Source organism: Camellia sinensis, chromosome 2, assembly GCF_055761805.1.
Source record: "Camellia sinensis isolate YWXY chromosome 2, ASM5576180v1, whole genome shotgun sequence".
Lineage (NCBI taxonomy): Eukaryota > Viridiplantae > Streptophyta > Magnoliopsida > Ericales > Theaceae > Camellia > Camellia sinensis.
In genome coordinates, this window is record NC_138962.1 from 226,098,843 (window position 1) to 226,170,931 (window position 72,089).

At 35.9% G+C, this 72,089-nt stretch overlaps 2 protein-coding genes and 1 long non-coding RNA gene across 3 annotated transcripts; all 3 read left to right on the forward strand.

Annotated features, from left to right (window-relative positions):
- Nucleotides 1-741: 741 nt before the first annotated feature.
- LOC145819463 (uncharacterized) lies at nucleotides 742-2,840 on the forward strand. The gene is made up of 3 exons (XM_082913463.1): nucleotides 742-1,296; nucleotides 1,444-2,680; nucleotides 2,812-2,840. Exons 1-3 carry the CDS (start codon nucleotides 742-744, stop codon nucleotides 2,838-2,840), a joined length of 1,821 nt encoding a protein of 606 aa, XP_082769589.1.
- Nucleotides 2,841-2,951: 111 nt separating this feature from the next.
- LOC145820688 (uncharacterized) lies at nucleotides 2,952-9,845 on the forward strand. Its single transcript, XR_014362711.1, has 3 exons — nucleotides 2,952-6,799; nucleotides 9,180-9,248; nucleotides 9,669-9,845. It is a non-coding gene; the product is annotated as an uncharacterized LOC145820688 (long non-coding RNA).
- A 474-nt stretch (nucleotides 9,846-10,319) lies between these two features.
- LOC145820689 (uncharacterized) lies at nucleotides 10,320-13,967 on the forward strand. The gene is made up of 6 exons (XM_082917186.1): nucleotides 10,320-10,889; nucleotides 11,033-11,125; nucleotides 11,226-11,327; nucleotides 11,430-11,980; nucleotides 12,121-12,209; nucleotides 13,776-13,967. The coding sequence occupies exons 2-5, from the start codon at nucleotides 11,066-11,068 to the stop codon at nucleotides 12,125-12,127; spliced, it is 720 nt and encodes a 239-aa protein (XP_082773312.1). The 5' UTR covers nucleotides 10,320-10,889; nucleotides 11,033-11,065; the 3' UTR covers nucleotides 12,128-12,209; nucleotides 13,776-13,967.
- The last annotated feature ends 58,122 nt before the right edge of the window (nucleotides 13,968-72,089 follow it).

Here is a 72,089-nt window from a genome sequence, read left to right on the forward strand (position 1 = left end):
ACATTTCATTTGTCTAGGCCCTCAATAGGCTTGGGCCATCTCTACTTCTTGAGTGCTCTTGTGATATTGTTTAATGTCAAAATTAGAGTGAAAAATGCTAAACTCTAGTTGTTGACATATTGTTTCATATCAAAATCAAAGTCAAAATGTTTTGAAAAAATGTGACAAAGAGTTTTCAAAGTTAAAGACAAAGTGTTTATGAGATTGATGAAATATGTTGTTTTTTCTCTTTTTGTAATTTTTTTGTGGCAATCTAAATTGAGAATATGAGCTATGCCATAATAAATAAACCCATTTTATAATGAGAAGAGAGTGACAGTGGCCATTGTTGGTGTTCCTATCTAAATGTATCAAGGGTTCAAGCCTTCTTTTTGCAAGATACACCTCAAACGTACTTGACATTAGTGCATTATTGTTTCTTTAAAGAAAAATCTTGATGGTTCAGATTAAAGTTGTGTACATTTGGTTTGTCTGAAAGGGATAAAAGGTTACATTTGACAAGCTTCCAGAGAAAAGGAGCCACAGATTTTAAAAAGCTAAAGTGAGCAGAAAATTTGAAAAAGATTAATGATTTCTTATGATCATCCATGAGACCGATCTGTTATTACTATTTTCTTCACTTCAAAAAGCAATGCTAATCAATTTGCTAAACTTACTTAAGCTCTCTTCCATTACAGAGTATTTTTCCAATTCCCTGTCGATTCCCAGGTTCATCTTCGCTTGATGTGTACTGTTCCAAGAATGGACAAGAGTTGGATGATGATAACAGATAGGCTAAAAAGCAAAGAGTATGTACAAGGTGTTCAGTCATTTTTGGAGTTCGCTACGAAGAATTTAGGGCCGCAGGATGAAATCCGTTGTCCTTGTGTTGATTGCTTGAACGGCACGAAATTACCTCGACATGTTGTACGGTTGCACTTGCTTCGAAGAGGAATCGCATGTTCTTATCGCACTTGGGTCCACCACGGGGAACGTGTCCCCCTATTTCGTGGTCATCCTACTATGCGAAACGATGACACTCAAACCGACCGAGCTGGAATGACAACCAATCACGAAAATGTGGATGAACTTCCAACCATGTTACAAGAGATTTACATGAGTGGTCTCATGGATGATCCTATCGACGGAGAACGTACTAGTTCGGAGAGGCACAATTTGTTTAAGTTCATGAAGTTGTTCGATGATGCTCAACGTAAAGTATATCCAGAGTGTGAAAAGTTTTCCATCTTGTCCTTCGTAATTAAGATGCTTCACGTGAAGGTGTACAATAAATGGAGCAACAAATCTTTCGATATGGTTATGCAAGTTTTCAAAGACATTCTCCCAAAGTGTCATGAAAATGTTCCATGGACCCTTTATGAAGCGAAAAAGTTCTTACGTGAGTTGGGTTTGGGATATGAGCCCATTCATGCATGCAAGAATGATTGTACTTTATTTTGGAAGGACAACGCCACATTGGAGAATTGTTCTACATGTACGGAGTCTAGATACAAGTTGAACGACAAGACGGGTACAAAAATTCCACAGAAAATACTGAGGTACTTTCCTTTGACACCGAGGTTGAAGAGATTTTACATGTCGAAAAAAACAGCTGTAGATATGAGATGGCACAAAGATAAGCGTGTGGATGATGGAGTACTGCGACATCCAGCTGATGGTGAGGCATGGAAGGACTTTGATAGGTTGCATCCTACGTTCTCTGCGGATCCTCGGAATGTACGGCTAGGGCTTGCGACGGATGGTTTCAATCCATTCGGACATATGAGTACATCGTACAGCATGTGGCCCGTAATCTTAATGCCTTACAATCTACCCCCATGGAAGTGTATGAAAGATCCATTTCTCATGATGTCATTGCTTATTCCCGGACGATCCGCACCCGGCAGGGACATCGATGTTTACTTGCAACCATTAGTAGAAGAGTTAACTAATCTGTGGCAGCATGGTGTGGACACATATGATGCCTCTACCGGCCAAATATTTACAATGCATGCAGCAGTCATGTGGACCATCAATGATTTCCCTGCATATGGTTCGTTGTCTGGTTGGAGTACAAAAGGTTACTTGGCCTGCCCTAATTGTAACGTGGATGCATCATCTCAGCGTTTGCGCAATAAGATAGGGTTTATGGGTGCTCGGCGGTACTTACCTGAGAACCATAATTGGCGTAGAAGTAAGCTATTCAACGGTGACATTGAGAATCGGTCCAAACCTGTCGAGTTATCGGGAGAACAAATACTGGAGCAAGTTAATTTGGGTACGTACAGGCCATATGGAAAGCATCCAACCAACCAAAAAAGACAAAGGACTGAAAATCCAACTCCGAACTGGACAAAAAAAAGCATTCTTTTCGACCTACCCTATTGGAAAACACTTAAGCTTCGACATAACCTTGATGTCATGCACATAGAGAAGAATATATGTGACAATCTGCTTGGGACACTATTGAGCATTGATGGCAAGAACAAGGACACCGACAAAGCACGTTTGGATCTAGAGGACATGCGAATACGAAAGGACTTACACTTGATAAGGCATGCGAATGGCTCTTTCCTAAAGCCTCCGGCATCGTACACATTGTCCCCGACAGAACGATTAGGGTTTTATGATTTCTTGAAATCAATTAAGTTTCCTGATGGTTATGCGGCAAATGTATCCAATTGTGTCACCGCGAATGGTTGTAAGTTAGTTGGCCTCAAGAGTCATGACTGTCATGTCCTTCTACAACGACTTCTTCCCACTGGGATGCGAGGATACCTTCCTACCGAGATTGGGACCACATTGTTCGAGTTTGGAACTTTTTTTAAACAGTTGTGCTCGAAGACTTTGAGGGTGACTGATTTGGAGAAATTGCAAGAACAAATCGTACTTATACTTTGTAAGCTTGAAAAGATTTTTCCTCCAGCTTTTTTTGATGTGATGGTCCACTTGGCAATTCATTTGCCTTACGAGGCTAGGCTTGGAGGGCCTGTCCAATTTCGATGGATGTATCCTATTGAGAGGTATAACAACGAGTCAGTAATTTTTTCTTGTAATTATAGTTCAATATGAACATACTGACGATCACGCCGATGTTTATGTGTAGGATGCTTGGACTTCTTAAAGGATTTGTGGGCAATAAAGCTCGTCCAGAAGGATCCATTGCGGAGGCCTACATATCCAAAGAGTGTACGATGTTTTGTTCAATGTATTTGCATGGAGTTGAAACGGTGTTCAACCGGGAAGAAAGGAACTACGATGGGGGTGCCAATGGCCCGGGGTTGGCGATCTTCACTCAAATTCTTCGTCCTTTTGGTCAACTCCCCAGGGCTGTTGATGTGTCCGTAGCTGACCGTGAATTGGCTCATTGGTTTGTCCTACACAATAGTTTGGAAGTGGATGAATATCTAGAGTATGCTTCTTCATCATATATGCAACATACCTTTCCTTCATGGTTTTTATTTTTTAAAGTCTTCATTATTGTAATTACTTATCATGTACTTCGTATTAACTAGGGAACACAAGCTCGTGTTGCAACAAAAATATGGAAGTTCATGCAACATTGCAACGCGACAATGCAAAGAATTTCCTAAATGGTTCAAAGCTCGCGTAAGATTATGTAACGTGTTACTCTAAAGTGTGGACCTAACGTTGAATTATTCTAACTTTGAATTGACATGACATACTTTCTTCTGTAGATGAACCAGTTGCGAAATGAAAACTCACCCGAAGCAACCGATGAGATGTGGGCATTAGCCAATGGACCTAATGCATTAGTCAATACATATTCGGGATGCATTTGTAATGGCGTCCGATTCCATACTATCGACCGTGATAACCGTCGTAAATGTCAAAATAGTGGGTTGGTAGTGGAAGGCGACCACCAAGGCCAGTTGATCAAGTTCTACGGCTACCTTTGTAAAGTGTGGGAACTGACATATTTGTTTGGACACCGGGTTGTTTTGTTCCAATGTGAATGGTATAACACTGGTAGTACTCGAACTTTGCGTGTCGAACCACATGTGACAACTGTTGATGTAAGAAGTCGATGGTATAAAGATGACTCCTTTGTGTTCCCAGGCCAAGTTCAACAAGTTTTCTACGTTCCTGATACGAAGTTAGGGCCGAATTGGCGAGTCGTAGAAAAGTTTCAACATCGACGAATTTGGGATGTGCCAGAGTTGGATGTGCCAGAATTTGATGAAGTGTTGCAAGATGATGAAAATAGTACTGTTGTACCAACTGAGCCTATTGATGATGTTGTTGTTTTACGTCGGGATGACATTGAACCGCAAATTATTTCAATGGAAGTTTCTCAGTCCAATAAGCGTGTACAACCGGAGGGTGTTATGGACAATGATTTCATCTGCGATGACGACGATGACCTAACAATCTCGGGTGATGACGAAGAACATGAGATGGAAAGTGATTTTGATGCAGATACGGACCTAGAATTTTAACTCAGTTTGTTTCTTTGTTTGGCTTGTTTTGTTGATGTCATGAGGGCAATTAAGAATATTGAAGAAATTGTAATTTGAATTTCATGCCTACTCTTGAATTTCATGTAATTTGAACCTTCTAATTTTAATTTCCTCTACACTTTGTATGAACTGTTAGAGCAAATTGAGGATCAAATTCATACTCAGTTCAGTTTTTCCAGTCGGACACCTGTGCTGTTTGGCTGCTTTTCCCACAATTTGTGCTGGTTTGCACATCTGCTCTGTCTCTGTTTGCTGAGTTTGACAGTTCGCCGCTGTCTTTGTCCACTTTGGCTGCTTCATGCTTCACTGATATGCTTAGGTGCTAGGTCCCTTATATAGAATGTAAGTTCTTTATATTGTTACTACATACTAGCCATAATGGAAATTACGAACCATATACTATCTCAATGGTAAATCACAAGTTATAGTAAATCATGTGTTCTTAAGACTAATTGCTTCATGCTTGTTTAATCTGTGATAATTGCGTTTGCAGGGTTACAAACTTCCATTTCTTTTAAGTTGCCCACCAAGTAGTAAATGTGTTTTTGCAAACATCACATTTGTTCCCATCTATGAATTTTCTAATGAATTGGTTTAAGTGTGAGGATCTACTGACATCATATGCAAATAGTGAGAGAGAGGTTTTCCCTTTGATATTAGTATAATAATAATTATACTAATAATTACTATTATGTAAAATTCTGTGTGGTGCTCTAGTCAACAAGCCTTCAAAGGATAGCTTAGGAAACCAGAACTGTACATAAAGCTGAAAATGCAGCCTTCATGTGAAGAACCAGTGGTCTGTCAATGGTGCTGCATAATTATGTGTGGTGCTCTAATACAGTTCAGAACATCACATGCACACAAACTCTCACGGCTGCAGCTATTACTCTCAGTCGGGAAGGTCCAGAGTTGTCGTCCAGTCCAGCAATTGCTCAGTATGGGTGTCTGAAAGTCAGTCATGTCGTCGTCTTCATGTTGCAGCGGTTTGTCGAGTTACTTACTGTTGCCTTATCACGATCTGTGTGTCAAGTTGTATTAACTGGGATGGTATTTCTGTGGTCTTTATGGATCCCCTATTCAGCTGCATTATTGTGTCTGCCAGCTTTGTCTGGCAAGATTTTTATGGTAGGTTATGTTAAAATATGCATTTGACCTATGCTTTAAGTTGTGGAAGGTCCTACTGCAGCCCTCTGTTTATTTTGAGTAGTAGTCTCTGCTCTAGCATCTCTAGCAGCAGATGCTTCTCTCCAGGATGATAATTAGATTTATGTGTCCCAAAATTGCGCGGGGCTGCAGTCACAACTTCATATAAATGTCAAGGCTAATGACTGAGAATTTGTGCTAGGTGTAGGCCACCGCCAAGTTTGAACCAGGTAAACAGGAGGGGAATCGAACCCTTATTGGTAGCGTGGGAGCATACCCACTTTTGCTTTGATTGTAGTTGAACTCTCCATGTTTGAGGATCTGCTATGCTGGCTGGGAAAGTGATTGCTTGAGCCAAAGAAGTTTAGCCCACTGCACCTTAGGGTGCTGGGTTCTCCACAAATTCGAAGCAGATTGAATAGAGAAGCACCCATCAGAGGATGCCAGCCAAATAGCTTTATCCTCCATATTAGTTGGGTTTCCCTGAACATTAGCCTTAATGTCATCTAATTCCCAGGTCTGGCACACAGGCCATCTCCATCTCCCATCATCTATAATGGAAGCAACCTTAGCCTAAGCTAGAGAGCCTACATCATAAATAACTCAATCTGCAAATCTTTCCTTCAAAGGACCAAGAGGATGCCAATTATGAAGACAAAGAAAAGTGTTCTGCCCGTTACCCACTTTAAACCAATATGGTGGATGAGATCATTTGTAAGGGGAGTATGTTGCTCATGTTCGTTCTTGCTTTTGTTCATATTTGACATGATCACAAACCATTAAAAAAACTAGGAAGACAACACTCCATGAATGCTGCTGGAGCAGATTTAGGCTCAATGAAAGGTGTATGACCTGATTTTGGGGTGTATTGTGATTGTATAGTTGCATGTTTTGGGATGTCATTTATGGAATGTTGTATTTTGGGGAGTATGTTGCTCATGTTTGTTCTTCCTTATTATGTCTCAGTTTGTTAGTTACCATTGATCGTATCTGACGAGTTCCATTTCTTCCAATGCAGGGAAGTTTCCTACCCTTGTCACGCATCAAGAACCTGTCGCGTCTAAAGTTAATGAGACAAAAGTGACAGTCAAATTCCAACTGAAGAAGGTTCTCTGCATGGGAGTTGCTGTTTTCCAACTGTGCAATTCAGTGTTAATTTTCTGGTTTCATTGTTGAAGAAGAACTGGCAAAATGTGAGTTTCGTGTCTTTTCAAAAGTAAAAGAAGTAAGTTGCCATGAATTCATGATTAATTTTACTCAACTGTTACTAGGGGCTGTGCAGCAAATCTGGCACTGCTGTTACTTTTCTGTGATCCATTCTTCATAAATAATGTTCATTTGTTTACTGCTGTGCGTAAATGTACATAAATAATGTACATTTGTTTTGGTATGTATTGCTTGGTTCATTTTAATTTCATTATATGAACAAAATGTGCACTTCAAAACCATCAGTTGAAGGTTTAGGTCTATATATTACTTATCTCTTCACTGTGCACCTCTTCACTTCTCCTTACTACTCTTCAATTCCTGAACTGATTCAAATGATAACACTGCTATCCTTCATTCCTTTGCTCTGACTTGCACCTTCATCAAGCCTCTCTTCTTGCATTCCTCCTTCAAAGCTGGGAATGAGAAAAATTTGTGGAGTTTGACAACTAGGCTTTTATACAGCCACCTATTTCCTACTTCTCTAACCTGAACAATTGCTTCCTCCTTCCCATAGCTGCTGCCATTTGTAACGACCTCGACATAAGACTTACTCCCTCCATAATCTCGCCATCTCAGTATGCCAACCTTTTGGACGCCTATATTGACAGTCTCACTGTCCTTCAGCATTCCTTGAGGATTTCCTCCTGGTTGATGGCTCACTTTATCCCCCCTTGTAATACTTCTCTCCTCTTTGGTAAACTTTACTCGTTTGACCTTTATCTCTTTGTCATCACACCATAACCCATCTGCTCTTTGCACTGCTACCTCAGCAGCTACTGGACAATCGTACCGAACAAAACCGAATCTCAAACCTGTTAGCTTCCTCATTTTCACTGGTATAAACATGTCCTTAACAACACCAAACTTGGAGAATAAGCCAAATAGACCTTTGGGGTTCATGGACTCACGGATGTTGTCTACAAAAATTGTAAATAGACCCCCTCCCCTACGATCCCCTGAATACCTTACCGGTCCTTTTCTTCGTACAACTGGTTTCCAGCCTCTGTTATCCATTCTGCCCTCAAGATTGTTTCTTATTACTTAATTAGCTAGAGTTTATAACTGCGAATGCCTTTTTTTTTTTTCGTTTGCCATAGAAATAAGACTATAATTATGAACAAAATACTGCATTAAAAACAAGTAGCTAAATACAAGCTAATGATTAATTGTTAAATATATATAACCTATCACTCCATCATGATAATTCCATAGAAACCAAGAATACTTGAAAACTTTCGACCATTAAACCTATGTCAAGTAGAATTTCACTTCATTGTATCTTCTTTAATACGTCGCTTTGAGTGAATTTCCATGATCTATTTGGGAAATGTAATATAGATATGTTTCTATGCATTGAAAATGCCAAGTGCTATGGAAACTTGAAGAATCCATGTTTAAACTCTAAGCAAACACCAAAGTATAACCGACCACCCTCCCAAATCTAATCTTAATTATAACCGACCACCCTCCTAAATCAGCACATTATATTGCGTACATGTTAAGCTAAATTTAGCTTTAACATCCAATCTCAAATCAAACACACCCACATCCATGTCATAATAACAAAATTTAATTGATCCATAATTTGTCTTCATAGATATTTGCATCCAATCTCAAATCAACCACATCCATATTTTTGCATCAACATGCGATACATGTTAAATGTTTAGTGCAATACCAATTGACTAAGGCTATCAATTTCCTTAATGGGCTTCCAAAACAAAGAGTTTTGGTTTCAAAACCAACATTGTTGGTTGAGGAAAAATCTGGTTTTGTAATGTTCTATAGTTAGTTTATATATATATATATATATATATATATATATATATATATATATATATTTTTTTTTTTTTATTTTATGTTTTCTCCGAATTTTTTTCTCATATTTTGAAGCTACAATATGATCCCCCCCCCCCCAAAAAAAAAAAAATTTCTGAAACCCTTCTTTTCTTGAATTCAAAATTAGGGCATTTCACTGGATTAGGATGACAATATATTTGAAGATTGCATTTTTTTTTTTAAAAAAAAAAATTGAATTATTTTCTCATGTTCTGAATCTACAATTTGATTTTTTTCCCCTTATCTAAAACCACTCCCATTTTAAAACGCGGAGAACCTTGCAATCCCAAGTGTTAGAAATGATGTAAGTTGCCCTACACTAAATGTTTTGTTTAACCTATAACAATAAAAGAGCATACATTCCATTGCATAAATTTCATTCTGTACTTTTGGGGAATCAAGAGTAGAATGTGATGACACCTGTGCCTTCCATTTGATTTTCTTTTCTTATTTTTGCAAGATGTAAACCATCGTAATTCGTAAATATTATATTCTCCATGAATTTGATTTCATTCAGTCATGCAGGCATCTTTTCTCTTTACGGTGGTAGGGACAACAGGCTTTTTCGGTGTTCTTGCCGGGCAGCTTCCTCGGGTAACTTGACATAATATCCTTTCTCTCCGATTGAGTTGATATTATTTTGTTCCTTCAGATTTCCACTAATATGAAATTATAAGATAGTAAAAAATATATATTTATTAACTTATGTAATTGCTGGGTTAATAAAATTATTTTTAAACAATAAGCAAATATACAAAAAAACAAAATTACATGTATAGCTATGGGAACCTAATAAAAAAAATTACAAATCTATTTTTAAAAATTTCAGAATAAATGGGTTTGAGTAGGAAGGACATTGCTAGATTAATGTGTATCACCATCATGTTCTCTTAGTTTACCATTGCTTAACGAGCATTTTATTATTGAGTAGACAGTCTTGTGTCATTATTGCAGCAATTACACTACTAATTTATGCGATGTTTATTACTCATGTATGTTTGTTACGTAATGTAGGTACAATGGTTCCGGGAGTCAAGACAGGCCGACGGAAGAGAGCAACAAGTGGCAACGTACTATCAACATCTGAAGCATGTCCACAGGAGAGTGGCACCCCGATGATGTTCTCTGATGAGACGCAACCACCAGATGATACACAAACTGTGGTGGAGGAGACGCAACCAGGTGGAGTGGGTAAGAGCATACTATTTAGTTGTTTAAAAATAATTTGGTTTTTTTTTTGGGGGGGGGGGGTGCATAAGTCATCAAGTAAGGCAATGAAAACCCCATAAAGGCAAATAAAAACAAAGGAAAAAAAAACTAAACATTAATATACACATAACAAGGACACTTACACAAGAAATAAAATATTAGGTACACAACCTTCCAAGTTGGTAGCAACGGTCGGCATAACAATTTACGAAGACTTTATGCATAATTTACCAACACTTTATCCAAGTTGTCGCATAATTTTCCAAGATTGTATGCAGCCAAACAGTAGCTGCCAGCAACAGTAGTCATAATTAACGTCCGATTTTATATCCACAAACAGTAGCTGGCAGCAACAGTAGGCAGCAAAAAAAGTGACAGGACTTTACGTGCAGCATTTTCTTTTTGTACTCCATTAGCAATGTTTGTAATGTTGACAACGTTCCCCTTTTGTAGTAGGGCAAACGAGGTCAACTCGTGTTCGAGGACCTACATTAGGCAAAGGCGTGCAGAAAAAAATTGCTAGGAAAAAGGGGGAGAAATTACATGTCTACGTCAATCGGGTGTTGAACGCAATCACAGGAGGGAATGCAACCCCAGCGACGAATGAGTTGGGGCTTCAAATTAGACGATTGTGCCCTCTTCAGAGCGTGAAGTCATGGATAAAAATTGATCAAAGTACGAAAGATGCGGTCATCCAAGCGGTGCTAGTATGACATTCATCTTGCCATAATGTCTTTATTATATAATTTGTACTTCGTTAAATTAATTGTTCAACTAATTCTGTATCTATGTTTGTAGGACAAGTTTGTTATCGGCGATGATTTTGATAACGATGAACAAGCTCAACAGATCCTCGATAGGAAGGCATATTTGCTATACAAGGATTGGAGGTACAATCTAAAGCAAGAGTTCCTCGAACTTGAGGAAAAGGGTGTTGATGACCCCTATAGTCGTCCGCCTAGTGGAGTGAGCTTGGAGGACTGGAAATATTTGATTGATGTTGCTTGGAAAGACGAATCTCACCTGGTAACAAATAAATTAGAAAGGCCATTATTGAAATTAATTTATGTGTTAATATGTAAAACTTCTTCACTAATAGATGTACAACTTCTTCACTGAAACTTAGTAAAGCATGTTCTTTTTTTTTTTTTCTTTTAATATTTTTGTAGAAACGGTCTACGGCTGGTAAAGCAAATAGGGGTATGCTCCCCTATAATCATACAAGTGGATCGCGATCATTTCCTATAGCAATGTCGCTAATGGTGAGAAGTTAATTTAGACATGTAATGGATGATTAATTCTTCTTGATTGTGAATATTACCATGTACTAATTCGTCAATGGATTTTTCCCGAACATAACAGGCAAATGAGGATGGGGATATAGATTTCCCCGAATTTTATAAGAAAGCACACAAGTCTAAGAAGACGGGAGATTGGATTGACCCCAAATGTGGTGAGCTACATGTGAGTATTGAATGTTGAAACAAAGTGTGATGCATATCAATTAATAAAGTTTTTTTAAATTCCTTCTCCCATCTTCACTTTATTGTTTTGTTGGCATTACAGGATGATATGGTGAATCTACAAGCGACAGCCACCGATGCGGGGTTGCAATTGACCCACGAAGAAATATCAAGGCAAGTGCTCGGGGAAAAAAAAAATTACTTGCGTGGATGTGGGGTAGGCCCACAACCCTCTTCCACAGCTTCTAGTGCGGCACGAGCACGTGATAAACATATGGAGTTAATGAGAGCGGAACTGGAGGTTCTTCGTGAGCAGCGTCAAAGTGATCACGAGGAGTTGCTGAAGGAGAAAGAGGAGCGGCAAAGGGATCGGGAGGAGCTATTGAAGGAGAAAGAGGAGCGGCAAAGAGATCGGGAGGAGCTATTGAAGGAGAAAGAGGAGCGACAAAGAGATAGGGAGGAGCTATTGAAGGAGAAAGAGGCGCGCGAAAGAGATCGGGAGGAAATTACGAGGGAAAGAGAGCAGATAATCAAACAAGTTGATGAAGAAAAAAAAGCACGGGAGGCACAACAACTACAACTCAATCATCTAAACGACGTGGTGTCACGGCTCACAACCCTCTTGCCAGGTTCAAACGGTCATCCTACTATTCGGTAAACATAATTTTCTTACTATTTCGTAAACATAATTTTCTTGGCACTGCAAGTTGTACAAAAAATATGGATCATATTTTCATAGAATTGTCTTCTAAAGTTGGTATGCAAATATTTTCTTTGTGATGTGCTTCGAATAGGTTATGAGGCATCATGTGAGTAGACATTGCAGCAGCGGACCTGGTGTTTTGATACATTACAGAAACGACCGTACGCTGATTTCTATAAGGTAACCAACTCCAATTGAATGTGATTTGAGATTTAAGACTAAAGAGAAATTAGAATGAATTTTGATTTACTACAATATAATGAGTGCCATATAAATACTGCAAAGGAGCTTTGATTTCAAAACGCTAACTGTGAAGAATGAATATGTGATTCTTAATAATAAATTTGTAAAAATAAAACCAACACTAATTTGAACTGAATAATGTGTAAAACAAAATTAAAATTTGTTTGGATTTTTGAAAAGCAGTTCTTAGGATATTACTCTGGTTTCCAATGGACACAATGCCACCTAGTCACATCCAATATATATTTGTTGCAAATAATTCTTCTCCATAGTGCATCTTTATGTACACCAAACACACTCCGGGGATGGCAGTGGGGACAGACGAGACAGACGGGACGTAATTAGCACGTGTACGTTGGGAGCATACCCGAAAAACGCCATAAACTTAGCCAAGAAAAGGGCTTCGAGGGCCGAAAATTGAGAGCAGCCCCCGACGCACTGCGGGGATGGCACGAGTAGCTTCCTCATGTCAAATAGAACTTGTGAGGACAGACGGGACGTAATTAGCACGTGTACATTGGGAGTTAGCGTGAAAAATGCCATAAACTTAGCCGAAAAAAGGGCTTAAAGGGCCGAAATTTGAGAGCAGCCCCGAAAGCACTATGGGGATGGCACGGGTAGCTTCCTCATGTCAAATAGGACCTGTGGGGACAGACGGGACGTAATTAGCACGTGTACGTTGGGAGTTAGCGTGAAAAACGCCATAAACTGAGTCGAAAAAAGGGCTTCGAGGGCCGAAATTTGAGAGCAGCCCCCAAAGCAGTACGGGGATGGCACGGGTAGCTTCCTCGTGTCAAATAGGACCTGTGGGGACAGACGGAACGTAATTAGCACGTGTACGTTGGGAGTTAGAGTGAGAAACGCCATAAACTTAGTCGAAAAAAGGGGTTCGAGGGCCGAAATTTGAGAGCAGCCCCCAAAGCACTACGGGGATGGCACGGGTAGCTTCCTCGTGTCAAGTAGGACCTGTGGGGACAGACGGGACGTAATTAGCACGCGTAGGTTGGGAGTTGGCGTGAAAAAAGCAATAAACTTAGCCGAAAAAAGGCGTTCGAGGGCCAAAACTTGAGAGCAGCCCCCGAAGCACTGCGGGGATGGTACGGGTAGTTTCCTCGTGTCAAATAGGACGTGTGGGGACGGACGGGACGTAATTAGCACGTGTACGTTGGGAGTTGGCGTGAAAAATGCCTAAAGCTTATACAAATATATTAAAGCTTAGCAATATATATATATGTTCTATAACAATCTCTATATACGTACAGTTATGAATAAAATATATGTATGTTTACACATTAGAGTAAACTTGAGTTGGGGTTGACTTACAAATTTGTTTGCACTTTAAATAAAAGTTAACGTGTACAAAAAGTATATTGAAATACCTAAATTCAAATTATATTTACATACAATTTCAATTACAATTGACATCCTTGCAATTTGTGTTTTGTAGATCAATATAACTTTTTGTTTACAATGGAACTAATGGATGTAATTTTTGTTGTGTAGATGGCTTTTGGCATTGACATGTGGATCTTCTAATTTTTTCTCGGAAGATACACAAGCTGGGAAAGTTGGGAAGTTTTTTGTCGTCCTATACTTTTTGCTGTGGACTATGGATGCATCGAACATATATTTTTTGACAGGGTACAAAGTATTTTTGGAGCTTGTATTAATTAATGAACCGTGGAATTTGGATGCATCGTACATATAATTTATGGTGGGGTACGTAATATTTTTGGAGCTTGTATTACCTTTTGTCGTGGTACATATTACCATAGTAATTTGTACCTTGTCAAATGGTCATTACAATGCATAGTATAGTAAAAATGTTGTGTATAGAGGACATAATTTTGGTAACGTATTTGGAATGTATGATGTTATTATTTGTAATTGGAATATATATAGTTCGTTCGTATATAAGTTTACATTATTATTTGTAATTGGAATATATATAGCAGGTGTTCATTTTTGTTTTATGGTTCTAAGTGAACCATGTAGGTGATACATACAGGTTGCGATGGATACATACAGGTTTGGACAAAATTTAGTAAAATTAAACAAACAAAACAAAAATATAAAATGATGCATTTGGTGAGAAATCAATTTGTAGTTAAAAAGAAAAATCTTTTGGCGACTAAAATTTTAGTAGCTAAAACGAATAAAATAGTTATGGTGACTAAATGTATAGTGGCTAAAGCTGAAAAGACTTTTGGCGACAAAATTTTTGGTAGCCAAAACAACTCCAAAACAGCTATGGCGACAACTTATTTTAGTAGCTAAAACCCCAAGAAAGTTTAGGCGACTAAATTTTAGTCGCGAAAACATAAAAAATCATGGGCGACTAAACATTAGTAGCTGAAGCTTCACTATTAGCGACTAATAATATTGCCGCCGTAGATATTTCATTTTTTAGCGACAAAAACATTAGTAGCTAATAGTTGAGTTAAAATATTTAATGAAAGGTTTCGGCGACTAAAGTTTTAGTCGGCAATGTATTCTATCGGCGACTAAGAATTATTTCGTCGCCAATACCTGTCTTTTTGGCTACTAACATGTTAGTCGGTATTTTGTGATACTTATAGCGACTAAATGAATTTTAGTCGCTAATTCTTTCGGCGACTATGTATGGCCGACAAATCCAACGACCAAATTATTTAGTCGGGAAATACTTTCGGCGACTAAAATATGCACTTTTGGCGACGAATGTTTTAGTCGCCAAAAGTGTATTTTCTTGTAGTGAATACAGAGAAATAAAGAGAGAGAAAGTGAGTGAGGATATTTGAAAATAGAAAAATGTTTGGTGGCCATAATTTATGTGGTTCAAATAGTTCGAAACTGTTAAAATGACGTCGTTTTGGCTTGTTTTGCATTCAAAACGACATCGTTTTGACAGTTTCGGGCCATTCGAGTCACATAATTTGTGGCCACCTACCATTGCTGTTGAAAATAATATGTAATTAGTGGGTAATATATATAAACATCTCTATTATAAACAGTTAGCTTCTCTAAGGAATTATTTGAATGAGACTTGTTAGTTATCCTAACTAATATTATTATATTTTATTTATTTCAGAGCATTAGCTATTACAACAGTTATTTTAATAAATTTTTTAAGGCTAGTGTGGGGGTATATTTTTGTGAATAACAACACGTAGCTAAGGTGGTACCGAAGTGCCAACCGAGGTGCCACGTGTCCTGGTCATAGTGCCGAGGTTATCTGCGAAGATACCGGAATCCGAGGTGAACGGATAAGTTATAAGAGTCCTAGAATTGGAGAAGACCTCAGCCTGTATGTGAGTTTATCTTTATTTATTAGAGAGTCCAGGATGAGCATTGAGTTAGAGTCCAAGAGAGGCTAGGCTTTTAGATGAATCAGGTTAGTGTTGGTTATAAAAGTAAGGCACTCTCGTGGGCCTTTTTTGTATTATGTCTAGTGAGTTAAGTGTTATTTGCTATCTTTGAAAGATAATTGAGTATTGAGTTGATCGTCGGAGTGCTTCCAGGTGGACGAACCACCGCGGAGTCTCATCTTTCTGTGACAGGTCGTTCGGGCGCAATCTATTCTGCCGGTGTTCTCCAGCTGAGTACCTGTTTGGCAGTGTTGTCAGAAATTAACAGCCACAACTAACTATATTTAAACATTCTTGAGAGACTTTTTAACATAGTTTGTATGTATAAATAAGTGTGAGAGCCAGAAAAAAATATATATCAGCTTATTGGGCTAATCCAAAGAAGGCCTGCCAAGGGACCAACTATTGGGCTTATTCGGCCCACCCACCGTCTATAAAAGGAAGACATTTCATGACATATAGGTATGATCTCTCTCTGCTCCACACAGCACACAAACACTTATAATTCTTGATTCTTCATTCATGGATTCTAATTTCATCATTGGAGTGTCCTCGGCCGGTAACTCTGGTTGGATGGCATCAACCATATTTATCTCTTGCAGGTTCATGGAACTACCTTCATTGAATCTCACCAACAATCTATGTGAGAGGATATTTCATGGTCTCACAATTGGCGCCGTCTGTGGGAATCGTCTGAAATAGGTCAACGAAGGAAATAGCAAACATGGTACTGTAAGTAAAAATTTAACAACACTGTGATGGTGATCTATTCTCTCTGATTAAATGAGTTCTTGAATTGTATATATGTATGTGTCTGCGTACAAACTTATGTTGATGAAAAAGTTTTAAAACAGAATAGAATTCATGGGTCTACTTTTACATTCCCATTTTCTCTCTCTAAAAATGGGTTTCACACTTTTCTTGGTGTAAACATCTTTTCGGCAATTCAATAAAGTTGCTCGGCCAAATCCATACGTGGGTCTGCCCATTTATTTATTTATTCTATGTTTCTCAAAACTTAGCTTAAAGCTGATTCTTGACATGTATGCACATGTACCTATGCTAAAACTTTATGTAGAATCTAAGGCTGGGTCTTCAATTTTTTCTCTCTCTAGAATGGATCATGAGTTATGATAAAAATAAATTATTATTCTTATTTAATTAATTGTGGTAGTCGGCTGGCCATATATATATATATATCCATATAAATTCAAACCGTTTGATCTGGAGGCCACTTCAATTGTCATGAATGGCTCATGTTGATGCCGATCAAAATCTCGACAAAACCATTTAGCACCCATAACAAGCTAGCCTCTTCTCGGCGCCGATCACAAATGCAAACATTTTCACCAAAGCTTGACTAGCTGTCAAGAAGCACCCCGACTCTCTGCGTGATCGGCAAATAAAGACCCAACGCTAGCTTCATTATGCCAAGCTCCGAACAGGCTGCGGCCGACAAAATGATTAGATGGTTAACACCGTTACATGGACAAAGCCGATCATGAACACTGAATTTTCCAATTACAATATTGCTCGGCTTCTAGGCTTTTTTGGCATCAAAAATTCGGCATTAAGCACGAAGTATTTTGATTACAGCTAAACGTCATCAATCAACCCATAACCATCTTCATTTCGAGCATTCCAGACAACTTGGTGCTAAAGATCAAATTGTGATTATCGCGGAACGAGTAACAATCACAGCGGTTGTGACAAAAAAATGGAGAATTCCTTATATTTCTCATTTTTTTATATGCACACCCATGAATTATTTAAATGAATTACAAATAAATAAATATTAGAATTCAATAATTGAATTGTTGCTCGTAAACCCATGGTTGGGTCTCAACTCTCTCTCTAAAACTGTTGGTCGGAAAAGTGCCACTCAAAAGCTTCCATTCCCAAAATATATGTATATGTTTTCTTTATGCCTCGCATGCATATGTAAACTCATTAATATCTTGTTAATATTCGGATTTTCTTTTGAAGACGTTGCTCCATAATTTTCTTTCTGTAAAGAACTAAGATTCACTAATCGCACCACCAAAGCTGGGGCAACAAAGTGTGACTGATTCGGCAATAAAGTGCGTTCACCGACATCAAAGTAGCTCGTTCACTACTTTGGGTCACCGCCGATTTCCCAAACTCACCAAGAGGACTCGTGACAATCTCTCGGCAAAAGGTGCAAGCCATTTGGTGTCAATGAAAGGCCGAGAAAAATTTTCGCTGAGCATGCATAAAATCAAAGCTCATTCCGACCACACCAAGGTTCTTCGGCAAGCTCACCTATGTCACTCAGCCATGTCATCATGCAAGAACAACGCAACATTGCTTATTAACCCTGCAAGTCGGCTTCTCATTCGGCATATTGTCCACTGCATATTAACATTGTAAACTCTGGATATTATCAACTCAGCTTCGGCAAATTATTCGGCAAGTATTCGGAAACATTACACCGCGACATTGCTTATTCGGCAACATTGCTTATCAAACTCAGCAAATTCGGCATATCATTCGGCATCTTATCAACTATTAGTTCTTTGCATATTATGTCGGCTTCGGCAACATTATTCGGCTTTGGCAACTTACTTGACAACTTATTCGGCAAGTATTCGGAAACATTACACCGCGACATTGCTTATTCGGCTAACATTTTTGGTAACAATATCTGACCAATATTGCTTACTCAGCAAGACTACTCGGTCACACCTACGTCAACAGCAGCGGACATTCTCGGAACAATTACAATTATTAATTTAACCACCTATTCGGCAAAAATCTCATGATTTTTCGGAGTACAATATTGCTTGGGGCTACTATCTCGGCATAGAACTAACATCTCGGCCTATCAAAATCAACTTCTAAATATACTAGAGGATTCGTGTCAACTTAAAAGTTCAAACCTACTAACCCATGGAGCCAAAAAGTAACCGACGCTCGCTAGTATTAGCTGAACGTACCAAAGTTTCAGCAAACTGAAATTTTCAACATTATCGAAATCAAGTTTTGACCATATCAGTGTGAAGTAGTCATTGAGACTAATCCAACGCACCAAACCGTGTCGAAATCGGAGCACAGACAAAGCCGTATGGGCCGTTGCAATTTGCCAAGCAATTTTAGTTCTTCGCTAGAGAAGACGACCATAAGTTGGCAGCCAAATAAAGTCTTACGTGTGTTGCGGCTATGCTCCACTTGGTTGAAGAACAATCAAGTTCAAATATATTTCTTGCCGAATGCAAACAACAAGGTGTGGCAAATTGGTTAAGTCCTACTCCTTCTCTATATAGGCATGAGTTCAAGTCTTGTTGGTAACTTTTATTTTTTGACAAGCCTTCTAGTGTGTCAGTGAAATTATCTAGTGCTTCGCGGAGCCTAATTCTCCACCGATCTAAGCTGTCAGATCCATTTTGGCTAAAATTACGTCATTCGGAGTCTAATTCCAACGATCCAATAGTCGTTTCCAACTATTTTGAGCCTTCTGAACACATCCGTACGGTTTGATTTTGCAAATTCTATACCACAAATTTATAGATTTTTATATGCAATGCTACATATCGCAACTAAAATAACATTTTTGCCGCCACGCTTGGAGTTTGCTCAATGTCGAATTCACCAACTACATCTTATTTGGCGACTTTCTGCCTATCTCCCAGCCCGACTCATTTGTCACCAAAGGATGAATTCCTTTCGAATAACAACTGTCATTCAACAACATTGGGGCACGGAATCCGTTTTAACAATTTGTTCTTGGTCTACTCCTCGGCACTTTTGGCCTGCGTTAAAGCTGCATTTCTTCCGAATAACTAATGTCATTCGCAAGAAATGGGGCAATAGTGATCTAATGTTACATGTTTGCAACAATGGAAGCAATTCTACCACCAATTCGGCAACTTGGCAGCTCAATCTCCATTTAGTCGCTTCAAAACCTACTGCGTAAAAACCTATGCATCATTCATACACCTGCAACTGAGTCACTATTGTTCTCGGCGACTCCGGAGTACACAAACATATTTCCCACTTCCCCCAATAATCCAGTCGGCCGAGTATCAATAACAAATCTGAAATCACCTTGAAGTCCAATTCTACAAATTTTGTGCCTCTCGCATCTAATGTTGAGATCAACGACTTGGAATGTTCAGGTGTTACAAGATTGCTCAACGGTCATATCATATCTGATCGACATGCAATTTCAATAGTAGGATCTTGGGGCTAGGAAATAATCCTCCATCTTTCCCGATCGTTCATTTCGCTACCTTGGCCATTTATTGCCCACTGGGACATTTTAGCCAATTTTTCGCTTTCTAATTGGGGCATATCAGTTGATCATCATCTCAGCATGTCTGCTATGCATGCATACTCAGCCCACTTGATACAAGAATTACACAACGACAATTACTTGACTTCCAAACTCTTGCTTCTTTTCACATAGTTTTGGGGCAATACACAATTATACTACACATTCGGCTACACACTCGGCATTTGGCACAGGCAATCATTGACATAGGGTATTATCCTCTTGCAATGTCTGCAATTGATTGCCACCTAACACCAACAGCTGCCTCCATATTTTGGAGCTTTCCGTACTTGGCACATAGAAATATCTTTAGCTCGGCACAGAAGTTTATATTCTGAAGCAATTTTCGCACCAGGCAATACCCTACACTCTCGCCCGGGGGTTCTAATACCGCGGCTACACTATCGCCCGGGGGTCCTAATACCGTGGCCTACACTCTCGCCCGAGGGTTATAATACCGTGGCTTACACTCTCGCCCGGGGGTCCTAATACCATGGCTTACACCCTCGGCCGAGAGTTATAATACCGCGACCTACACCCTCATACCGTGGCCCATCGTTGAAGAGATACCGGATGTAGACCCAAGGGGTCCCTTTGTTAGACCTATATGGTCCCATTGTGCATTATTGATGTACCACATATATTTGTACATACACTCATACATACATACATTCATCCAGTCATTCATTCATTCATGTTATTTATTTATCAACTGTATTCTTTGTCAAGAGACCTAACATCTGTTTGAACAGCTTAACTCGGCAATAAAAACTCTCATTTCTTCTATCGAAGACAATGAAAGTTTTGGGGCAATTGTGAGAGCCATAAAAAAATATATATCAGCTTATTGGGCTAATCCAAAGAAGGCCTGCCAAGAGACTAATTATTGGGCTTGTTCGATGTGAAAATCCGCATTTAATTATTCATAATAATAATAATTAATTAATTAATTATATCCAGAGTTTATTTGAAATATATGTTAGTATAAAAGTTAGTTTTAAATTAACACAATTCAATCCCTAACAAAGATATTATTAAGAATAATAATTTTGTGGATGTTTAATATTTGTTGTTTATAAATTGTTTTAATAAGGATTCAACATAATAATTATCTTTGATAAATAACTTAGTTAAAAACCTTAATTTTAATAAACCCATACAAATACACACACACCAAAAAAAAAAAAAAATTTGTGGCAGTAGAATGCCACCTACTTGTTTGCATGGTGGTATAGGAACCATAACCCATCATCCTTCTTATAATTTAGAGAAAGGGAATAGATATAATAATGAAAAGAATGTGTGAGAGAGAGAGAGCCTCAGAGAAGTGACTTTTATAAATTCATATCATGCACAGTGTTTATACACACTGTGTTCGTGTTTTCAAAGACTAATAAATAAAAATAAAAAAATAGAGGGAATTCTTGTGGAAGAAGATGAGGAGGTTGAGATTGCATATTTTCCTATCATTTCATTATTCCATTTCAATTCTACAACTAAGTAAGAAAATCTTCTCAACCCTCTCATTTTTTTATATATTTGAAATTTTCAGATTATATACATATGATAAAATGTCTAAACTTGTAGGTAGAATTTTATTTATAGTTGCATGAAAATTTATGACGGTACTCAAATATTGGTAGTCTGAAAATCATGATAATATTGTGAAATTTGGACTTGCAAGTGTAGTTTATGCCATTAAAAAGATTATTGAAGATGTTATTTGACCCTTTAAATCGGCCAGATAGGTGTACGAATTTTTAGACAATTTTATACTCAAAATTTGAAGATGATTTCTTCTACAAAGTTGTTGATAATGGCGTCTAGTTTATCCACAAATTTTTTCAACAATTATTAAAATTTATACAAATTTGTAACCAAATCTGGAGCTATAGGCAGATTTTACTATGTGTTTGAAAAATCATTAAAAATTTTATATTAAACCAAATCTGGTAATTTCTAAACAAAAAATGAAATTTGAGAAGTCTAGTTTTATAATAAATTTTTAGATCATGGAATCGATTTATAAATTTAAGTATGGAGTTAATTTAAGAAAATGTGATAAATCTATGTCATAAATTTTCTTGGAATTTTTCAGAATTATTTATAATTTATTTTTGAAAAATGCTTTGAAAAATGACCATAACAAGTTTATTGAGTATTCTGTAGATTTATATGAATTTTAGAGTTGTATAAGTAATTTATTTATAATTTTAATTACGAGTTATGCATTCTGAAAATTCTGGCAGATTAAGGAGGAATAAAAAATTATCTCTCCAATTGTTTATTTGGACAAAAATTTAATATTGTGCCAATCTAATCTTGTAGATTAAAAATCCATGCATGTGTGTGATTATGATTTATTTTTTTTTGGTATCTACATTATTATTTCATACCATATTTTAAATAAATTGTTTATTTAAATTTTGTACAATTGTTTATTATTGTGTGACATATGTAATATTATATGTTGGGATTTTAATGAGTTGGTATAACATTATTGGTAATTAAAATTTTGAATTTTTGTGAATATCTCAACAAATAAAGAAAACACGAAATTTAATCAATGATACATTAAAATGTAAAAGTGATGGGGTGAGCCCGGTTTAGAATCTTGCGCAAGTGAGTTGCGAACCCTAACATGGCACGGGAAGGTATTTCGGCTCTTATCGGTGTAGGCGATATAAGGTTGGTGGTACATGTGTCACAACATAGAGCGTTCCCTTGGGGCAGACCATGATGTCACGACTCGGGCACGTAACTCTGGTACGTGGGCATCATTGGTAGTTACAATAAGTAACATTTAAATATTTGACCAAGGGGGAGTCAGAATTACCCGTGGCCATTGCTTAGTGGTTGAGTGAAAATAGTGCTCTACGGGGAGTTACTTAAATTTATCTGATAAACTAAATCTATGAAAATTTTAAAAAAAGAAAGGTGAGCATATTCCTTATGATGAAATACGGCTTCCGTTTGTTATATATATATATTTGATTTATTATTATCTATTGTTGTTATTTCAACTGATAACATTCCTTTTATACTTACCAAGTGTTACTTGTTATTCTGTTACAATACATTATTCATAAATTGTGAGTATTATTATTGGGGTGAGTATTTTTGGATTATAGTATCTTATTGAGCTTATCGCTCACTGGCATTCCTGTTGCCGTGGCACACTACAACAAAAAACATTTTTGGCGACGCTTTTTAGCAACCAAACAAAAATTTAGTTGCCAAAGATACATCATTGGCGACAGAATAGTTGTTGTCACTAAAAACTAAACTTTTGGCGACGAATTTAAAATTTTGGTCACTATTGAGTTTGGCGCCAAGTGTTTTTTTTGGGCGGGAGCGCTAAAAATAATTTGGTCGCCAAATTATTTTTAGCGACAAAAATTTTAGTCGCTAATTATATGTATTTGGTGACAAGCATAATTTGGTCGCCAAAAATTTAAATAATATGTATGGCAACCAAATTTATTTGGTTGCCAATAAATTATTTGTTTTTACTCTAATTTTTTATTGCCAAAAATAATTGACTGAGTGAATAAACAAACAATTGGTCATCACTTTCCTTCTCACTTTCTCACTCCATCTGAAACGGCACACACGGGTCGATCCAAGTAATGTCTTCTTCTTTTCTTCTTCTTCTCTCTCTCTTTCCCCTTCTCCCTCTTGCTCTGCTGCATCACCGAATGTGAAAGGCACCGGAGCGCTGTTGACAGCAGCGCTGCACGGCAGCAGATCGCACCCTCTTTTTGGGTCGATCCCCTCTTCTCTTCTCTATCTCTGATATGTTGAATGTAGTCCCTTTCCCTCTTGCTTTCTCGAGCCGTCGGATGCCAATAGCACAACACCGCTGGGCAGCAGCAACGCTGGGCGGCAGATCGATGCCCTCTTCTTTGGGTCGATGCCCTCTTCTCTCCTCTGGGCCAAATGTTGGCGTTGTTGTTGGTGTTGGGTTGTGATTTATAATGAACACTTTGAAAAACATGGTATTATTATTACTAATCTGTTGCAAATCTCATTCTTACCCCTGATGGTTATGGAGTCGATTTTACTATATCTGTCAAACTAATTGAAGATAATTCTCTCCTTTTTGGCATGTTTCTTCATGAATGTGTATACAAATCTCAAACTTGTAATCTGTAATTGCTTATGCCATATACCATATACCATTTAGTGGAGGAGTGGATTTGAGTTATGCATGTTACTCACCTTTCCTTGTTATATGCTGCGCTTGGGTTTTTAGTTTTTCCCCCTGTTCTACTTTGGGTATCAGCACCTGTTTTTGCATTTGTTGAATGCTCTTAGTTCACATGTTGCACTTAGTTCCAGGACAATGAATTATATCAAGTTGAACTTATCTGTTTTGGTGCCTTTTGGCGGTCTTTTTATGCAGAGGTGTTGGCCCATTTGGTCCAGATATGGTCCGCAAGTATACTAGTGCTAGATTTGGTTCATATTCAACTGGCCAAGTTTTGAATGAAGAGGAGTCCAAATTACTATCAGGTATTTAAATGGTTTAACTTTTTGTCTGTGGCACATTTTGACTACAATAATCTAATAGTTGCTATTTCAATTGAAGAATATGTGTACCACACATTGGCGGTCAAAGCCAGTGGAGAGCTGTGTTTAAAATATATATTTGCATTTGGAGCATTTACTCGGGTGCCTCTTTTAGAAAGGTGCGGTGATTCTCCTCCTAAACTTGTTTAATGGATTTGTAAAAGATAATTGCTGCCAAATGGCATGAATTCATCATGTAGAAATGATAGTGTGTTTTTTAGCAAGTAAATAAAAAGAAATGAAAGTGCATTTAAATTCCCCACCTAAGAAGGGTTGGAAGGTAGTGAGTGACTATTATATAATGATCTCATTCCTTTGGGGTGCAGTGCATCCGAATGGAAAGTGCCAACGACATTTATATATGGCTACGAAGATTGGATGTCTTACGAAGGGGCCCAAGATGCTCGCAAGCATATGAAGGTCCCTTGTGAAATTATAAGGATCCCTTAGGTTTCTCTCTCTCTCTTCCCCTCTAAATTTGTCAAACTGTGCCTTTTCAGTTTCATAAAAGATCTGTTATATGTTTTTAGATTTTCTTAGCTAGTTTTTGAAGGTTGAGTTTTTGTGGGCTTGCTTTACATTAACTTGGCTTTTTGCTCTCTCTCTTCTCTCTCTCTCTCTCTCTCTCTCTCTCTCTCTCTCTCTCTCTCTCTCTCTCTCTCTCTCTATCTCACACACACACACACACACACATTTGTTTTCTAAATAGCACAAAGGACCCAGGGCAGAAGTCATTCATTCAGCTTTACAATTGGCCAAGGATCCATTATTAAAGGTAAAATTTATTATCGTATAATGCTGTATCTATTTAAATTATGTATTCGACTTGTGTATACATGCATCTTCAATTGTAGGCCCTTTTATTTTCCCTTTTTTATTTTATTTTATTTTTTAACAACATTTTGTGTATTTTAACCATATGATAGCATTGGATTCTCAATTTAGAAATGTTTTTCGGCACGAAGTTGGAGGACTTGATTTAACATTTAAAAATGCATTATTCCAATGCATCAGAAAACTTTTGAGATTGAATTGTTTGTCTTGATAAATTGCCCTAACAATCCCATTCATTACTCTCTCTGTCTCTCTCTTTCTCTCTAATATGACTTGTATCAATTATAGAAACATTTTTCACTGTATGATGGACATGTTATCAAGATCATAGTTATAAATCCTGTTTTTGACTGGCCAAAATGGCTCAGTATGCACCAAGGTTGCTATTCGTTCTTTCATGATGTTGCGCCCAAGGTTTATTCATCCAAATACAGGTGCTGCTTCAAATGTCACTGCACCGTCACAGGCTTCAAGAGCTGCAGTGGTGCCAAATGCAAGCAGTCAACCAACAGCTGCCTTAGTAGTTCCAGTTTTTGATTTCTATAGTGGGCTCCCAAGGAAACCATCTCTCTTAAGAGTTAGGGAATTTGAAATTTGACAACAAAAAATAGATGCTCTCATGAGACCTATGAACCAATTTTTGTACAAAGTTCAAGTTCTGTTAGTAGATTTTATTTTTTTATTTTTTTCTTTATTGTTGAACTATGGCTTTTGATATATCTTGCACAAGACCTTGAGCTCTACAAAGAACTCCTTGGACTTGTTAGATCTCATTTTCTTAATCTACAAAGAACTGCTTGGATGATTTAATTCCATATAGGTATGGCTACTATCTCTCTATTGGCCGTGATGGCTATTGTAGGTTTAATGCTAGTTGGTTTGTATGGTGGGATGTGTGGGTTTTGAGAGGAACTAGAGAAAAGAAAATGAGAGTTTAGGAAGGAGACTAGTAGAGTTTAAGAAGGAACTAGAGTTTAGGAATGAGAGTTTCAAAGAAAGGATGATTTATTATCCCTACGTTTTTGAGATTGCTGCTATATTTTGTTTTAATCTGGGGACCAAAGATATGTTTTAATTTCATTATCCTAATGTTAAACTCTTATTACGTTTCCTAAGAACACTATAATGCTATACTAGAAATGTCACACATCTCATAATTTACTTTTGCAATATCAGACAACTAATTATCACTAAATATCATCGGCAGTAAAGTATGATTTGTGGGCACAATGCTAGCAAACTATTCATATTCATTCTAGTTTTTATTTGAGGAACTTTTTTTACCTTAAATGTAAGTAAAAGAAACCTCAAGTTTATGATTTAGGCCCTTCTGATTTCAATTTAGTCATGAAAATAAAGTTAGCACTTTGGATTACATCTCATTCCAGTGGTAGCTCCTACTCAATTGATATTTGCTCTTGTTTTGGAACCTTGAAATTGGATTTCATCAGTATTCCATAATGACATAATTTAAGTTAGGTTTTGGTTAGATAATATGTGACTGATTTACAAATTTATAGAGATATTTCTTGTAATTAGTTCATATATGCCAAGTTTAACTGGTGAATCATGTGTTACTTTTTGATTTTGGTATATTGAAATTTTGTAATTCACCGTAGGAAAACTTGCTCTCAATTTGTTCATCTATAATGTGAAACCAATGTTTTTAGACCAAGACCTTGATTATTAACATTTTAACATTATAATTTTTTTTTTCATATGTTTGACAGATTGGCAATGGATGGAATATAGTTCGAGGAGCATCAAATAATTACATTTTGAATTTTGGATATATTTTGTCATAGGTTTTTGTTATGAATTTGCAAGCTTGGAAGGTTTTTTGGAATTACATGTTTGAAGTTTTTTCCATATGTTTGACAGATTGGCAATGGATGCAATATAGTTCGGGGAGCATCAAAGGATTACATTTTGAATTTTTTAATATATTTTGTCATAGGTTTTTGTTATGAATTTGTAAGCTTAAAAGGTTTTTGGGCATTACATGTTTGAAGTTTGGGATTGTAAGAGATTTGTACTTAAATTAGATGTTTTGGATTTGATATCTTTATATTTAATATGGTTCTACTTTTGAATTAAGTTTATATTTTGGATGCTTTGCACAAGTGTGTTAATTTGAATTATATTTTGCTTGTATTTATAGGTTTTTGAATTATATATTGAACAGGGAAATTGTTAAAAAAAATTTATAAATAATGAATTTTTGGTGATAAATTTTTTTAGTTGTAAATTTACTTTTGGTGAAAATTTATGTATGTTGCTGAAAGTATGTGTCCATAATTTTTTTAGCAACCCAAAACTTGATTGGTCGCCAAAAGTTTTAACATTCAACAACCAATTTTTTTAGTCACTGAAGGATATTTTTAGCGACACATTTATATGTCGCTGAAACTTAACATGTCATCAGCTCAAGGCTACTTTAGTGACTAAATGTTAATTTATGGTGACGAAATTTTAGTCTTTTGGCGACCGAAATATTTGGTCGCCAATTTATTTATAAAGGCAACCAAAATTGATTTGGTCGCTGAAGCACTTAGTGACAGGGCTTCAGCGACCAATTTTGTTCATGTTGCGGATACTTTCAGCAACCAAAATTACACTTTTGGTGACTAAAAAACAAGTCGCTAAAAGTGTTTTTTGTTGTAGTGGCATTTTATGCCAAGTACTGAAGAAATCGAAGAAAACACCGAGGCCTTGTAAGGCATCACTCGGCCTTGGTTAGCTTGAAGAGTGCCAAGTTCCATGAACTATTTTCTAAAATTTCTAGTTTTTCTCCAGTTTTCTTTTATTTGTGTCATTCCTTTTATGTACAAAGACTAAGTTGTGATGTAAGAACTTTAAATTTTGGGTTGTTAATTAATGGATGTTAGTAATATTGGTGGCAATATTGATTTTAAATTCTAAATCTTATTATGATGTCCTTAAATTTTGAGGTGTCACATTCGGCCCGCCCACCCACCGTCTATAAAAGGAAGGCATCTTATGACATATAGATATGATCTCTCTCTGCTCCACACAGCACACAAGCACTTATAATTCTTGATTCTTCATTCATGGATTCTAACTTCATTATCGGAGTGTCCCCGGCCGGTAACCCCGGTTGGGTGGCATCAACCATATTTATCTCTTGCAGGTTCATGGAACTACCTTCGTTGAATCTCACCAACAATTTATGTGAGATGATATTTCATGGTTTCACAATAAGTAAAATAAATAGTAACATTAGAATACATAGATTAAAAAAAAATTAGGCAAAATAAAGATCTACTTTCTTTTTTTTATTATTAATATTTTAACTAGTAAAAAATTAAAAGTATTTTTGAAGTTCTTTTCACTCTATTATAGAATTTGTCAAATGTCACTAAGACCATCTCCAATAGTGAATAGGTAAAATAAATAACTAAAATTATAGTTAGCAATGAATAGTGTAAAATAGCAATAGGATATCAATATTACTCTAATGGTCAAATTGCCATTTTTTAAGCTTAATCAACTTTCGGATGGCCGTTTGGGTGGTTGTCTAGGTGGTCATTTAAATTGACAGCTTTTACAAATATTAGGTAGTCATCTCGGTAGTTGTCCATGCAACAAACATTAGGTGATCATTTGGGTGGTTGTCCAGATAGTCACCCAAAATTTGTTATACTGGCGACTTTAGCTATAGGTAAAACGTGTACCAAATTTGACACAAGATATAATAATTGCTATATTTAACAGCTTTTATAACAAATAGTTGGAATACCATATTTTTCCACGCCTGTTATATTTTGCTTTTAGTAGCTCATTTAATGAATTAATAGAGATGCTCTAAGAAAGGATAAAATGTTGATGTATGCCTTTTCAAATAATTATTAAGTTGGCCAAAGAGAAATCAGCTTTCATTTTGCCCATATAGAATTTAGAGGAAATATCACTTTGTCGCCAAAATTATTACGCAAAAATTAATTTGGCATTTAGACATATTATTATTTTAATTTAATTCTTTATTTTTTTTAAAAATTTGATCAATTTATCTTTCGCGGTCAGTATCCATCTATAATCAAACGAAACTTACTAATGTGTTATCAAACTTTATTTGGAACTCATTTTATCCCTCCAAACTATCTCTTAAAAATCAATTAGCCCCCTCAAATATTAAAAAAAAAAAAATTAAATATTTAGTAAATCACCTGGTTTGATTCTAATTTTTTGAAAATTCACCTAGTTTTTTTGTTTTCACTAAATTGTTTTAATATTTTAAATCCTTTTTTTAGTTTTTAGATACACTTAGCACTCGTTTGAAAAGACGTTACAGTACTAAAATAGTCACAAAAATACAAAATATGCTAAAAAGTTAATAAGACAAAATATCATATCTAAACCATAATCATTTCATTTCTTCTTGTACAAAAGCCAAAAAATTCAAAAAACTCATCCCAAACGAGACTTTTTAGTCCCAAACTAATCTAGCCAAAAAGTCAAAAAGCCAATCTACATCCTCAACGAACCCTTAATATAAATACAATTTAAAAGTATAATATTTGTGAAAAAAATATTTAAAAATTTACTAAATACCAAAAATATAAAAAATCTAAAAATTTAGTATATTTTTGTATTCTTGTCTATTTATTATTTTTAAATATTTTTTAACAAATATTTTATTTTTTAGGTATATCTAGGTTAGGAGAATATAAAAAGTAAAAAAATTGTTTAAAACATTACAAAAATTCACTAAACAAAAACGCGAAAAGCAAAATTCTTAATTTTTAGAAAATTAAATTTAGAAAATATTTTCAAAAATTTGGAACCAAACAATAATTTTTCATCTAAAAATTGAAAAAAATTAAATTTTAAATAAAAAAATTGAGTATTAGTCACGTTGAGTATTCTTTAGACAATAATTGAATTTCAAATTTTTTTTACCTGTTCAGTTTTGAAATTATTATTAATCGATCAATTCTATTGGAATTAATTTGGGGAATAAACTAGTTAAAATTGGGTGCATACACACACACATAGAGTAGCCAAGAAATTTTTAGCTCAATTAATTTTTCCAAGATTGACTCAAGACAATTTGAGACTTAAAATGATAATTTTAAATGAGGATTATAAATATTTTTTTTTATTTTTTTGCAAAGAATATTATTTAATTTTTTTCATTATTTAGATAATTTTTTTTTTAATATTTGGAGGGCTAATTGATTTTTAAAATATAGTTTGGAGGATTAAATGAAATTTCAAATGAAATTTGATACCGAGTCAACAAGTTCCGTTTAATTGTAGATAAAAACAGACGGTGAGAAATAAATTGATCAAATTTAAAAAAAATTCGGTGTCAAATTAAATAATGCAAAGTTTAGGTGAAGGACAAAATGATATTCCCTCTAGAATTTAAATAATTTGTGATTAACTTTAGTTAATTGTAAAGTAAATTTTATATTGGTCCACGTAGGATATATTTCTCAATTAATTTCAAACAAAAATAGAATGAAAATACTTTATAGGATATATTATAAATACGCCCCTATGATTTATTTAAAATATAAATTGTCCCATGTAATTTTAAAAATTACAAATACACTTTTATCATAATTTTTTATCTAATAGAATTAACAAAAAAATAAAATTCCTAACTACTCTCCTATAACAATAATAAAATTATCAAAATTGTTAATTGTATTATATTTCTAATATCATTAAAAACTGTTCATTAATTTCATGATTTAATAATAAAATGAGTCATTTGTTATGTATTTAAAAATTTAAAGAGATAAAATATAATTTCTATATTTATAAAAAATAATTCATATTTTAAATAAAACTCGAGAGTGGTATATCTATAATTTATCTTACTTTCTATGATGATATTTAATAAAAGAATCCTAAGACCAAAATATATATATATTAATTGTGTGAGGCAACGAATAGCTCTGCTTAAAGTGTAATTGCACAGCTGACCGAATGAAACGTTTATTTTGGTAACGTTGGCTAACGTTTACGTTTTTTTGTTTATGTTTATAAAAGTTTTATAAATTAATTTTTAAAAAAATATAAATTATAAACGCACTTTGAATAAAATGTTTAATTTTTTTTTTAAAAACATAAACTAAAAAATATGTTTGTTTAGACCTAAAATATTTATATTTATTTTTATTATTTATGAAAATAGGATCACACACATTATAATTGAAAAAAAATTAATTAAAAAAATAATTGAAAAAAATTTAATTGGGAAAAAAATTTAATTGAAAAAAAAAAAATTAAAAACTGAAAACGTAAATTTATTTTTTGAGTTTACATTTTTTTCTCAAATTTATAAACTGAGACAATAATTTATAAATCAAAAAAATTATCAAACAAGTTTCTATGACAATTTTTAAAATTTTTATAAATATAAACTGAAAACGGAATAGTTAGCAAAGAAACTAACTTCATAATTTGGGTTTAAAGAATCTAGATTCTTCTAGAACGAAGATTCTACGGATCGCAGAGAGAGACAACGACACCTCTAAATCTATGTCAACAAAATGAAAAGAGATTTGACAGTCTTACTGTGATCAACTTTTTATTTCTTGTATTGTAACTAGTCGTCTTATGAAATCATGATTTCAAGTTCAAAATCTATTTTGAAAACAAAATTAAAAAAAATACATGAATTTATTAAATAAATTTGAAAATGACTAAATTGACAGAAGTTTGATTTAAAAATATTAGTTCTATCTAAACCTAACTTAAATTGTATTGAGAGTTGTCCGAGGGCACCCATGCTCGAATTATAACTCGTGATTGTCTGCCCCAAGTCCAATCCAAATTAAATCGAATTGATCGAGTTGTCCAAATTACACATAAATTTTAATTATTTTTTTTCAATGTTGCTAAATTAATTAATTTTTTTTAATAAAATTAGACTTTATTTACATTTTTTGTTATAAAATCATTAATAACTATAATATAAGATAAATGTCGTTATGGTGGTCTTTATAATTTATAAGTGAGAAAAAAGATAAGATTTTGTGTTGTATTACTTCTGTATATAGTATATTACTTTAATATTATCAAATGATTGATAATTTATATGTATATTTAATATTTTTATATATTATATATATATAATTCGAGCTTCAAATTGCTCAAATTATTTAATGTCTTTCTCTAAGCTCGCCCAAATTTAATTCGAATTTTTAAATTTTTGTCCAAATTTTTATTGAATTCAAAAATATTTTGCCAAAATTCTAAAAAAATTCAGGTTAGCACTACGACAAAAACACACTTTAATGGCACTATATTAGTGGTGTGTTTTTAGAAAATGCCACAAAAATAACATTTGGTGACATGTTTTAAAAAAAGTTATAAAGTTACAAACATAAACGGCTCTAGTTGCCTTGGAGGGATAAAATATTGGCACAAGTCCAAAACAATCAAACAAACGACCCAAAAAGGAAGAACCCAAATAAATCTTTTAAGGAGCCCATCAAAAGACAACTAGCAATAAACTACTATGAGCGTGAGGAATAATAATGGGATAAAGATCTCCTTCTAGAAGGAGGTGTAAACATAAATTTCAGAACATGAAACTTTACACTTTGGATCATTTACCATGTGTGTTATCAAGAAATCAAGACAAAATGACATACCTGAATCCATTGATGAACGGTTAAACGGAAGCGTGATTATCAATTAACTCTTTGTTATTGATTATGTTATTAATTTCTAATCCTTTCCCCTTTGGTGCCTTATGTTTCTCCTTGAGAGGATTTAGAAAGAAAAATGGTAGTGTTCTTATTTTTCCACTTGGGAAGGAATAGGAACCATAACCTTTTAAAGGTTGTAATTGGTTTTCAAAACTGAAAGGTTGTGGAAGTTCAAAAGGAATGAAAACCAACTTTAACCATTATTGGTTTTAATTTCTATTTATTGGTTTTCAAAACTGAAAGGTTGTGGAAGTTCAAAAGGAATGAAAACCAACTTTAACCAATATGTTTTAATTTCTATTTCTGCCCCTCATAGAAATAGAAATTATACAACTAGTATCTACACATTAGGTCCATAACACATATACCCTTAAGCCTATTAACTAAATTGAATCACTTAAATTGTAGGCTTCTTATAAATGATAACACCACATTTAATTATGTGGTCCCATTGAGACATTATCTAACAGGAGGATCTGCAGAATGTAAGAAGAACGTCAGATTCATCTTCATTGAATGGTAGAGATATCAAGAAGCAAATACAGGGACACAAATCATGCCTACTGGACGGTACAATTGTTCGATTAGCTTGATTGGGCGAACATAGCACTTGGTAAGTTGGCCACTAACATCTGACATAATCTAAACTGTCCATGAGAGGACGATCTAACAATCAAAGGTAAAGGCAACTTGGCCACTTGCCTAACTAGATCTAGTGTAACGCCCTCAAAATAATAACATTAAACCCATCAAATAAGACATTCATTGACATATGAAATAACCACATTTTTCTATTCATCAGAGTTTCATTACAAAAGTATTACATGTTAACAACAAAAGCAAAATGCCCTACGGGCTTACAGCTTTCCAAGTTAACACTTGGTTACAACAAAAGAGTGCTAACTCATTTACACATTAAGCCCTTGGCTTGAATTTACATGTAATACATCAAAAAGTAAAACGACAAAAGTATGTCCGCCTCTAGCCTCCCAAGCTATGTCCTTGGAGGTGGCATGCTACCTGTACCTGAAAATGATATTCTCATATAGGGTGAACCACAGCCCAATAGAAATATACTAAACCAACCATGAACAATGACTAAAAGATTAGCAATTGATAGATGGCCAACACTGATACATTCACATAAATCACATATTTATGTCATACGACTTATAAGTCCAAGTTACTTTTCATTTTTCCTTTTTCAACAGATAAGCCTGTTAGCTCTATCATCATCTCAACAAATATGTATAAAAACTATATCCCACATTCACAGATAAGCATATAAGCTATACCCACATTCTCAACAGATATGTATAACAACAATATCCACATTCACAGAAAAGCATATAAGCTATATCCACACTTCACAACAGATAAGCATATGAGCTCTATCTTCACTTCTCTAGACAAGCATATGAGCTGTATCTACGGAGTTCATCCCCTATCTTCTCCCAACACTATCCGGTTTAGAGGTACATCCCCCATCTTCCCCTAAACCACGGAGTACATCCCCCATCTCCTCCTCTACACATAACGTATACAAACACATTGGTTCTATATACAATCACTCAATACATACAATTAATGTATTCTATCAACCGTCAAATTCCATGACACATTCCATTGATTAGTTTCCGTTTGCCTAATCATCATGCATTGTCTACAACAATCACGACTATCCTCCACCGATAGCCCAAAGCAGTTATCTCGAAACAGAAAATAAATGCACAATGGATATTCAATCAACATTTCATTTCCTCATTTCTCACAATTAATTATCCCAATTAATCAAACAATGTAATTAGGTCATTATCCATAATTGACATTTCAACCCTTAGGTCCCATTTTCACCAATGATTCAACATTTATTCCATTTCTCTATGCCAAACATGCATCTAGGTTTATTATGAATAAAACCCCAACTTTTGTAAAATTACACAAAAGCCCCGAACTTTCACAAAATTACCAAACCAACCCTAACATCTCAAAATACTAAAATTTAAAGACAAAATCCGTAGAGAGGAGTAGGATATCCCTACCTCAAATTCGGAGCCCCAAAGGAGAAGATGACAAAACCCAACGTGCTCCAAATCCCGAAATTTTCAGATTAAATGTAGCCCTCGACGATCAACAACCTTTTTGTAAAGGCCAAAGATGAGCAAATCACTCCTACTAGATCAAAACCTAGAGAGAAGGTAGAGTTCTAGAGTGAGAGGCTCAACAATGGTGTTTTTGGAAAAGTAGGAGAGAGAAGAGAAAGTGAAAAAGTGATTTGAAAAGTCAAAACACGGAACTTAAACCCAGTCGACCCGCTCGAGCGTCAAACACCCCGCTCGAGCGTCACTCACAGACTCCCGCTCGAGCGTCAACAATCCCGCTCGAGCGGCGGATACACACTCTCAGAACTTTTACAGAACCAGGTCTTCGCTCGAGCTTCCAACTCCCCGCTCGAGCGGCACTCACACAACCCCGCTCGAGCGGCCAATTCCACGCTCGAGCGTCCAACACTGCACAGGAAATACTGGATGGGTGCAATTCCCGCTCGAGCGCCAAAACCCCCGCTCGAGCGGGCAGGCCAAAATCTGGACAACTAGTTTTGGTTTCTAAACTCAACCAACCTGTAACAAACCTGCCCAACACATCCTATAACTCAAATACGAAGTAAAAAGGATGTAAACAAGATAATAATCAACTACCAACATCCACGGACACATGTCCGGATCACTGTACAACAAGGGTAAACCCGGAATCGCTATAACCTCCCCCCCTTAAAGAATTTCGTCCCTGAAATTAAGCACAAGTTTTCAAAAACAAGTTTTTTTTCTCCATTTTAAACAATGTTACATTTTAACATTCAACAATTCGACCCATTACCGGTCATCCCATCCCTTTAACAAGAGGCATTTCATAATATGTAAACAACATATGTACTTTCAACATGCATCAACATTACACATTCCCTTTCCGATTTCAACGATATATTCAACATATATAATGTTACATTCAACTTCCATATGAGGCAAGTTCCAAAACATACTTCCAATAAACCAAAACATTTTCAATGTTTCACAACTTAAGACATATATAAAAGCTCTTAAGTTCAACAATAGTTCAAAATTTAAATACAAGATTACATATCAACAAACAAGTCCGGATATTTCTCACGGACTTCCAACTCACGTTCCCAAGTGGCTTCTTCCACTCCGTGATGTTTCCACAAGACTTTCACCAAAGGAATGGTCTTGCCACGCAGGACTTGATCCCGCCTATCCAAGACCCGAACCGGTCTCTCCTTATACGAGGCATCCTCACCTACCTCTAAATCGGTCCAATCCAACACATGTGATGGATCTGGCTCATACTTCCGAAGCATACTCACATGAAACACGTCATGAACTCCGGACAACTGCGGCGGTAAGGCTAACCGATAAGCAACCTCACCAATCCTCTCAAGGATCTCAAAAGGACCAATAAACCGAGGGGATAACTTCCCACTCTTCCCAAACCTCATTAAACCTCGCCTAGGTGATATCTTCAGAAAGACATGATCACCTACCTCAAACGCCAAAGGCCTCCTTCTACGGTTGGCATAACTCTTTTGTCGACTCTGGGCTGTAACAAGCCTCCTACGGATAAGCTCAACTTTCTCCGTCGTCTCCCTAACTAACTCCGGACCCAACAAAGGTGCATCACCCACCTCGGCCCAACAAACTGGAGACCTACACGGTCGGCCATACAAGGCCTCAAACGGTGCCATACCGATGCTAGACTGAAAACTGTTGTTGTAGGCAAATTCTACCAAGGGTAAGTGCCTCTCCCACGTCCCACTGAAGTCCAGGACACAACCCCGAAGCATATCCTCGAGGATCTGAATAGTACGCTCGGACTGCCCGTCAGTCTGCGGATGGTAAGCTGTACTAAAAGTCAACTTAGTGCCCAAGGCACTCTGCAAACTCTGCCACATCCTAGCAGTAAAACGAGGATCTCTATCTGAGACGATCGTCACTGGGACCCCGTGCAATCTCACTATGTCCCGAATATACAAGTCGGCTAGATGATCTACTGAATCTCTCACGCGCATAGGAATAAAGTGCGCCGACTTAGTCAACCGGTCTACAACCACCCAAATAGCATCACTACCCCGCTGAGTCCTCGGAAGACCTACAACGAAGTCCATAGTGACATGCTCCCACTTCCACTCGGCAATAGGCAAGGGTTGCAACAAACCCGCCGGCCTCTGATGCTCGGCCTTCACTTGCTGGCAAGTAAGGCACTTCGATACGAAAACAGCCACATCTCTCTTCATACCCCGCCACCAAAACTGGCGACCCAAATCCTGATACATCTTAGTACCTCCCGGATGCACCGCAAGGCGCGAATGATGAAACTCTCGGAGTACTTCCTCTCGGCAAGACTCCGGTACAAACAAACGGTCTCGGTATCTCACACTCAGGTCGGGATACACCGTTAAACCCTTCTCAACTGTCCCACTGGAGATCTTCTCTCGGAGGGATTCTACCTCAAGGTCACCTCTCTGTGCCTCTAACACTCTAGTCACAAGTGTAGGCTGCGCAACAACAGAAAACAAGGCCGCAGCCTCAACGGATTCACTCAGAAGTAAATCAAACTCCCTAAGTGCTCCCAACATCTCCCATTCTCGGATGGCTATACTAGCTACATTACTAATGGATTTCCTACTAAGGGCATCGGCCACAACATTGGCCTTTCCCGGATGATAATGCAACTCAAAATCATAATCCTCGACGAACTCCATCCACCTCCTCTGCCTCAAATTCAAGTCTCTCTGTGTGAACAGATACTTCAAACTCTTGTGGTCCGAGAACACCTCGAACTTCTCACCATAAAGGTAGTGCCTCCAGATTTTCAAGGCAAAGATCACAGCCGCTAACTCTAGGTCGTGTGTGGGGTAATTCTTCTCGTGTATTTTCAACTGACGTGAGCCATAAGCTACCACGCTTCCCTCTTGCATCAACACACAACCCAAACCCTCTCGTGAGGCATCACAATAAACCGCATAACCCAACCCTCTCTCTGGAATAATCAACACCGGAGCGGTGGTCAATCTAACCTTCAGCTCTTGGAACGACTTTTCACAACTCTCACTCCACACAAACTTGACTCCCTTCCGAGTCAGTCTAGTCAACGGTGACGCTAACCTGGAGAAATCTTTCACAAACCGACGATAATATCCAGCTAATCCCAGAAAACTGCGGATCTCAAACACACTCTTAGGTTGTGCCCAATCTTGCACTGCCTCAACCTTGGATGTATCAACAGACACCCCTTTCCCGGATACCACGTGGCCTAAGAATTTGACTTCCCTCATCCAGAACTCACACTTCCTAAACTTGGCATACAGCCTATGGGCTCTAAGCAACTCAAGCACCACTCTCAAGTGTTCCTCGTGCTCCTCCTCAGTAGGCGAATAGATAAGAATGTCGTCCACGAAAACGAATACAAATCGATCCAAGAATTCCCGGAAGATCCGGTTCATCAAGTCCATAAAGACTGCCGGTGCATTGGTAAGCCCAAATGGCATCACCAGAAATTCATAATGGGCATACCGCGTACGGAATGCCGTCTTAGGAACATCCTCCTCCTTGACCCTCAACTGGTGGTAACCCGATCTCAAGTCTATCTTAGAGAAACAACGGGAACCCTTCAACTGGTCAAACAAATCATTTATACGGGGCATAAGGTACTTATTCTTGACCGTAGCCCGATTCAACTTCCGGTAGTCTATACACAATCTCAAGGCACCATCTTTCTTTTTAGCAAAGAGGGCCGGTGCTCCCTACGGTGAAACACTAGGGCGAACAAAACCCTTATCTAGCAATTCCTGGAGCTGAACTTTCAACTCAACCAACTCTGCTGGAGCAAAACGGTAAGGTGCCATAGAAATCGGCGCCGTGCCGGGCACCAAATCAATAGAGAACTCTATCTCTCGGTAAGGTGGCAAACTAACGAGATCTTCGGGAAAGACATCCGAATACTCACAAACCACCCTCGGCAATACAATCTGGGTCTCATCACACTCACCACTCTCAAAGCTGGCAAGTAGACTACTAAGCTCACTTCGCCCTCGCGAATCATACCCCGGTGGCAACACACAACCAACCCGGTCTCCCAAGAAATGGAACCACTCCCCGCTCAAGGTACATAACGTGACCCTCTGGCGGTAGCAATCGATAACAGCCCGGTATGACGATAGCCAGTCCATACCCAAAATAACATCAAAACCCTTCATGGGCATGACAACAAACGGAAAAGGAAGCCTATAGTCGGCGACCTCTATATCACAACCTCTAACACCCTGTTTCAGGATCAACTCACCACCCAAAGGCGATACCACACAACCAGGAGATGCTAACTGTGCTAACTCCAATTCCAAAACAGATGCAAATGCAGCAGATACAAAAGAATGAGATGCACCCGTGTCTATCAACACATTAGCAACCGAGTTGCAAAACAGAAAAGTACCTCTCACTACCGATGGAGCCGGTACTAAATCCTGCGCGGTAACAGCATACACGCGCCCCGTAGGCCCCTGGTCTACCTGCTCACCCCTCGGAGCAAAAGACTGCTGCACAGACTGGGATGACGAAGCTCCCGGATTGGCCCTCGAGGCCTGCACAGACTGAGCTGGCTGAAATCCCTGCGTCTGTCTAGAACCAGACGCTCCCAAAGTGGCACTCAACTGCGGGCAAAACCTCTTCAGGTGCCCAGGCTGTCCACACTGATAACAAGACAAGGGCTGCCCCCTGCCCAAACTATGACTCTGCGGTCTAGCTGAAGAAGAAGCAGCTCTCTGACCCCTACCCTTCTGCGGGAAAACAGAAACCTTGTGACCCAGCTGGCCACACTTGTAACAAGCAAACTCCCCCTGATTGCCTCTCCCCGAGCCTGCACTCGGCACTGGAAAGGTCGATCTAGAAACTGCTCCCTGAGACTGCTGAGGGTTATAACCCCTCTGTCTCCTGCCATCACCCTGACCATCCTGGCTCCTCTTGGAGCCCCTCTGCTCTTCCTCCTCTTCCTGCATCATAATTTCCATATGAGCAGCGGCATCTACCAGGTGTCTATACTCTCGGATGTAAGACCCACCAACTCTCAACTTGAGGCCCCGCCTCAACTTCCGCTCAAACTCATAGCAACGGTGTTCCTCAGACGCCACCAGTTCAGGTGCAAACCTGGACAGACTGGTAAAAGTAGCTTCAAACTCGGCCACTGACAAGCCCTGCTGTTTAAGCCGGCTAAACTGATCCCTCAGCTTCTCCCTAGCTGCTGCAGACAAAAACCTCTCCTGGAAAGCATTCACAAACGCCTCCCATGTACCACCAACACGAGCCTTCTTGTACTTCCACCATTGACCCGCATCTCCCTTCAGCTGGAAGGATGCCAAGGTCACTTTCAGTGCTCCGTCCTCGATGCCAAGCATCTCAAACGTCTTACTCATTTGCTATAGCCACTCATCAGCTTTCAGTGGCTCCTTCGGATCCCCGATAAACTCATCCGGATTAGACCGGAAAAACTCCCTCTTCAAGAAGGAAGGCCCTGCCTCAGCTGCTTGATTCCCAGCCCTAAGAATACCCAAAGCTCCTGCTATCTCTCTGGCCAAGGCACCCATGGCCTGCTGACCTACTGGCTCGGCCACATTGGCCTGGCCAACTCCCTCCTGTACTGCCGGAACCTCACCCGGTAACGGTACTTCCTGCCTCGCAGGCCTACCACGTCTAGCACCTCTTCCTCGTCCTGACATCCTAATAAAGGTAACACAGAACATTAGCACATTCACAAATGTGCCGAAACTAAACACCCACGTCCTAATGCATGGACAACTGTAATTCACTCCACGTAAGCACACAAACACATAAGCACTTACGAATTTCATTTCCGGATAATGATAGTCCCGAGGCGTTACTAGAGTTTCGGTTAGAAACAGCATTGATCAAGTGCTTTTCTAACAAGACTCCCAGAAACCCAAGGATCCAATCAACATCCTAGAAACTACATTCCATACCCACATAGCCACATAAGCATGTTATCAATTAAGCACATAGCATATGACATTACATCTAAGTCTCTATCAAGCGAGACAAACTCATTGTGATCCTAATCACTTCCCAAATACCCAAAGTATTCGAACCCGGTACGCTCTGATACCATGTTGTAACGCCCTCAAAATAATAACATTAAACCCATCAAATAAGGCATTCATTGACATATGAAATAACCACATTTTTCTATTCATCAGAGTTTCATTACAAAAGTATTACATGTTAACAACAAAAGCAAAATGCCCTACGGGCTTACAGCTTTCCAAGTTAACACTTGGTTACAACAAAAGAGTGCTAACTCATTTACACATTAAGCCCTTGGCTTGAATTTACATGTAATACATCAAAAAGTAAAACGACAAAAGTATGTCCGCCTCTAGCCTCCCAAGCTATGTCCTTGGAAGTGGCATGCTACCTGTACCTGAAAATGATATTCCCATATAGGGTGAGCCACAGCCCAATAGAAATACATTAAACCAACCATGAACAATGAGTAAAAGATTAGCAATTGATAGATGGCCAACACTGATACATTCACATAAATCACATATTTATGTCATACGACTTATAAGTCCAAGTTACTTTTCATTTTTCCTTTTTCAACAGATAAGCCTGTTAGCTCTATCATCATCTCAACAGATATGTATAAAAACTATATCCCACATTCACAGATAAGCATATAAACTATACCCACATTCTCAACAGATATGTATAACAACAATATCCACATTCACAGATAAGCATATAAGCTATATCCACACTTCACAACAGATAAGCATATGAGCTCTATCTTCACTTCTCTAGACAAGCATATGAGCTGTATCTACGGAGTTCATCCCCTATCTTCTCCCAACACTATCCGGTTTAGAGGTACATCCCCCATCTTCCCCTAAACCGCGGAGTACATCCCCTATCTCCTCTTCTACACATAACGTATACAAACACATTGGTTCTATATACAATCACTCAATACATACAATTAATGTATTCTATCAACCGTCAAATTCCATGACACATTCCATTGATTAGTTTCCGTTTGCCTAATCATCATGCATTGTCTACAACAATCACGACTATCCTCAACCGATAGCCCAAAGCAGTTATCTCTAAACAGAAAATAAATGCACAATGGATATTCAATCAACATTTCATTTCCTCATTTCTCACAATTAATTATCCCAATTAATCAAACAATGTAATTAGGTCATTATCCATAATTGACATTTCAACCCTTAGGTCCCATTTTCACCAATGATTCAACATTTATTCCATTTCTCTATGCCAAACATGCATCTAGGTTTATTATGAATAAAACCCCAACTTTTGTAAAATTACACAAAAGCCCCGAACTTTCACAAAATTACCAAACCAACCCCAACATCTCAAAATACTAAAATTTAAAGACAAAATCCGTAGAGAGGAGTAGGATATCCCTACCTCAAATTCGGAGCCTTAAAGGAGAAGGTGACAAAACCCAACATGCTCCAAATCCCGAAATTTTCAGATTAAAATGTAGCCCTCGACGATCAACAACCTTTTTGTAAAGGCCAAAGATGAGCAAATCACTCCTACTAGATCAAAACCTAGAGAGAAGGTAGAGTTCTAGAATGAGAGGCTCAACAATGGTGTTTTTGGAAAAGTAGGAGAGAGAAGAGAAAGTGAAAAAGTGATTTGAAAAGTCAAAACACGGAACTTAAACCCAGTCGACCCGCTCGAGCGTCAAACACCCCGCTCGAGCGTCACTCACAGACTCCCGCTCGAGCGTCAACAATCCCGCTCGAGCGGCGGATACACACTCCCAGAACTTTTACAGAACCAGGTCTTCGCTCGAGCTTCCAACTCCTCGCTCGAGCGGCACTCACACAACCCCGCTCGAGCGGCCAATTCCACGCTCGAGCGTCCAACACTGCACAGGAAATACTGGATGGGTGCAATTCCCGCTCGAGCGCCAAAACCCCCGCTCGAGCGGACAGGCCAAAATCTGGACAACTAGTTTTGGTTTCTAAACTCAACCAACCTGTAACAAACCTGCCCAACACATCCTATAACTCAAATACGAAGTAAAAAGGATGTAAACAAGATAATAATCAACTACCAACATCCACGGACACATGTTCGGATCACTGTACAACAAGGGTAAACCCGGAATCGCTATATCTAGGAACGGGCAGAACCCTTGGATCAAACATTAATCCAACGAAGGGGATTTAAGTCAGGAAAACTATAAAAGGCGAAGCAAAGATGATAGATCAATGGTAATCCAAGAACTCTCTTTTAAATACAAATTCTCATGGCCAAACAATATTCTAACTTGACCGTCAGATGTTCCTCCAGACTAACACTGATTGGGGGTGATTACTGACATTTTGGTTGCTCTTGATAGAGTAAAGGAAGGGACACGCCATCTTGCTTTTCTTGTGAAGAAGAATTCTACCTCCCACAGTGACATTTCAATAAAAAAAATGCCACATATGGCCTCGGGTTGCTCAAATTAAACTCGCCCAAGTCATCCATAGTTCTGTCATTGTTCACAATGCCCCTAAACAATTGGACTACTTGTGTGAAGAGTTAGGGTAGCTCCCACAGTGACATTTCAATAAAAAAAAATGCCACATATGGCCTCGGGTTGCTCAAATTAAACCCGCCTAAGTCATCCATAGTTTTGTTATCGTTCACAATGCCCCTAAACAATTGGACTACTTGTGTGAAGAGTTTGGGTAGCTTCCACAGTGACATTTCAATAAAAAAAAAATGCCACATATGGTATCGGGTTGTTCAAATTAAACCTGCCCAAGTCATCCATAGTTCTGTCATTGTTCACAATGCCCCTAAACAATTGGACTACTTGTGTGAAGAGTTAGGGTAGCAGCATGTTCTTCATACCATGGTTTTGAAAATCGGATCGGACCAGTCTGTTCGACTAGTTGAACCGTCGATTGATCGGGGTTCTGGACTGAAAATACCTTCTAAACCTTTCCAAGCTAAAAATCGGCCTATTTAGAGAGAATCGAAAAAACTGGCGATTGGACCGCCGAATTGGGTGACCCGTTCCCCAGTCAAGCGAACTGACCGAGTTGAAGAAATTAAAAATTTTGAATTTGTTTTTGATATTTTCTAACTATTTTTTTTATTCTTTCTTTCTTTCTTTCTTTCTTATTATATATATATATATATATATATAAATTTTAATTATAAACTCTTTTTCAAAGGTCTCCTTTTGTGAGAAATCTCATTGAGAGTTTAAAATTATTATGAAATTCTCTACCTATTTATAAGAAAAAAATTCTTTCAAAAAAACTTAAAAAATTTATGTGGGATTCAATCAAATTTATTGGACAGAGACTTGAAATTTTAATATCCCTTCAAAATTTTTACACTTCTTTCAATCAAATTATTTGAATTAAAATCATATAGAGGGAATGTTAAATATTTTATTTCCTCTTCCAAAATAAAAATTAAATAATATTTTAAAATATATTATTATATTTTTTAGTAAAAAAAATATTAAGAGAAATATTTAAGATAATTTAATATTTTTATTTTTTTTTAATTTATAATTTTATTACTTATATTTTTATTTAAATATAATTTTAATATATTTATGATGTCATGTCACGATTCGATTTCTGTTCAACCTAATGATTGAATTGGTGACTCGTTCATCTAATCACTTTTTTGATTTGCTTACCAATCTAATTTTTAAAACATTACTTCATACATATAAATTAAACCAGCTACCTATTCACCTAATTACTTTTCTGATTCACTCCCCGTATAATTTTTAAAACACTGCTTCATACATATGGATCACATGGCTTCACCTTTTGTCCATCGTATGTTACACCCTTTTGCGAAAAGTCCATAAAAATAGTAGCTAGCAAAAGTTGTCTTCATAAATAATTACGAAATGTCAAAATTGTTGACCCCACTATAAGGGACCATGATTCTTCATCCCCAACCGTTGATTCCTTTTCCTATGCCAATGATAATGATGAATTGAATGCGTGATTTGTCTCTACATCGTTATGCTCTAAAATATTCATATTTATTGAATTATATTTTGATCATATTTTGAGATTTTTCAATAATTTAGTGGTTATTAATGCTTGGGATAAGGTGATAGTGAAATTTGAAAATAGGATCCTTAATGATGATGACTTCAGAATTTTTTATACCTCAAAAACCAAAAAACAAAGACAATTATAAAAATAGTTGATATAATTTCCCAGTTATTTATTTATTTATATTTTTTCTGTGCGTTGGTTTCTGATTTTTTTATTTTTAAAACCATAACAGAAAATGAAAATGGTGCCAAATACCCTCTAAATTATACAAATCCCATAGAATATCATTCACTTTTCAATATTCAACATGTACATTCAGTTGATAGGATATTAGGATGAGATTTTTTTCCGTCTAGCTCTAACAAAGATTGGTCATGTCCAGCATGTACATTCAGTTGATAGGATATCGGATGAGATTTTTTTTGCCTCTAGCTCTAACAAACACTGCTACAAATATAGATAACGATCACACTTTTTTGGTATGATGTATTTTTTTAATCACACCTTTTAAGTTTTATTAAAGTGTGGTCTTTAGGAGTGTGATTAAAAATTGTCATTTTTAATAATATATTGTCACATCTTAAAAAAATTGTCATTTTTTAAGTGTCATTAAAAAATGCTTTCATCACATCTTTTAAGTGTGATTAATAATATTTAGATCACACCTTTTAAGTGTGATTAAAAATATTTAGATCACACCTTTTAAGTGTGGTTAAAAACATTTAGATCACACCTTTTAAGTGTGATATTTAGATCACACCTTTTAAGTGTGATTAAAAACTTTAGTTCACACCTTTTAAGTGTGATTAAAAACATTTAGATCACACATTTTAAGTGTGATCAATAACTAATAAAACTTGTGATAAAATTTTTTTTGACATATTTAAAGAATAATCAATATTATTTTTGCACGCGCATTTGAATAATATAATACACACTATATATTATATTTTGAATCACAACCATATATTGAATGAAATAATATCATATATTTCATAAATGAAAGTTAAATGTTTAAAAGTATATACAAAGAAATTAATAAAAAAAAAATTAACTGTGATTACAAACATTAAAAAATAAAAAATAAAAAACTTGAAAAAAGTAAGTTCTTGAATTCTTTGACCATATTTTGCATCTCTCCAAGAAATTTCTGACCTGAAAAATAAAAAAACAAATTAATTTAAAAACTGCCAGAAGCATATGAATAAACTTACTAATTAATTTATAAACTTACATTTAGATCACACCAAAAATAATGTAATTTATCCAGTTGTTAAACTGCCCCCAATCCTTTCCCCACAGCCACCAAAAATGACATAATTATTTTGATTCTCCACACAAATATCAGTAAAACAGCACCACAAAAGAAGACAATATGCAACAATGCAGAAAGGATCACATAAATGATAAAATGGAGTATTATATGGACAATCAAAATCATATGATATCAACATATAACTCACTAAAAACTATAAAACAAATAAGGATCAATAAAGCTTATTGGTCTTAAAAGTAGAAACCACATAGCTTGAATAATTACAAATTGGTATGGGAGCAATCCAAGTAGAGGAAATAATAAGAGCCCAGCACACTAAATTAAAAAGAAACAACTTGCATACAACCCCCTTATCTAAACCTTCAGCTCCCTAATTTAATAACTTGAGATGAAGCACATCTTTATAGGAATATGATCAGCAACAGATAGATACTTTCAAGATTGTAACTGTAAAAAATACGAGAATTATATGATTTTCAACCATGACAAAATACTCTATTGAAATAGCAAATTCTCCACAATTAAAGTCTGTCCATGTAAGTGACAAACAATAACAGGTCCTCATTATCCAGCACTTCTCTCTGTGCATGTCAATGAAATCCATCACATACAACATATAAAAGCAATTCGCAAAAATTGAAGTAGGAGACTTGTAATTATCAATTCATTCAATTAGTATATCTTAACTCTTATATGAACCCAATTTTCTGTTGGACCATGACATTATTTGCTGAAATCATATTTTTTTAGGCAGAAAAAGTAGCTCATACGGATCTCATCAACGATATCATATCTTAGATCTGCACCATGCACCTCAAATATAACTTAGGCCCATTTGTGAAACCAACTTTGGAAGTATACCAATGTCAAGAATTAACAATTATCTTGCTATGTTTTAACAGTCTTAGACCATGCAACCTTGCCCTTCAGTGGGGGCAGGATGGTTAAAATAGTATCCAAATTCACATGTTTTGAGTCCCTATGCTGCCTTGACAAATTCACACTGCAGCTATGATGTGGTCAAATAGCTATACCTCTGGATGATTTGTTATGACATCAATTGGTCCAACAGTTTAAAGTATAGAAATACTGAAGCTCAAATTCCAGCAAAATTATAGTTTGCTTTTGAATTTGAGCCCTATCAAATTCTCGTCAGATCAATACAGCCAGTGCCTAGCCTTAACACTGAATAGATTTTAGGTAGGCATGCCAAACCAGCCATTTAAATAACTTATCTCAAAAGAAGAAAAATAGACATTCAAAGACTTTAATATATATATATATATATACATCTAGAACTTATTATTTGTGTTAATTTTCAGTTCAATGAGTTAAGGAGGCAACCTGAATCAAAACCTGTTATGTTCAAAAGTGAGTAGAAGATTACTTGAATGCAGCCCACCCAAAAAAAAAAGGTCAAACTACATGCTTACTTCAGGCAGTTCTGCAGGTATAAAATAGTATTGCCAGCTAAACATAAATTCAATCCCACAATAGACACTGCTACTGCCATTTACATAAATCTAGTACATCACAAAAGTGACCAAAATGGAAATTGGGCTTCATTGTTCAAGGCCTACACAAAATGCATTTACACCCAAAAGGTTGAAATAATGAACTAGCATAAATGACCTTACCTTTTCGCCAGCAGAGTACTAAGTGCATTTGAAATAAAACCTGAATATTTGGATCCCCAAGTATGTCTGCAAATAGTTTTAACATTTCAGTCAGTTCACTGAACAATAGTAATACATATATCATAATCAAATTCTGAAAAGGATGTATTTTACCGATCATAGAAACAAGGATAAATAGAGTGAAGATAACAATATTATAACCATAACAAGGGTATCCATCTTTCAAACAGCATAATGTTGAAATTTCATCCAATGTCACCTCATGCTGTTACATAGAATATGTTTAGTCAGGACATCATTTCATCAGGTTAATCCCTATGTGAAAGTAGAAAAGATAAGGTAGATGGTAAAAATCTGGAATCTAGAACAGTAGTAGGTTTGTAGTGACAGTACTGTGGGTACATTGAATCCACATAAAAATATGGTTGCTCTAGTTAGAAAGTGTCTCTAGATTTATGATCAATAGTTGCCTTCTTCCACAACTTGTGTTAATCCTCTAACCTCAATTGGAGACATCTACCATTTGTCACTAGTTAGGAAATAATAGGTGACCCACAGAAACAGGGGCAGAATAATAACTTCTAATAAAGACAAAACAGAGGGAGATCTTGAATTTTTGTACAAAAAAACTTATAAGAGATGAACTATGACAATGTTTAACTCAAGGAAATTGAAAAGGAAAAAAACACTAGATTATTGATTTCATTAGCAAAAGAGAGGCTTGAGTAATTGAGCGAGTCATCACTACACATGTCCCAAACTTACTGTAAATGTATGTTGTTGTTTGGCAGCACCATAACTTTCCTTAACAACTCTCCCAGCAATAGTTCTCTTTCCAAACCTGTTTGGATATAAACCTGTTCGGAATTAGCTCCTTCATTTACCGAGCAAATATGATTTACAAACTACGATGGAAATCAAGAGATTCATATACAGAAGGAAAACAAGAGCTGAAACCAGTGAGTTACTTCTTGTATACTTTATGTGTAAACAAAACAACATCTCCTTTGCAGACATCACCTGAAAAGAGAATCAAAGAAGCTTTAAATTTTCAAAACCACCTTGAAGTGAACAAAAATAGTGCACTCAAAAGAAATGTATGTAAATAAACCTTTACCAGTACAATTGATGGCAAAGGATGATCTAGGATAGAGTGTTTCAGCATTTCCATCTTTTATCCTGAGGGTTAAAAATCATACAATAAGGATACTCTTATGCAAAAATAGTATAAAGCTACAAAAGATATTAATACCCTTGTAGAAGCCAAAATAAATCATCAAGGCATGAATGATTTCAAACTTTCTTAAGCTAGAATAATTTAATAATAAAACAAAAAAAGTGATCTAAAACTCAAGATATGCACTTGTAGAAAATGACAATATTATTTGAGAAACAAGACATTTAATAAAAGATTAGATACTAAGCACGACACAACAAAGAGAATAGGGGTAATATGTGTTATCCCAGTTAGGCAACCCAAGAGGGGGGGTGAATTGGGTTATTAAAAATTTCACAATATTAAATATAACACAATATTCAGAATTTGAATAAATAAAAACAAACAGAATAATAATTATCAATATAAAAGTAGAAGAGATAGAGAGAGAAAATCAAACACTGCGATTTATAGTGGTTCGGCACGCCAGGCCTACGTCCACTCCCCAAGGAACCTCCTTGAGAATTTCTTTACTATCAATTGAATAAATACACCACCAAGCTTGTGGATTTGGCACAGGGCTTACTCTTATCTATTGAGCCTCACTCAACAATAAATGCCTTACCCTTACAAAATCTCTCACAAAAATAAGGAATAAGAATAAGTGGTAATTGAACCCACTTTTACAATAATTCTCTCACAAAGAGTAGATATGAAAGTGTAAGAACAAAAGCTAGACTTAGATCTGAAAGTGAAAGAGAAGAATACAATTTGGAGCTCACAGAAAATTTTCACTTCAAGTTCTTGGTTTTTCTCCACATCCAACACTTCTATTTATACACAAAAATATGCCCGTTGGACACTCCTTGCTGACGTCATGGCTTACATAAGCACGCTCCTGACGTCATGGCTTACATAAGCACGCTCCTGATGTCATGGCTTACATAAGCACACTCTTGATGTCATCGCTTACATAAGTACACTCATTGATTTTGAATAGTCAGCAAAAGATAAAAAATAAGACTGATTTTTTCTTTTTGTTTTATCAAACATGGAGCCACCATTTTTGTAGACAATTTAATACAAAGTTCACAACTTTCAAACAAACAAATAATTTTCTCCATCTAGTTTATAATATATATATACACATATATATATATATATATATATAACTCCATCTTTTTCTTCTTGTTTGATTATAATATAATATAATCAATGTAATGTAAAAAAATTTAATAGCGCACGTGATGTATTCTGCATATAATGTTATATAAGTTCTAATCGAATTTTTGCATACAGAAAAATCTCTATAATTAATATTTATGATGGATCTGAAAATATATATCCTCTTTAAAATATTGTATATGTTGTAAAGATTTTATACTAAATATTTTACCACTCCATATTAATTTTGTCAAAATAAGACAACCCATAAATATCAAATTTGTCAAAATAATACAACCAATCAATCATTTTTGTCAAAATAATATAATTAATCGATTTGTCAAAAGATGAATAATAATTAACCCTATTTTTCAAAAAGTGAATAGTAAAGTTTTTGAAAATATTTAAAATAATCATTTTTGTCAAAATAATATAATTAATCGATTTGTCAAAAGATGAATAGTAATTAACCCTATTTTTCAAAAAGTGAATAGTAAAGTTTTTAAAAATATTTAAAATAATATTTAACATATATATTTTAAAAAGATAATATTATTTTATTTAAATAATATTTAACAAATATATATATTTTAAAAAGATAATAATTTGTGTCAAATAATATGTATATTAACTAATATATTTTAGACATCATCAAAATTAAATAATATGATTAACAATCTCCCCCTTTTTGATGATGGCAATATTTGTATGGATTTGACACAAAATAAATTTGACAAAATATTTGACAACCCTGCGACATATAATTTTGATAATGGTAACCCTGTAACATATAATTTTCAAAATCATATTTTTTCTCCCCCTTTGACATCATCAAAATACAGATGAAGATAAGAAACAAACACAGTGGATACAATAATCTGGGTGGCCAAAAATAAAATAAGGGTCCGGCTGTCTTGTCGGAATCATTGTGGGGATTTTGTAGCATCTCGAGCGCAGGAAGTATGGACAAACAAAAGATTTGAGCAGATATAGCAGATATGCATCGAGGAATGGAGCAATGGAGTGTATAAAAAGTGACACAGATCAGAAGCAAAGATACGAAATCATCAAGTGTTTGAGAGAAAAATTTGTTTTAGCTCATTTTGTAATCATGTCATTCCTTACCTTGTCTATCAATGAGTCGGACCTGCATGAGGTGCCTGTAATGCAGGCAAATGAGAGAGTACCAGTGACGCAGGCACATGCTATGCCTGTAAATGAGGGTTCTAGTGGTATTGGCAATCGAAATGATTTCGATGCTATTAATCACACTATGGCTCTTAGTACACAGGCCATGACTGCAGTTTCCAATATGGCGCGACGATTACAAGCAAGAGCACAAGAAAATCAGCAATGGAGAGATGAGGTGTGCTTGTTAAAACAACAAGTAGTGAATATGTGTAAGGAGAAGAAAGAGCTAAAAAGAAAAAATGCACAGTTGGAGAATGCAGTGCAGTATTATGCAATGGTGATAATGCCAAGACTCACAGAAATCGAAAATAGAGAGAGGCATGTAACAGAGGCTCATGAAAAATTGTTGAGAGAAGTGAAAAAGAAAAAATCTGTGAAACCTTCTGAAAATTTACCTGTAATCGAGTAATATTTTCTTTTTCTGAAATAAAATTGTGAGCATTTCTTCCTTTATTTATTTTTTATTATTATTATTTTTTTTTTAAATTTTGACTTTGCACAAAAAAATTGTTTGTTGGTTCAGATAAGGAGTATGGCAGATAAAAAAAAATGTATATATATACTCCCCCTAAAATTATGCACAGAATATACACATGCCCTCTTTTTTTTTTTTATATATATGTATATATATTTATAATGATTGTTAATCTCAAAATATGAGTCTCCCCCTGAGTTAATGCACTAGAAATTTCATAAAATTGAAGAAATAAATTACCAATCTATGACACCAAAGGCCCTTAAGATCTGGCCATAAACAACTACACCAAGTGCACTAGCAAAAAAGGAGAAAATAAAAATAAAAACAAATACCTCAATCAAGGTAGAAGCAACCAATATTAAATCCAAGAGAATTTGGAGCACATATAACAAGTAAAAAAATACAACACAGTGCAACAAAAATTTTAACATGTTGATCGGTGATAACCTTGATGAACGGAAGAAATTGAGACGATTGGGTAGATCGGTGACGAATTTTTGTAGATCGACAATGGATCTTGATGGATCAGTCACGGATCTTGATGGATCGGTGATGGAACTTGATGAATCGGTGAAGATGGTGATGCAGATTTTGGGTGGAGAAGTGATGGAGTTTGGAAGATTAGTGAGGGATTTGGATGGATGGTGATAGTGATGAAAGTGATCGATGATTTTGTGGATGGTGGAGTTGGTTGTAGGCTATGGTGAGGGTGGAGATGGAGTCGGCTAAGGGTAGAGGAAGAAGGGGAGAGCGAGACAGCAAGAGAAGGAGAAAAAGAGAGAGTAAGGGAGAGAGTGGGTGAGAGATAGAGACGGAACGGAAGAGAGAGAGAGAAAAATTATATATATAAATATATGTATATTATTATTATGGTTATTATTTTTTATAATAATAATTATTATTACAATATTTATTTTATTTAATTATTAAAAAATTATTTTTTAATATAAACATTATATTGGAGTATTCATCATACCAAGTTCTGTTCTAATAAAACAAAATTGTTCTTCATTTAGAGGCTTGGTAAATATGTCAGCTAATTGACAATTTGTAGGCACAAATTCGAGTTCAATGTCACCTTTGAGTACATGATCTCTCAGAAAATGATGCCTTATTTCAATGTGTTTAGTGCGTGAGTGCTGAATAGGATTTTTTGAAAGGTTAATGGCACTTGTGTTGTCACATTTTATAGGAATATGATCATAGTGAAGTCCAAAATCTTGAAGTTGTTGTTTCATCCAAAGCAATTGTGCACAACACCCAGCGGCGGCAATGTATTCTGCTTCAGCAGTTGACAAAGCCACTGAGTTTTGTTTTTTGCAAAACCAAGAGGTGAGTGAGTGTCCAAGAAAATGACAAGTGCCACTAGTGCTTTTTCGGTCAAGTCTACATCCCGCAAAGTCGGCATCTGAGTAACCAAAAAGTTCAAAGGTGGTTCCCTTAGGATACCATAATCCCAAATTTTGAGTGCCGACAAGATATCTGAAAATGCGTTTGACTGCGATGATGTGTGACTCTTTCGGTGCGGATTGAAAACGTGCACACATACAAACACTAAACATTATGTCGGGCCTACTTGCAGTAAGATAAAGTAAAGAACCAATCATACCTCGATATTTCTTCTCATCTACGGGTTTACCTTGCTCATCTTTGTCGATTTTTATTGATGTGCTCATTGGAGTTGCTGCAGGCTTTGATGATTCCATTTCAAACCTTTTGAGTAGATCTTTGATATATTTCGTTTGATTTAAATGGATTCCATCATTAGTTTGTTTAATTTGTAGACCAAGGAAGTAATTTAATTCCCCCATCATACTCATTTCAAACTCACCCTGCATGTCTTTAGCAAACTCTTTGCACAAATTTTCATTAGTAGCACCAAAAATGATATCATCAACATAAATTTGAACGATTAGCATATCTTCCTTTTTGATTTTTATAAAAAGTGTTGTATCAATTTTTCCTCTACAAAAACCTTTGTCAAGTAAAAAATTACTCAATCTTTCATACCATGCTCTAGGAGCTTGTTTCAAGCCATATAAGGCTTTTGAAAGTTTGAAAACATGATCCGGGTATTTATGATTTTCAAAACCGGGAGGTTGTTCAACATAGACTTCCTCCGAAATGTACCCATTTAAAAAAGCACTTTTAACATCCATTTGATATAATTTAAAATCTTTAAAACACGCAAAAGCAAGTAACATTCTAATAGCTTCAAGTCTAGCAACTGGTGCAAAAGTTTCATCAAAATCAATTCCCTCTTCTTGATTATAGCCTTGAGCTACTAATCTAGCTTTATTTCTAGTAACAACTCCAGATTCGTCCATTTTATTTCGAAAAACCCATTTTGTACCAATAACGGGATGATCCTTAGGTCGAGGGGTCAAAAACCAAACTTCATTTCTTTCAAATTGATTTAATTCTTCTTGCATTGCTAAAATCCAGTTTTCATCATTTTCAGCTTCTAAAAATGATTTTGGTTCAATTTGTGAAACAAATGCCAAGTTACCACAAATATTTCTAACAGAGGAACGAGTTTTTATACCTTCTGCCGCATCACCTATGATGAGGTCTTTGGGGTGGCCATGAGCATACTTCCATTCTTTTGGTAGATTTGAGTCATTTTCTGGAAGAGCATATATTTCTTGAAGATTCTCCATTGTCATTTCTTCGTCATGTTTGCGTAATGGATTTTCTTCATTTTCCTTTTTATAAATACTCTCCATGCTTGGTTGATTTTCTACAATATCATTACTTAAAAGATTCTTGGAAATAATATCGTTAGATTCATCAAAAACAACATGCACAGATTCTTCAACAAGTAGAGTTCTTTTATTAAATACTCTATAAGCTTTACTAGACATAGAATAACCAAGAAATATAGCTTCATCCGATTTAGCATCAAATTTTCCTAAATTATCTTTATTGTTATTTAATACAAAGCATTTACAACCAAAAGCACGCAAGTGACTAATATTAGGTTTTCTACCTTTCCAAAGTTCGTAAGGAGTTTTCTTAAGAATAGGTCTAATCATGGCACGGTTTATAACATAGCATGCAGTGTTTACAGCTTCCGCCCAAAAATATTTAGGCAAATTATTTTCACAAAGCATAGTACGAGCCATTTCTTCAAGAGTTCTATTTTTTCTTTCAACCACACCATTTTGTTGAGGAGTCCTAGGGGCTGAGAAATTATGATCTATTCCTAAGTCATCACAAAACTTAATAAAATCATCATTTTCAAATTCTCTACCATGGTCACTTCTAATACTACAAATATTAAGATTTTTCTCATTTTGAATTCTTTTACAAAGTTTTGAGAAATTATAAAAAGCTTCATTTTTGTATGTTAAAAATAATACCCATGTATATCTAGTGTAATCATCAACACAAACAAGGGCATAAGATTTTCCTCCTAAACTTAATGTTCTAGATGGTCCGAATAGATCAATATGCAAGAGTTGAAGCGGTCTAGTAGTTGAAACGATATTTTTGGATTTAAAAGAAATTCTAGTTTGTTTTCCAAATTGACATGCATCACAAAGTTTATCTTTTTCAAAAATAATTTTTGGTAAACCTATGACTAACTCATTTTTTGAAAGCTTGGAAATTAAATCAAAATGAGCATGTCCTAATCTTCTATGCCAAAGCCAACCATTATCATTTATAGCAGATAAACATTTAATGTTAAAATGAGAAGATAAATCATGTAAATCAAACACATATACATTCTCATGTCTATAACCTATAAATAAAGTTTTGTTTTCTAAGGTATTTTCAATAGTGCAATGAGTTTTCTCAAAAATAACTCTATAACCTTTATCACATAATTGACTAATACTAAGCAAGTTATGTTTTAAACCTTCAACAAATAAAACATTTTCAATAATAGGAGAGGGATTTTTACCAATACTTCCTACACCAATGATTTTACCCTTGCTATTGTCGCCAAAAGTCACATATCCGCCATCCTTTGGTTGGAGTGTGGCGAACATAGCTTTATTTCCAGTCATGTGCCTTGAACATGCACTGTCGAGATACCATCTATCGTTACTAGATTTTGTCTTGAAACATACCTACAAAAATTTGATTTCTCTATTGGTACCCATTTTTTCTTGGGTCCATAAAAGTTAGAATTTGACACCCTTGAGATATCCTTAGGAACCCACATCTTTTTTATTTTAGCAAAAGGATTTCTTTTAATAGGACATGAAGGTGAAATATGACCTTTTGTTCCACAAAAATGACATGTGAGATGAGAGTGATTAGAAGATGCATATACAAAACCATTTTTGGCAGTTTTTACTTTTGAAAAAGGTTTATATCCAATTCCGGCTCTACCAAAAGTACGGTTTTGATTTTTAAGAATTTTATCTAAAGTCTCTCTACCTTGAGTGAACTTTGAAAGAGTAGTTTTCAAGTCTTCAATATTTTCTTTCAAAATAATTTGCTCATTTTTTAAAGACTCGTTTTCTTTTTGTAATACAACTAAATGTTTTTCAGAAATTGAAGACTCTTTTTGAGTTAAAATCTCATTTTCCTTTTTCATTTTCATGGCTTCATTTTCTAAAACATTTATCTTGGAAGTCAATGATTCATTTTCTTTTGATAAACTTGAAATTACTTTCTTTTGACAATTATTTTTTAAACTAAGTTTCTTAAATTCTGCATGTAATTCATCAAAAGCTAATTGTAATTCATCAAATGTAAAGGATTCGTCATTTACCTCATTTTCATTTCCAAGTGCCATTAAACATAGGTTAGCTACCTCGTTTTTGCAAACTTCGGTTTCTGTGTCGCTTTCATCACTATCTTCTCCCCATGCTGCAATCATAGCTTTCTTTTTGTCCTTCTTGAATTTTTTCTTAAGTTCTGGACATTCTGATTTGTAGTGTCCAGGTTTGTTGCATTCATAGCAGGTTACTTTAGATTTTTTGTGATTTTCTCCTCTTTGAAAATCCCTGCTGTTGAAGTCTTTTCTGAAAAAATTTCGTACACCTTGTTTCTTTCTCACAAACCTTTGGAACTTTTTAGTGATGAATGCCATTTCCTCATCCTCATCTGAATCATCTTCGTTATTCTCTTGATGTTTCGAGGTGGATTTGAAAGCTATTCCTTTCTTCTTGTTGTTGTCTTCCTCTTCCTTTCCTTCTTGCATTATGAGCTCATGAGTTAAGAGAGATCCCATTAACTCATCTAGACTTAGCTTTGATAAATCCTTGGCTTCGGTAATGGCAATGACTTTTGTCTCCCAACTTTTTGGCAATGACCTAAGCACTTTTCTTACAATTTCAGCATTAGTATATATTTTGCCAAGAGAAGTTAAACCATTAATAATATCAATAAAACGAGTAAACATTTGAGGAATAGTTTCATCAGGCTTCATTTTAAAAAGTTCATAATTATGGACTAGCAAACTGACTCTAGATTCTTTAACTTGTTCGGTTCCCTCATGAGTCACTATAAGCTTGTCCCAAATTTCTTTAGCGGTTTTACATGTGGAAATTCTATTGAACTCGTTGGCATCTAAAGCGCAGTACAACATGTTTGTAGCTTTGACATTAATTTGGGCCATTCTAGTATCTGATTCATCCCATTCATCTTCAGGTTTTGGTACCCTAAGTCCATCTATAGTTTTGGTAGGAATTTTTGGACCATTACAAATAATTTTCCAACATTCATAATCATTAGATTGAATATGTATGGTCATCCTAGTTTTCCAATAGCTAAAATTTGTGCCGCTAAATAGAGGTGGCCTATTAGATGCTTGTCCCTCGGGTAAGGAATAACTAGGGGTTGCCATGATCTACTCTAAGACGGTTAAGTCACAAACACTAGAGTCTAGGCTCTGATACCAATTGTTATCCCAGTTAGGCAACCCAAGAGGGGGGGTGAATTGGGTTATTAAAAATTTCACAATATTAAATATAACACAATATTCAGAATTTGAATAAATAAAAACAAACAGAATAATAATTATCAATATAAAAGTAGAAGAGATAGAGAGAGAAAATCAAACACTGCGATTTATAGTGGTTCGGCACGCCAGGCCTACGTCCACTCCCCAAGGAACCTCCTTGAGAATTTCTTTACTATCAATTGAATAAATACACCACCAAGCTTGTGGATTTGGCACAGGGCTTACTCTTATCTATTGAGCCTCACTCAACAATAAATGCCTTACCCTTACAAAATCTCTCACAAAAATAAGGAATAAGAATAAGTGGTAATTGAACCCACTTTTACAATAATTCTCTCACAAAGAGTAGATATGAAAGTGTAAGAACAAAAGCTAGACTTAGATCTGAAAGTGAAAGAGAAGAATACAATTTGGAGCTCACAGAAAATTTTCTCTTCAAGTTCTTGGTTTTTCTCCACATCCAACACTTCTATTTATACACAAAAATATGCCCGTTGGACACTCCTTGCTGACGTCATGGCTTACATAAGCACGCTCCTGACGTCATGGCTTACATAAGCACGCTCCTGATGTCATGGCTTACATAAGCACACTCTTGATGTCATCGCTTACATAAGTACACTCATTGATTTTGAATAGTCAGCAAAAGATAAAAAATAAGACTGATTTTTTCTTTTTGTTTTATCAAACATGGAGCCACCATTTTTGTAGACAATTTAATACAAAGTTCACAACTTTCAAACAAACAAATAATTTTCTCCATCTAGTTTATAATATATATATATATATATACACATATATATATATATATAACTCCATCTTTTTCTTCTTGTTTGATTATAATATAATATAATCAATGTAATGTAAAAAAATTTAATAGCGCACGTGATGTATTCTGCATATAATGTTATATAAGTTCTAATCGAATTTTTGCATACAGAAAAATCTCTATAATTAATATTTATGATGGATCTGAAAATATATATCCTCTTTAAAATATTGTATATGTTGTAAAGATTTTATACTAAATATTTTACCACTCCATATTAATTTTGTCAAAATAAGACAACCCATAAATATCAAATTTGTCAAAATAATACAACCAATCAATCATTTTTGTCAAAATAATATAATTAATCGATTTGTCAAAAGATGAATAGTAATTAACCCTATTTTTCAAAAAGTGAATAGTAAAGTTTTTGAAAATATTTAAAATAATCATTTTTGTCAAAATAATATAATTAATCGATTTGTCAAAAGATGAATAGTAATTAACCCTATTTTTCAAAAAGTGAATAGTAAAGTTTTTGAAAATATTTAAAATAATATTTAACATATATATTTTAAAAAGATAATATTATTTTATTTAAATAATATTTAACAAATATATATATTTTAAAAAGATAATAATTTGTGTCAAATAATATGTATATTAACTAATATATTTTAGACATCATCAAAATTAAATAATATGATTAACAATATGTATACATCCACTCACTTATAGATCAATGTATTGTGCTAGTCTAAAACAATATAGTCTACACCATTCAAGTTTTTTCGGTGTCACTTATAGATCCACTCACTTCTCTCAAATTATTTCCCAGCAAAATACACATTAAACTCCCCTTGCTATTTTTTTGCTTCTTCAGAATCTTTGCTAATTGAATCTAGGTGTGAAATGATATACATAAAACTATGACAAACTCTAGTTCTATCAAACCTTATGAACAAAGTTTCCTTATATATGCCTAAAACACAAAATTATGAAACACCAAACATAAGCAAAATTAAAGCAATTATAGCAATTATAGTCCATTTCATTCCATATTACACCAAACATAAGCAAAATTATGAAAATCAGATTCCAAAGTAGCAAAACCAAACAATACTAAACAATGTCATTGAAATCTCAAGTTCATTTTATTTGATACAAGACACCAAAAACACTAGTCGAAATTGTAAAATGAAGATCTCTCTTTTATGACCAAACTTGTGGAACAAAAGTGAAAAATAAACAAATAACATAACAGAGCAAAATTAAAGCAATTATAGCAATTATAGTCAATTTCTAAACCTTTTTTTCTCCTATTTTGTCAATCTTTATTTTGGACCTTTTTAATAAAATATTGAATTCCTTTAAACAGATTCAGATTAATAAAATATTAAACTGATTCAATAGTCAATATTAAACAGATTCAATAATAAAATATTAATAAAATATAAAATACAGTCACATATTCAATCAAACAGATTGAATGTAAACAGATTCAGTTTGAATGTAAACAGATACAAATTCAGTTTGAATGTAAACAGACACAGACTAACAGACACAGATTCATGAAATTAATTGGGCAGTAAGTGTTCAGCTGAAGCACAATCATAAAACAAAATTTATTTGCTTACCAAGTTGCCCAACTCTGAGACTAGTTGCTTTATTGTAGGCTTGAATTGCTAAATGACTAATCTCTGGTCACAAAACCTTGTGTGGAAGAATGAAGATGAGTACAAAATCAGCATTTCCGTGTAATATTTTTTCAAAATTCAAACTATAGGAAATTCAAAACAAAAAAATAGAGAAATAAAAAAATATAGCAAATTCAATCAGAGGAAGATTGAAAATTGAGGAAGGTAGCTGGAGTTTGATATAAGCCTCTAATCTGGGCTGGTAATACTTATTTGAACATTGCGTAACTTTTTCATGACCAATATGGCATGGAGGGCAACAAATCCACTAAGATTTGGCCTGTTCATTGTCTTTCCAAATATATAATGAACTTATTTTTTTTGGGAGCCATCAGTGATCAAGTCTTCTAAAAGTCAGTGGTCAAGTTTCCCTAAATGTTTTAAATATGAAAGCACTCAACAAAATAGTTTTCTAACTATAGTTAATCATGTTGCAGGTTTTTCTTCAAGTTATGGAGTGCTTACTCAATCGTTTTAGTCAGTCAGCATTTATCAATTCTGTTCTGGATACTACTTTTCTCTGTTATTTTCATCACTATTGGCGGGAACTTTCTTAAACATTTAATAACAGACAGATTCATACAGATTATTCCACCTATTATTAAATTCATACCAAAATTAACAGACATATTCATACCAAAATTATTCCACCTATTTTTTCTGAATTCCACCTAGTTGGTCAATCTGAATTTCAAATAAAACAATTAATAACAGACACAATTAGATGCCAAAACAGATTCAATAACAGACACAATATGAATTCCACAATTAGAGACCAAAATTATTCCACCTATTTTTTCTGATTTCAGATTTAATAACAGACACAACACAATTAATAAAACAAAGAGATTCAACTAAGACACAACTAAGATCAAAACAGATTCATATTTACATTCCAAATAGAGGCCAAAACAGATTCATATTTACAGATTAATAACAGATTCATATTTACATTCCAAATAGAGGCCAAAACAAACACAGAGAGTAAGTGTGAGAGTCGATCGGTGTGCCAAAACAAACACAGATTAATAGACAGATTCATATTTACCTGTGTGTGAGTCGATCGGTGCAGAGATGCAAAACCAGAGAGTGAGTGTGAGACTGATGAGATGAGAGAGTGACGGAGCCGATTAGGTCAGATCAGATATATATATATATATATATAAAACAAAAAAAATCAACGATCGGGAGAGAGAGAGAGACAGAGATTGAGAGAGAGAGTTTACCTGTGAGTAGATCGGCTGTGCGATGATGATCGGTGCGATGAGATGAACAACGAGGGAGTGAGAGGGTGATCGGTGCAGAAACGAGAGAGTAAGAGAGACAGTGATGTTGAGATTAGGGATTTTGGTTTTGCGCCCGAGGGGTGGGGGGGATGGCAAAAAAATAAGCGGGAATGAAAAAAAAAAAGAGAGGGAGACAGGGGGTGGATAAAAAAAAATTAAAACCTTTTTTTTTTGGGGGTCACAAATAAAATTTAAACAATAAAATAATACCGTTTAACTCTTCCTTTTTTTTTTTGTGACGCGGGTTGCTGTCGTTAAAAAAATTTATTTTTTGTTAAAATAAATTTTTTTATAGTTAATGAAAAAAATTTCATTTTTTTTAGTTACTAAGATTGAAAATTTATTTGTTTCATTTTTATTTTAATTAAAAAAAATATTATTATTATTTTTTATTTGGTAGAAGTATGGGTAATATTTTAACGAAAAATATTTTCCACTAAAATAAAAGTTTATTTTCTGTGGTCAATGAAAAATATTTTTCTACGGCCTATTTTTTTTGGTTAGTAAAAAATCATGAACTATTTTTTTGTAGTAGAGGAAAGGGAGCGACATTAGTGGTGGAGGTGGTGGAAAAGAGATGATGGTGGTGGTGGTGGTGGTGATGGCGAAAAATATTAGTGGTGAAGTTGTGGTAGTGGTAGTGTAGATGGAGTGGTAGGGGTGAAGGAGAGGTAATGGTAGTAGTAGTGGCAGTAGTGGTAGTGGTGGTAGTGGAGTGGTGGCAATGGTAGTAGTAATGGTAGTCGTAGAGGTGAAGTGGCGACAGTGGAAGTAGTGGTGGTGGTGGAATGACGTTTGCAGTAGTGGTGAAGGTGGTAGAGGAGATGGGTGGTGAGAGAGAGAGAGAGATGAGTGAGAGACAGATAGAAGAGATAGAGAGAGAGAATAGAGCGGGAATGGAAAACAAAAACAGGCGGGAATAAAAAATATTTTTTTTGTTAGAAATGAAATTTAAATAACAAAATAATGTTGTTTAACTTTTTTTTTTTGCGACGGGAGTTGCCGTCGTCAAAAAAAAATATTTTTTGTTAAAATATATTTTTTTTTGTAATTAATGATTTTTTTTTTTTTTTGTTTGTAGAGGATAGAGAGTGGCAGTAGTGGTGAATGTGGTGGATAAGAGATGATGGTGGTGGTGGTGGTGGTGGTAGCGGCGAAGGAGATTAATGGTGAAGTTGTGGTAGTGCTAGAGTAGATGAAGTGGCAAGGGTGAATGAGAGGTAATGGTAGTAGTAGTGTCAGTAGTGGTGAAGGTGGTGGATATGAGATGATGGTGGTGGTGGTGGTGGTGGTGGCGAAGGAGATGAGTGGTGAAATTGTGGTAGTGGTAGAGTAGATGAAGTGGCAAGGGTGAATGAGAGGTAATGGTAGTAATAGTGGCAGTAGTAGTAGTGATGGCAATGGTAGTAGCAATGGTAGTCGTAGAGGTGAAGTGGCGACAGTGGTAGTAATGGTGGTAGTGGAATGGCGTTGGCAGTAGTGGTGAAGGTGGTAAAGGAGATGGGTGGTGAGAGAGAGAAAAATGAGTGAGAGAAAGATAGAGAGAGAGAGAGAGACAAAGACAGAGTGATGAGCGAGAGAGACAAAGTGGTCGCTAAAAGTGCATTTTTCTTGTAGTGGATAGATAAATCGAGAGGGAGCTCAGTAAATAGAGAAGACAGAAGGGAGAGAGTGAGCAACGCGAACATAGTGGGAGAGAAAGAGAGAGAGAAAGAGAAGAGAGAGAGATGGACAAAAAGATAGAGAGTGAGAGACAAAAAGATAGAGAGAGAAGAGAGATGAACGAGAGAGAGAGATAGAGAGAAGAGAGATGAGCGATAGAGACATAGAGAGAAGAGAGATGAACGAGAGAGACATAAAAGAGAGATGAGCGAAAGAGACAGAGAAAGATGAGAGAGATAGAGAGAAGAGAGATGAGCGATAGAGACATAGAGAGAAGAGAGATGAACGAGAGAGACATAAAAGAGAGATGAGCGAGAGAGACAGAGAAAGATGAGAGAGATAGAGAGAAGAGAGATGAGCGAAAGAGACAGAGAGAGAAAAGAGATGAGAGAGAGAGACAGATAGACAGAAAGAAAAGAGTGATGAGTGAGAGAGAGAAAGAGAAGAGAGAGAGGAAGATGAAAAAATGGGTGAAAAGATATAGACAAAGAGAGAGGGAGAGAAAAAAAGAGCGAAAAGAGATAAACAAGAGAGAGATAGAGAGAGATGAGCGAGAGAGATAAAGAGAAGAGAGATAGAGAAGAGAGACAGAAAGAGATGAGAGAGATAGATAGAGAGAAAGAGAGAGAGAGACAGATAGACAAACAGACAGACAGAGAAGAGTGATGAGTGAGAGAGAGAGAGAAGAGAGACAGAGACAGAGAGATAGAAAGATGAAAAAATAGGTGAAAACGTTTCGTGTCTAAAGCCTTATTTTCTAGTAGTGAGTCATCTTTATCATTCATGGGTAGAATAGAGGCGCGGATTTGGGAATTGTATATTTTATATAAAAATCAAATTGAAATATTTTATACAATCACACCTATTTAGGGAGTGTGATTAAAAAGTAGTAATGTATATATAAGCACACTTTAATTAAAATGTGTGATTAAAAAATATATATATAATCACACTTATTTAAAAAGTGTGATTAAAAAGTAGTAGTGTATATATAATCACACTTTAATTAGAAGGTGTGATTAAAAAATATATAAATAATCACACTTTAATTAGAATGTGTGGTTAAAAAATATCTATATAATCACACCTATTTAAAAAGTGTGATTAAAAAGTAGTAGTGTATATATAATCACACTTTAATTAGAAGGTGTAATTAAAAAATATATAAATAATCACACTTTAATTAGAATGTGTGGTTAAAAAATATCTATATAATCACACCTATTTAAAAAGTGTGATTAAAAAGTAGTAGTATATATATAATCACACTTTAATTAGAATGTGTGATTAAAATATATATATATATATATATAATTACACTTGTTTAAAAAGTGTGATTAAAAAGTAGTAGTGTATATATAATCACACTTTAATTAGAAGGTGTGATTAAAAATATATATATATATATATATATATATATATATATATATATATATATATATATATATATATATATATATATATAATCACACTTAATTGAAAAGTGACATAAAAAATAAATATTATCACACTCAATCAAATTAAGTGTAATTAAAATATCAATCTAATTTTTTTTTATCACACTTCCAATAAAAGTGAGATCTTTTTTTTTTTGTCAAAGTGTAATCTTTAACTATTTTTGTAGTAGTGAAAGATTGGTCATCTAACAAAGATTGGTCATGTCCAACATGTACATTCAGTTGATAGGATATCAAGATGACATTTTTTTTCCGTCTAGCTCTAACAAAGATTGGTCATGTTCAACATGTATATTCAGTTGACAGGATATTAGGATGGGATTTTTTTCCGTCTAGCTCTAACAAAGATTGGTCATGTCAGCACAAGTTTCTTACACTATAAGAAATTAGTGATTGAGAGACTAATATTTAGAGACCAATTGAATTTGATCTCTAAAAGCCATCATTTAGAAACAAAAATAAATTTTAAGAGAAAGCCATACAAACACTCCATATTCCTTTTATGATATGGATATACACCATATTTGACCAATTGATCCGCCCGTGTTTGATATGGTTAAGAGCTAGAGACCAATATATTTGGTTGCTAAAGTGTGAAGACTTTTAGAAACCAAATTTTTGTCGTCTCAATAATAGACAAATACAAACTCATCTTCTTGCCTTAATTTGTCAAATGCATGCTCTTGATCTGTTTTCTCTCCTCTTTGTCTAGGGCTCTCTGTCTAGGATCCCATTAGATCTCCATCTAGCTCTAACAAAGATTGGTCATGTTCAACATGTATATTCAGTTGACAGGATATTAGGATGAGATTTTTTTCCGTCTAGCTCTAACAAAGATTGGTCATGTCAGCACAAGTTTCTTACACTACAAGAAATTAGTGATTGAGAGACTAATATTTAGAGACCAATTGAATTTGATCTCTAAAAGCCATCATTTAGGAACAAAAATAAATTTTAAGAGAAAGCCATACAAACACTCCATATTCCTTTTATGATATGGATATACACCATATTTGACCAATTGATCCGCCCGTGTTTGATATGGTTAAGAGCTAGAGACCAATATATTTGGTTGCTAAAGTGTGAAGACTTTTAGAAACCAAATTTTTGTCGTCTCAATAATAGACCAATAAAAACTCATCTTCTCGCCTTAATTTGTCAAATGCATGCTCTTGATCTGTTTTCTCTCCTCTTTGTCTAGGGCTCTCTATCTAGGACTCTAATGGAGATCTAAGATCTTCAGGCTCAATCGTCTAGGACTCCAATGGATATCTAAGATCTTCAGCTTCAATCGATCTCATTTTCATGATCTTCAGCATCAATCGATCTCATTTTGGTGATGAATATAATTTTGTCACAAAAAGTATTTAGAGACCAAAATAATTAGTCGCTAAAAATCTTATATGTTATAGTGTTAATTTTTCTTTATAGAAATCTATCCATAATGGTAGAACTAATAAAAATTAATAAAAACAACATAATACATTTGATACATGTACAGAATCAATTTACATTTGGTAGAAGCACAAAATTGGATTTAACATTTAATTTCATCTAATTCTGACTTTACTTTGAACAAATCACATCATTTTGGTTCAAATATATATACAATTTACTCATAACATCAAATGTATAACAAAAAATAAACGAATATTTAACTAAATGGAAAAATGAATTGTCATTTTTTTAGCATCAATCACTACAGGAAATATGTGATATAATGGCGTTTTTTTTAACGGCGTTTTTTTAAACGCCATATTTTCTAATATTAACGACGTTTTATAAACGTCGCAATTTAATTTAATAAAAAGGTACCGTTTACCCTGCTTAAAAACGCCTTCGAATGTATCCCACATTTTAATTAAATAAAACGGTACCGTTTAACCCGTTTGGAAACGCCTTCGAATGTATCCCACTCTCACGCGCTCTCTCTTCCTCGTCGAACCCTCATTCTAATCTGAGAAACCCTTCTTCTCACTTTCACTCACTCAAATCTGAGAAACACCAGTGCATGAATCTCGCTCGCTCGCTCTCTCTAAACCCTTAAAGTGATTTCGATATCGAAGTTCGGTGATCCAATCTCAGAGTGATTTCGATTTCGTAGAGCAGAATCGATTTCAATATCGATTTGGAAGATACGATTCAACCTTCTTCAGCTCGGTGATTTCGATTTCGAAGTTCTCTCTCTCTCTCTCTCGATTTCGAAGCTCCACCACCACCACCACCACCATCTGCATCGTCTACTAAGGTGAGCACTACTGTCTACAATCTCGATTTCGATGTCGAAGTTCTCTCTCTTTCTGTCAAAATCTTCATTCCACTGATTCTTCTCCTAGGGTTTACAGTCTTGAATCTCCTTCTAGGGTTGGAGGTGAGGTCAGATTGTGTGTCATATCATCATTTCTATCGCAACTTTACTTTTTGTTGTGCTTAAATATCTCAATTGTTTAAATGTTGTTTTGATTACATTTCAGTCCCTTTGTTTGCGATTTGATATGTTAGCTGTGACGCCCTCAAAATAAACCCATAATAACCATAACATTAACATGCATTTATAAAAGAAAACGAATCATTTGAGTTATTCATCAGAGTATTCTTATTGAAAGACATCACGTGTAACATCCTGCAACATCAAAATAAATGCCCTAAGGGCTTACATCTTTCCAAGCTAACACTTGGACACAAAAGGATGAGTACTAACTCATTTACAAGTTAAGCCCTAGGCTTGAATGTTTACATGAAATCCCAAAAAAAATAACAAAATAAAACATATAACTAAAGACAAGTCTTCAAAATCCCAAACATCAAATCCTTCCAGGCTAAGTCCGTGGAGGTAGCTTATCACCTGAACCTGAAAATGATGTTCCCATAAAGGGTGAGCCACAGCCCAGTAGAAAAATACTAAACCAAATATAAGCATTGAATAAAGCTATAGCATTCAATAGATGGTTAACCAAGATAATCAATTTTATCATTAAACAGTCTCATGACACTAATGTCTAAGACACATTTTACCTTCCATTATTATCAACATGGCTCAGAACCTGGCCAAACTTACAACAGTGAATTATATATCATATTCACATTACTTCCAATATCAACAAAACAAATGAGACTTATGCTCATATCAAAACACTTCATACTTCCCATTTGATACACATTTTAGTGCTGCATCAATAATCATGTAAAAACACTTCAATATAATAAGCACACATAAAAATGGTGCTAATGGAGTCCATCCCCTATCTCCTCCCAAACAAAAATCCGGTTTAGAGGTCCATCCCCTATCTTCCCCTAAACCGTGGAGTACATCCCCTATCTCCTCCCACACACAAAACAATGTATGCAAATGCAATGCTCAATCAATACACGTATTTTCTATATTAATGCAATAGTCAAAATTAATGACTTAACCAATGTGATTAGTTTCAGTTATTCCTAATCCACATGCAATGTCTACAACAATCATGACTATCCTCCACCGATAGCCCAAAACAGTTATTTCTAGACTGGAAATAAATATATCAACAATTTAATAGGTGAGTGATTTAAATCATCCAACTACACCATTTAATCAATAAATTCCCCAATTACCTTAAATTAATTACTCAAATCAATTTAGCAATTCAACTAGGGTTTTCTTTTCCCAAGATTTTCAAAGTGTCCCCAACCTATCAAAATACCAAACTTAGAACAAAGCATATAAAATGGAGTAGGAAAATCCCTACCTCGAAGAAAATAACCCGTATGGAGAAGATGGAGATGAAGACCAAAGACCAACGTGCTCCAAATCCCAAGTTTCTCAGATTAAAACGAAGCCCTCAACTCACTCTAACTTTTTAATAAAGGATCTAAGGTAGAAACTCACTCTAAGTAGATCAATCAAAAGAGAGAAGGTGTGTAGAGGGAGAGAGAGAGATAAAAAAACACTCCAGGGGCGGTTTTTAAAAAGTTATGAAGGAAAAGTAGGTCAAAAAGTGATCCAAAAAGTGAAATCACGGACTGATATAATCGACTCTACGCTCGAGCGTAGAAAGCCCCGCTCGAGCGTAAGACACAGAATCATGCTCGAGCGTGAAGAAAGCCGCTCGAGCGTCGATTGCACCCTTCCAGAAGTTTTGCAGGCGCTGCACCCGCTCGAGCGTCAAACTCCCCGCTCGAGCGGAGGAGCAAAAACAAGGGATCACGCTCGAGCGTAAAAACTACCGCTCGAGCGGAAGAACTGCAGAGCAAAATACTGGGAGATGGAAAATCCCGCTCGAGCGTCAAAATTCCCGCTCGAGCGGAGAAGCAACAACGAAGGGACCGCTCGAGCGTTAAAACTTCCGCTCGAGCGTGAAGGCCAAAATCTGGGCATCACCTATCGGCATCTAAAATCAACCAACCTGTAACAGACCCGTCCAACACAACCTATACTTCAAATACAAAGAGATTAAAGGACAACAACAACCAATAAGTAATGATAGGATCCACGGAACCTAAGTCCGGATACAATAATTTAAAGAAAAAAGACCGGGGTCGCTATAACCTCCCCTCCTTAAAAGAATTTCGTCCCCGAAATTTAGCACAAGGTTTCGAAAACAAGTTTTTCTCAAATTCCAACAATATGATAACTCACTAATAAACAACTTGACCCAACACCGGCCATTCCATCTCTTAACAAAGAGATATGCCACAATGTGCAAAACAACCATATATTTCAACCTGCATTAACACTATGCAATTTTCTTTCAATTTCAACAATTTTCAATATATTCAATATATACAATGTTCCATTAAACTTCCATTTCGAGGCAAGTTCCAAAATATTTCCATTAACCAAAACATTCTAAATGTTTTACAGCTTAAGACATATATAAAAAGCTTTAAAGTTTGACAATATTACAAAATCTAACTACAAGATTACAAATCAATAAACATGTCCGGATATTTCTCGCGGACTTCCAACTCACGTTCCCATGTGGCTTCCTCCACCCCGTGATGTTTCCACAAAACTTTCACCAAAGGAATGGTCTTGCCTCGCAAGACTTGATCCTGTTTATCCAAGACTCGAACCGGTCTCTCCTCATACGAGACATCCTCATCAACTACTAAATCGGTCCAATCCAATACATGTGATGGATCCGGCTCATACTTCCGAAGCATACTCACATGAAACACGTCATGTACTCCGGACAACTGCGGCGGCAAAGCTAAACGATAAGCAGTCTCGCCAATCCTCTCAAGGATCTCAAAAGGACCAATGAATCGAGGGGACAACTTCCCGCTCTTCCCAAACCTCATCAATCCCCGTCTTGGTGATATCTTCAAAAAGACATGATCACTCACCTCAAACACCAAAGGTCTCCTCCTACGGTCGGCACAAGATTTCTGACGACTCTGGGCTGTAACAAGCCTCTTACGGATAAGCTCAACCTTCTCCGTCGTTTCCCTCACTAACTCCGGACCCAACAGAGGTGCATCACCCACCTCGGCCCAACAAACAGGAGACCTACACGGTCGGCCGTATAAGGCCTCAAACGGTGCCATACCGATACTAGATTGGAAGCTGTTGTTGTAGGCAAACTCCACTAATGGCAAGTGCCTCTCCCATGACCCGCTAAAGTCAAGAACACAACCCCGAAGCATATCTTCAAGGATCTGAATAGTACGCTCGGACTGCCCATCAGTCTGAGGATGATAGGCTGTGCTAAAGGTCAACTTAGTACCTAAGGCGCTCTGCAAGCTCTGCCATAATCTGGCAGTAAAACGAGGATCTCTATCCGAGACGATCGTCACTGGAACCCCGTGCAATCTCACTATGTCCCGAATATACAAGTCGGCAAGATGATCTACCGTATCTCTCACGCGCATAGGAATAAAATGCGCCGACTTAGTTAACCGGTCTACAACCACCCAAATAGCATCACTACCCCGCTGAGTCCTCGGAAGACCCACAACGAAGTCCATAGTGACGTGCTCCCACTTCCACTCAGCAATAGGCAAGGGTTGCAACAAACCCGCTGGCCTCTGATGTTCAGCCTTCACTTGCTGACAAGTAAGGCACTTAGATACGAAAGCTGCCACATCTCTCTTCATACCCCGCCACCAAAACTGGCGACCCAAATCCCGATACATCTTAGTACCTCCCGGATGCACCGCAAGGCGTGAATGATGAAAATCTCGGAGTACCTCTTCTCGATGAGACTCCGGCACAAACAGACGGTCTCGGTATCTCACACTTAGGTCGGGATACACCGTCAAACCTTTCTCAACCTTCCCACCAGAAATCTTCTCACGGAGGGATTCTACCTCAAGGTCGCCCCTCTGAGCCTCTAACACTCGAGTCACAAGTGTAGGTTGCGCAACAACAGAAAACAAGGCCGCAGCCTCAACGGATTCGCCCAGAAGCAAATCAAACTCTCCAAGTGCACCTAACATCTCCCACTCTCGGATGGCTATACTAGCTATGTCACCAACAGGTTTCCTGCTAAGGGCGTCGGCCACCACATTGGCCTTTCCCGGATGATAATGCAATTCAAAGTCATAATCCTCAATAAATTCCATCCACCTCCTCTGCCTCAAGTTCAAGTCTTTCTGTGTGAACAGATATTTCAGACTCTTATGATCCGAGAATACCTCGAACCTCTCACCGTAAAGATAATGCCTCCAAATCTTCAAGGCAAATATCACAGCTGCTAACTCTAAATCATGCGTAGGGTAATTATTCTCGTGAACTTTCAACTGACGTGAGCCATAGGCAACCACTTTCCCCTCTTGCATCAACACACAACCAAGACCCTCTCGTGAGGCGTCACAATAGACTGCATAACCCAACCCTCTCTCCGGAATAATCAAGACTGGAGCAGTGGTCAGTCTAACTTTCAACTCCTGGAACGACTTTTCACAAGTCTCACTCCAAGCAAATTTGACTCCCTTCCGAGTCAATCTAGTCAAAGGCGAAGCTAATCTGGAGAAATCTCTTACAAACCGGCGATAATACCCAGCTAATCCCAGAAAACTGCGGATCTCAAACACACTCTTAGGCTGTACCCAATCTTGCACTGCCTCTGTCTTGGATGTATCAACAGACACCCCTTCCCAAGAAACTACATGGCCTAAGAACTTCACCTCCTCTAGCCAGAACTCACACTTCCCAAACTTAGCATAAAGCTGATGGGCTCTAAGTAAATCAAGCACCACCCTCAAGTGTTCCTCGTGCTCTTCCTCTGAAGGTGAATAGATAAGGATGTCGTCCACGAAGACGA

What these genes read in the sequence shown, in the direction of transcription:
- LOC145819463 (XM_082913463.1), top strand. Translation starts at nt 742, where the DNA reads ATGGACAAGAGTTGGATGATGATAACAGATAGGCTAAAAAGCAAAGAG. An exon ending in GCAACAAATCTTTCGATATG is followed by an intron (nt 1,297 to 1,443) that starts GTTATGCAAGTT and finishes TTATTTTGGAAG; the next exon opens with GACAACGCCACATTGGAGAA. An exon ending in TTGTGTCACCGCGAATGGTT is followed by an intron (nt 2,681 to 2,811) that starts GTAAGTTAGTTG and finishes TTTTTTAAACAG; the next exon opens with TTGTGCTCGAAGACTTTGAG.
- LOC145820689 (XM_082917186.1), top strand. Translation starts at nt 11,066, where the DNA reads ATGCTCCCCTATAATCATACAAGTGGATCGCGATCATTTCCTATAGCA. An exon ending in CTATAGCAATGTCGCTAATG is followed by an intron (nt 11,126 to 11,225) that starts GTGAGAAGTTAA and finishes CGAACATAACAG; the next exon opens with GCAAATGAGGATGGGGATAT. An exon ending in CCAAATGTGGTGAGCTACAT is followed by an intron (nt 11,328 to 11,429) that starts GTGAGTATTGAA and finishes TTGGCATTACAG; the next exon opens with GATGATATGGTGAATCTACA.